The sequence below is a fragment of the Trichomycterus rosablanca genome, chromosome 13 (genome assembly GCF_030014385.1).
Source record: "Trichomycterus rosablanca isolate fTriRos1 chromosome 13, fTriRos1.hap1, whole genome shotgun sequence".
In the NCBI taxonomy this organism is placed as follows: Eukaryota; Metazoa; Chordata; class Actinopteri; order Siluriformes; family Trichomycteridae; genus Trichomycterus; species Trichomycterus rosablanca.
The window spans coordinates 27651218-27723306 of record NC_086000.1 but is presented as its reverse complement, the minus strand read 5'-3'; the positions used below and the strand labels follow the sequence as shown (position 1 = coordinate 27723306).

The window sequence follows — 72089 nt, the reverse complement described above, 5'->3', positions numbered from 1 at the left end:
TTTGAGACAAATGTGTGGATAAATAAATAGAAATAAAATAAATCTTCTTTTAACTTCAGACAAAACAGAAGTACTAACGTCACCCTGGAGCTTAATGATTGTTCTACGATACCAGAAGCTGTGGCTATGAACCTTTAAGTACCATCTTATTATCTGATTCCTCTTTAAGCAATTAGCATTTAAAAAATAAGCAAAAATGAAGACCTTTGTTATTGATAAATAATGATAACAACTAGAACATGCTTTTATAGCATATAGATTTATCTTAGGATTGTTGCACTGTTGCTATTTTTGGTCCTGCTGTTGACCTTTAAATCAACATTGGTTTAGCTCCAGCATATTTTACTGATCTCTTAATGCCATATAGCCCATATAGCCCATCCTAAGGACTTCTTTTAATGCCTAGAATAATTTGCAGCCTATCCAGTTAAAACTGTTTTATTAACATTGATTCTAAACTCTGGAATTGTGTTGATGGCACTGATCTAAAATCATTTAGAGTAACAGATATGCAGTTAACAAAATGAACGGTACATTTATATGTCTAATTTAGAGATACATCGAGTAGGCATAACATTATGACCACTGACAGGTGAAGTGAATAACACTGATTATCTCTTCATCACGGCACCTGTTAGTGGGTGGGAAATATTAGGCAGCAAGTGAACATTTTATCTTCAAAGTTGATGTGTTAGAAGCAGGAAAAATAGACAAGCGTAAGGATTTGAGCGAGTTTGACAAGAGCCAAATTGTGATGGCTAGACAACAGGGTCAGAGCATCTCCAAAACTGCAGCTCTTGTGGGTGTTTCCATTTGCAGTGGTCAGTATCTATCAAAAGTGGTCCAAGGAAGGAACAGTGGTAAACCGGCGAAAGGGTCATGGGTGGCCAAGGCTCATTGATGCACGTGGGGAGCGAAGGCTGGCCCGTGTGGTCCAAACCAACATGTGCCCTGCCACAAAGCAAAAATGGTTCAGGAATGGTTTGAAGTGCACAACGACGAGTTTGAGGTGTTGACTTGGCCTCCAAATTCCCCAGATCTCAATCTAATCAAGCATCTGTGGGATGTGCTGGACAAACAAGCCCGATCCATGAAGGCCCCACCTTGCAACTTACAGCAGTTAAAGGATCTGCTGCTAACATCTCATACCACAGCACACCTTCAGGGGTCTAGTGGAGTCCATGCCTCGATGGGTCGGGGCTGTTTTTGGCAGCAAAAGGGGGACCAACACAATATTAGGAAGGTGGTCATAATGTTATGCCTAATCGGTGTATTCAGATAATACTTATGCACTAAGCATTAGGATGCAGCATTTTATGCTTGACATTTTTTGCTATTTGTTACCATCTTTATTGGTGTCCATCTGTTTGAAAATCTTATCTGTCCTCTTCTCTGGAGTGGACTCATCCTCTGGCATCTTCATGACAGAAGAAACCATCTTATAGATTGCCTGTAAAAGAAATGTTTCAAAATACAGCATTAAAAACTATAATAAATATAATATTAATAATATTATGTTAAAATATTAGACACCTGCACACTTCTCAGAGGAAGAGGAGTCTTTATGAACACCAAGGTTTGGAAAAACAAGGCATGTGTTTGAAATACAGGTATGTTCCTGCATCCGATTTTACTACAAAGAAGAAAGTGAATTATAGATCACATGTACAATTAGGTATCCTGTTTGGACAGTCACCATTCATGGTGCATTGTGAGATTTTATAGGTGCACACAGGTAAACAATTTTCTCTATGATATAAGGTAAAATGTTAATATAGTGCTCTATATAGTAGATGGAATGCAGATTTGGCAATTAGCAGGTATAGATCATTATATAGAATAGATACTTCATCATGGAGTATTCAGTTGAGTTTGCAATAGGAATCCCTTTTCATTTCATTTATCCTTCTTCTCAAAGTCACATAGTATTTATGAGTCTTGAGAAATCCCAGGAGCATGTATGATTCATCTCAAGAACTGAATGAATACATAAATGAATCACTCAACCCTTAAACTATTGAATGCATCTATGTGAAATCATCTCTATAGTGTGAACAAAAAGATCTTGGCACAGTCAAGTCTGGCTGAAAATAAAAAGACATACAAGCACCCTGGTTTCCAGATGATAAAAACATAATGCATAAAAATCTGACATTTTGACTATCCATTAGCCAATGTCGTCTATTTACGGAAACTACACTGGAAGAGCAACTTAAACACCAAGCAAAGGATAAATTAAAAGCTTAAGTTATTGGTTATTGCCCATTTAGCCCAGAGAGGATCGTCCCACCCAGTCACATTTCCTCAGAATGAACTTTCCCAATTCAAATCTCCAGTCTCGATTCTGGTTTAACTGACTTTTGTTCTGATATGTTCACTCAGGTTTTTAAAATGCAAGGTTTAATTAACAGGCACTTTAATGAAAGCTTTTATTAATGTCATGCTTTGAATAATTGCCACTTGCACTAGATCACTAGATGAACAAACAGTAAACAACTGATCTAATAACTGATTTCAGTTTATTTAAATTTATTCATTGTTCATTTTAATTTCATGATTCATTACTATTTTATCATGATCATGATCGTGGTGGGTCAGGTTTTCACAGGATCACTGGGTGCAATGCAGCAACACACCCTGAACAGGACGGCCATCGTATACTGTTCACACTACACGACTTTCCAAGTCGTCAGGTCGCTGTACAGTTCACACTACACGACTGGATCTCTTGTAATCGGGAGTCTTTCAAGTCAGTGTGGCTTTCACACTACACGACTGATCGGCGATAGGGGGTTTCACACTACACCATCTATCACCAACTGGAATCGCAGGCGAGCTTCTCTGGTCTCCCAAACTACGTTTTGTCACAAAAACAAATGCGAGAAGTGACGAGGGGTAGCATTAAAGCAAAGAGGAAAAATAAATGAATCTGAGTGGATTTGGATTGTTCTATAGTGAGTTGGAGGTTAATAAATATTTTTTGCAATGCAGCGTGGGTATTATGTTTTGTAGAGAACAATAAGGTCAGAAATACTGTCAAACTTGTGTGTGTGCTGATGTATTCTGATACAGTATAAACTATATTGTGCCCCTGTCCCACCTTTTTACAACTCCTCCCCTGTGTTTCCCCTCACCCTGTATCTTGCATTGTCATTGGCTGTGCGACATAGCACTCATTGCCAGTCGGGCAACTCAGATCCAGATATTTGACAAGCTAGAAATCTCTCTTCGGTCGAGCCGCTTAGATCGAGTTGTTGAGAAGTTCACACATAACGACTGAGAGCCGAATTTTGATCGCAGAGCGAACGGCGAGTTGCTCCCGAGCCGGCAAATCTAGCGCTGACCAATCGCCGAGCGAAAATCAGGGCAAAAATCGTGTAGTGTGAACTAGGCATAAGTATCTGAAGACTAATGCATATACTGTATTAGTGAAGCTAGCCCATGGAACCTCTGGCATACTGGGGAGATCTACCTTTCCTAATGGGAGGCAAAAAAGGCAATAGATTTCGACTGTGAGTACAAATGCTTGAGTTGTATATTAACAGAATATGAAGTGATTCAGTTTATTTAGAGTCAGCCAATCAGAACTGACAAAATTAATTTATTAGTATATACATGTCAGTATATAAAATTTTTTTAGAAGGTTAACAATAGTTATTTTAAATAAAATGCATAATTATTCTTGCTATATAAAACAAGAAAATAGTGGAGACACATAAGAGAGAAAAATAAATAAAAAGACAGTTTACTTCAGAATAAAGACATGAAAGGTTATTTTCAGCAGATTTCTCCTCACCTGTACAATTTCCAGCATTTCAGATCGACTGATGTAGCCATTACCATCCAGGTCATACATACTAAATGCCCACTTCAGTTTCTGCTCCAGCTTCCCTCGTGACGTGACGCTCAATGCGATGATGAACTCCCGGAAGTCGATAGTCCCGTCGCTGTTGGTGTCGAATGTTCGAAATACATGCTCTGCGAACTTTGAGGCATCGCCGTAAGGGAAGAAGTTGGCATAGATTTTTTTGAACTCCTCCACAGTGAGGTGACCGGTGGGGCAGTCCTTTAGAAATCCTTTATACCACTCCTGCAGCTCATGCTCGCTGAACTCTGTATTCTCACGCAGATCGTTTAGCACCTCCGGCCTCAGCTTGCTGTTCTGTTTCCCCATTGTGACTGAATAAATGTCTCTTCGGCTTTCACTCTCCTTTTTGCTCCCTCTTTCCTCCCTTCAGTGCTCGAGTGTTTTTCTGTTTCTCTTCTCTCTGCTCGTCCTATTCTCACGCTGTGCACTCTGCCCAATGAACAATGACCTGAGAGTGAGAGAGAAAGTGTCAGCCAGAGAGGTTGTGGAATCATGTAGGAAAAAGCCCTTATTTACTACAGTAGCCGTTTCATTAAATGGACTAATACAGCCTTTCTCAACCTGGGGTGCTGTCGAAATATAATATGATGCTGTAAACATAATTAGCCACCTTTTATTTATTTTTATTTTATTAGGATTTTACGGTCATGTTTATTTTTTCTTTTATGCATTTTTTTCCCCTTTTAGCACGTCCAATTGCCCGATTGTATCACGCTTCCTCTCCACCAATGCCGACCTATGCTCTGATTGAGGAGAACGAAGCTAACCCACGCCCCCTCCGACACGTGGGCAGCATGCCGTATGCATCTTATCACCTACACTTTGACGAGTGCAGTGCAGCCTTAGCGTTGTGTATGGAGGGACACACCCTAAGTGCACTCTTTTCTCATCTCTGTGCAGGTGCCACCAATCAGCCAGCAGAGGTCGTAATTGCATCAGTCATGAGAGAGAGAGACCCCATCCGGCTTAGTCCCACCCACCTGAACAACAGGCCAATCGTTGTCCACGTGGCTGCTCAGCCGATAGGCAGAGCTGAGATTCGATACTATGTATTCGAGATCCAAGCTCTGGTTGCAGTGTGTGTTTTTACCGCTGCGCCACCTGAGCAGCCTACTGTCATGTTTTTACACAGTTTGGTTACATTCATGACTACTTACTCTTAACGATTTCACATTGTAACTACATCTTCTGTTGTTTTACCCCGAGGTGGTTCTGACCTGTTTATCCTCTCAAGGTTAAAGACTGCAAGTCGAGACTGCAGTGCCAACAATGCTGCTCCTACTAGATGGGATGGAAACCTGGCGTGTTTGCACCAAAAATTTCCAGAACAATAAAGAACTCCAATTATTTATTTATTTATTCATTTTTTGCTAGTTATAACTTTCAGTTTAATTTAATTTTGTGTTTGTATGATTTGTTTAAATCCTATTTATTTCAAGTATCCTCCAGATCACCCAAGAAGGATGGGTCCCTGCTAAGTCTGGTTCCTCTCAATGTTTCTTCCTGTAATTTTAATAGAGTTTTTCCTTACCACTGTCACCCTCGGTTTGCTCAATAAGGTCTGTTGGTCCTGGATTCTGTAAAGTTGCTTTTAGACAATGTTCACTGTAAAAAGCGCTATATACATAAATTTGACTTGACTTGACATGACAGATTGTGTATCAGATCGCGGATTTATGTTCCCTACACAGTACGCTAGATTGTATATCAGATAACGGATTTAAAACGTGATCAGGAATAAAGTCTGTGTCGCCTGCGTGCGCGTTTGTGTGCATGAAGCTTGTCGTTCCTGGCAACGCATCAGCGGAGTAATACAGTTGTGGTGTGAAAAGGCCGTGCTGTTATCACAAATATCAGCACGGTTAGAACGCTTCTCAACCAATCAGATTGTAAGGTCGGTGTTGTATAAAAGGTTATATCAAACACAGTCATGGACAATTTAGTATCTCCAATTCACCTCACTTGCATATCTTTGGACTGTGGGAGGAAACCAGAGAACCCGGAGTAAACCCACGCAGACACAGGGAGAACATGTAAACTCCACACAGAAACTACCTGGACCCCACCTGGGGATCAAACCCAGGACCTTCTTGCTGTGAGGCGACAGTGCTACCCACTTAGCCACCGTGCCGCCCACCAAACAGTTGAGATGATGCAACTTTTCAAGGATGATTTCTTAAAACCACAGAGTGACACGTCAACCAAGGAGTAGATACGGCCCAAACAAGATTATGTAAATACATAAGTAATACTAATATTTAAGTATTTAGACTTCAAGTAAGCTCAACAAAATGGTTAAGCAGACCCTGTGACCAAATGACAAATTATTCATCACTAGCCAGCAAGGGTGTCGAGTATTTATAAAAATAAAATAATAAAGAAATAAAAATAAAAAATAAAAAACACAACTGACAAGAGCAAGTGATAACTGATGATGCAATGTGCAATAAAGTCAGAGAAAGCACTGGAGACCAGCCACTTGAGTGAACTGAGCTTTTCTAGCCCAACTAAACGAGTACAGGGAGTCACTAAGGGCTTTGGACCAGAAGCTCTGTGTCTGCCTCTCACCCATCCCTGCCAGAATAGGGTGGTTGTGTGCATCGTCTCAGGCTCAGGTTTCCCCTTGATAGTAAGTCACATTTACCCCACTCACTTTTAATGACCACCTGTGTGTATACAGTGGTGTAATATAACAAAGTAATAATACATTTTGTTGGAATTAATTCAGTGCAAACTCTTGAAGACATGTCCATAATGTTCAAAAACTCACCTGCTGACAAATAGTTCTTCAGGTAACTTCTGTGTTACACTGGCAGAGGAAACTACCTCCTTGTTTCTACACTCACTGTCCATTTTTATCAGTTCCACTTACCATATAGAAGCACTTTGTAATTCTACAATTACTGACTGTAGTCCATCTGTTTCTCTACATACTGTTTTAGCCTGCTTTCGCCCTGTTCTTCAATGGTCAGGACCCCCCACAGGGCCACCACAGAGCAGGTATTATTTAGGTGGTGGATCATTCTCAGCACAGCAGTGACACTGACATGGTGGTGGTGTTAGTGTGTGTTGTGCTGGTATGAGTGGATCAGACACAGCAGCGCTGCTGAAGTTTTTAAATACCGTGTCCACTCACTGTCCACTTTATCAGACACTCCTACCTAGTTGGTCCATCTTGTAGATGTAAAGTCAGAGACGATCGCTCATCTATTGCTGCTGTTTGATTTGGTCATCTTCTAGACCTTCATCAGTGGTCACAGGACGCTGCTCACGGGGCGCTGTTGGCTGGATATATTTTTGATCTGTGGACTATTCTCAGTCCAGCAGTGACAGTGATGTGTTTAAAAACTCCAGCAGCGCTGCTGTGTCTGATCCACTCATACCAGCACAACACACACTAACACACCACCACCATGTCATCATCACTGCAGTGCTGAGAATGATCCACCACCTAAATAATACCTACTCTGTAGTGGTCCTGGGAGAGTCCTGATCATTGAAGAACAGCATGAAAGGGGGCTAACAAAGCATGCAGAAAATCAGATGGACTACAGTCAGTAATTGTAGAACTACAAAGTCCTTCTACAGACTACTTCTGCAGATATGAACCCACAACATGTTTTGTCTGGTCAACTTCATTTCATCTGTTGTGTAATATACATATATATGCATTTCAGGCCTACAAGTTGGGATGAAGCAATTTAGGGTTAGTAATGAGCTAAAAAAAATAAATAAATAAATAAATAATGACGTGATTTTAAACAGGTGATGTCAACAGGTGATTGTAATTATGATTTGGCACACATTATTAAATTTATTTTGTTCTATAAATTCTTATGTTGTGAAGACCTCGTTTTTCTGTACGTATGGGGTAGGCTTCATTGTTAAAGTGGACCGCTTGCATTTTTATTAACAGCATTTACCTCTACGATTTATACTTAAGTACATTAAACATCAGATATTTTAAGTACAGAATACTTAAGTAGTATTCTAGGAGGTGACTTTTACTTCTATCAAAATAAATTTCAGTAAGATATTTGTACTTTTTGTTTCTATTTAGTTGTGTATTTTGTCCCATTTTTCTCCCGATTTAACATAGTCAATTTGTCTTCTGCTGCTGGGGATTCCTGATTGCATTCGAAGAGGGTGTATTTTCTGCTCATGCCTCCTCCGACCCATGCGCATGATTGGTGGCCAATCAGTTTCTGCAGCAGGCACTGCCAGTTATGCCCACTAGATGGTGCCCAGCCGACCGGTGCCAATGCAGAGTTTCAAATGGAGGAGTTCAGAATCTCAGCGCTGGTATGCCAGTGGAATATCCCGCTGCGCCACCTGGGTTCCCCCTAGATATTTGTACTTCTACTCAAGTATAGATTTCAGGTACTTTATCCACCACCGTGTGTATATGTGTGTGTTGGTGGTCAGAGTAATGCAGTGTGTACTTTTTTAAATACATTTTAGACTAGAAGATTCAAGAGTTTGCAGGGTTCAGAAACACTGGTTAAACAGATTGTGATTAGTGGGCATGTTGCGTTAATTATTAGGAACGATTGCACAAATAACATATACAAATAAGTCAAGCGTTTTCATGCATGTCCTACTTGCTCTTAATAAACATACTAAATTCAGGGTAAGTAGAGCAGTGTGTGGAAACATGACTAAATAGTGTGCAAAAGCACCCACATAAAAAAGCCCAAATGTAAAAACGAATACGATATCTACCACTAATGTTTACTCTTGGGTCATCTCCCACACTGCTTTAGAAGTGGTTTGCTTTAATACAAACTTAACACTAGCAAGCATTCGTGGTGTAGGCAGACCTAAACTGGCAGGCACACTGTGCTTGTGTAATGGGTTTTAAACAAATGTTCGTGGACAATTTAGAAGAATTTCCTACTTTGGGTGTTTTAATAAATGACAGTCTGAGCATGAACTTTAAACGTTTATATTTCCTTCCATTAAGTGGTAAAAAGTCGTGCACTCATATAAAAACAAACCATTATCGCTACGTTGTGGAACTGGTTCAGTGGTGTGGTTTGCAAAGTTCACTGAAAAGAAAAAGCAAAACACAACCATCGTTTACATTCACAACTAATAATCCAAGTAAGTATTCAGACTGCATAAGCACTCATACTGGTCTGAGTAGTCTAGCGGTTTGAGACATGTTTGGTTGGTTAACTAGCTCATTATGTAAAACAGAAAAGCTGAAGAGTGACACTTGTAGCTAAAACATGAAACAGTAACAATAACAAGATTCTTTTCTGTTCGACTATGTATAATTTAAAGGTCCAGTGAGTAGAAGATTGGCTCTAGTGGTTACAAGCTGAACTACTGCAAGAGATCTTATTTTTTGTCACATACATACTTCCATTGTACTTGGTCTATAACATTTAAATGATCACTTATCAAGTATAAGTGCAGGTGTTTTAGTCACATCTGTTATATTATAAAATTAATGACATGCTTCAAGGTTTAGGGAAGTTTTTTGTTCCAGTATGACAGTTCCCCTGTGCACAAAGTGTCCTACATAATGCCATTGTTTACCAAGTTTGGTCAGGCCTGCATAGTGCCCTGACCTCAATGCGATCAAATTCCTTTGTGATGAACTAGAACACTGACTGTGACCCAGACCTTCTGGTCCCACATCCTTGCCTGATCTCAGTACAAATTCTTACACACCAAGGCCAACTCCACATTGATGAGCGTAGTTTTTTAACGTTTTTAACGTATCAGAGAGGGTTAAGGACCTCGCTCAAGGGCCCAACAGTGGCTGCATGGCAGAGCTGGGATTCAAACTCTCAACCTCTCAACGCCCAAATCCCTACCCTCTAGGCTACTAGGCTACCACTGTCCACTGGAATGAGTGGATCAGACACAGCAATGCTGCTGGAGTTTTTAAATACCATGTCCACTCACTGTTCACTCTATTAGACACTCCTACCTAGTTGGTCCACCTTGTAGATGTAAAGTCAGAGATGATCACTCATCTATTGCTAATGTTTGAGTTGGTCATCTTCTAGACCTTCATCAGTGGTCACAGGATGCTGCCCATGGGGCGCTGTTGGCTGAATATTTTTGGTTGGTGGAATATTCTCAGTCCAGCAGTGACTGAGCATTGCTGTGTCTTATCCACTCATACCAGCACAACACACACTAACACACCACCACCATGTCAGTGTCACTGCAGTGCTGAGAATCATCCAACACCCAAATAATACCTGCTCTGTGGTGGTCCTGGGAAAGTCCTGACCATTAAAGAACAGCATGAAAGGGGGCTAACAAAGCATGCAGAGAAGCAGATGGACTACAGTCAGTAATTGTAGAACTACAAAGTGCTCCTATTTGGTAAGTGAAGCTGATAAACTGGACAGTGAGTGTAGAAACAAGGAGGTGGTTTTAAAGTTATGGCTGATCGGTGTGTCTATATACGTATATACACACACTTGTGCTGAAGCACCAGCCACTGTTTCCATAATAATAGCATACTAATTAAATGCACACTAATTTAATTTTTAATTAGTGTTTTCAAACTCCAAAAACATTACCATATTTAAAACAAAAAGGTAAAGACATCAAGCACTAATGAGTCCATTAAGAAACTGAGCAACTGTTTCCAACTTGCTCATCATGTAATTAAGATGCTCTTAAGCCATTATCCAAACAAGCATAATGGAAATGTTTCAGGCTTGACTTCATTCTCTTCTTTCAAGAGTTCTCTGAAGTATTTAAAGACAAAATACAATATTCCAATCCCAACAGGACTAGTTTAAATACATTTACGGGACATTAAATGCTTCAAAAGAGATTTATGAACAAAGAAATGAAGTTGGGGAAATGTACACTAGGCTTATGATACAAGCCATGGAAACTCTTTTTAACAGCCACGCCTAACAAATACAACCAAGCATCTAATAATGCAATCTCTATAGACAACACAGGTCACAGAAGGGGTCAATAAATTTAATATGGCACTGTTAGAGGATGTTGTTCCAAGATATTTCCACTTCACTTAAACAACTATGCAACCTTGACCATCATAGTCTGGAATTGCTGAGTTTAACAACCTGGTGTCCTTAGTTGAAGCACTCGCTAGCTCTAAAGTATCTCTGGCAGTATTGTCAGTGCAGCAACTGTGTATCCGTAGCTTGGGTTACCATGGCCAGTAAGCCACATGCAAGCCAAAAATTCCCGAGCGTAATGCCAAACATCTGGAGAAGATTGGATTGAAAGCAAACTGCCATTAGACTTTGGAGCAGTTGAAATACATTTTCTGGAGTGATGAATCATACAGCTGTCTGACAGACAAATTTGGGTTCGACAGATACCAGCAAAACCCTAGAGTCTTCTACAACGTGCCACCTGAAAGTTTGGTAACCTGGATGATTGGTTAGTCATTTTTCAAGTCCTAATTGCACTTGCGGAGTGAGGAGTTACATTTGCCACTTGTTTCTTGTCAGGTTAATCTGTAACCCTACGTTCAGACCGGCAGCAATGAGACGCGACAAAGCGACCGGCTGTCATTCATCTTCAATTACAGCTGGCGATTTATGGTGACAGGAGGAAACAAGAACGTTAAACCGTAGTGGTACACGTATATCTCTGCCACTGTGCAAATAGCAACAGCTAACACAAAGCACAAACAGTTTTCTTGTCATGTTTACTGCACAAACAGTAATGGACTATGCATGGATGTCATTCATACACAAGTGATTTTCCTCCAGGATTTTTTTGAGTCGGAACCCATCTGTATTGTGGTAAAAACGGGTCTTGGGCGGGTGCCCAGGTGGCGCAGCGGGATATTCCGCTGGCACACCAGCACCGAGTTTCTGAACTCCACGGTTCAGAACCGGTTCGAAACTCGGTGTAGCCACCGGTCGGCTGGGCGCCATCTAGCGGACATAATTGCCAGTGCCTGCAGCAGATACTAATTGGCCACCGTATCTGCAGGGTGGGGGCCGAACTATGTGTGGGAGGGGGGGTCTTCATACGCTGATTGGCGAAAGAGACATGCAGGGGCGAGAAGAGGAGGGCTGTGTACGTGTCGGAAGAGGCGTGTACAGAAACGTGCTCTCCTCAGATGCAATCTGGTATCTCTCAGCAGTGGAAGACAAAATTGAGTGCACTAAATCGGGAGGAAAATGGGGAAAAAGTCACTGCCAGTCTAAACGTAGGGTAAAGCAGGAGAGGTGTGGGACAAAAAGAAGTTACAAAATGAAAACTGCTGCTACTAACCACTATCACATACCCATCAAAACATACATTTCCTGCTTTATGTAACAACATAGACTGCTGGCTCCATCTATAAAAAGTTACTGGATAGTTTCTGGGTAACAAAACAATAGCCAAAACAATCAAAAAAGACACAGCAGGGCGGACTAACAGGTCACAGGGGTAAAACAAAGGCAATGTCAGTTCCTAGTTCAGGGTCACAACACACATAAAACAAGGCTGATGAAGATATTACCAAATATGTGCAGACAACACTATGGCAACAGGATCAAAAGATTAATATTAGAGCTGGTATTACAGATCTCAGATGCACTGAAATGTACTTTAAAGTCAGTTAACACCTAAGCATGATTGTGCTAGCCCTACCACAGGTAGGTTAGGTCAGTTTTTAATACACTTCTGTAAGTCGCTCTGGATAAGAGTGTCTACTAAATCCCAAAAATGTAAATGTGATAAGGATTTACATATTTTAATGAGCATCTAGGAAAGACCTAGGCTTTCTCAGCAGGGATGCATTAAAATGTGCCACTTTTATGCAAAAGATCCAACACAACATTTTACAATGAGCAATAACAAGGTTTTTATGTATTGGGCACCCAATGATGCATAATATCATTGTGAGATTGAAGGAAATCCAGATAAATTTCCGTTAGTAAACAGTAAGGACGAAATACGACTGCATGCCGGTAACCCTGGATTCATCAGAGAGCACTGCATTTAAAACCGACATGCTTTAGAATTGGATTTTACCACATGGGCTCGGAAATACTTTGACAAACTGTTGCATCCACAAATACAAAAGACTGTACTATGCCCAGTGGAAAGAATGTCAACAATGTTGACTTTTCTGGGCTCAAGCTCATGGACTAACACACAGAGAACATGCACACTGTGGTCCTAAGAGTCGACCTTTTTGATATTTAAACAATACGTATTTATTTAATCAATAGACATAACATTCTGAGTACCGGTCCCAGGCCAGGATAAATACAGGCAAGTTTCATTAGGAAGGGCATTCGGCATTTTTACTTGATGCAGTCATTATTTGAAACATGAGTCTATTATTTACTGCTTTCTATTTTTAAAACTTTATCTAGAAACTGAACCAGCCAACACAATGATTCACTTGTGAGTTGTCAGCAACCTATTGAGCCACAACAAAGAAGTTGCTTTTATAAGACAATCGAATAATAATAATAATAATAATAATAATACATATATACAAATACAATAGTGGACAAAAGTATGTTTTCATACTGCATTTTTTAAAATGTATTTTCTCCCCATTTTCCTCCCGATTCAGTGCACTCAATTTGTCTTCCGCTGCTGAGGGATACCTGATTGCATCCGAGGAGAGCACGTCGCTGCACACGCCTCTTCCTACACGTGCACTGCCCTCCTGTTCTCGCCCCTGCATTCTGCACAGGCGTCTCTTCCGCCAATCAGGGACCTTACACAGCGTATGAAGATCCTACCCACACAGAATCTGGTCCCCACCCTGCAGATATGGTGGCCAATTAGTATCTGCTGCAGGCACTGCCAATTATGCCTGCCAGATGGCACCCAGCCGACCGGTGCCAACGCCGAGTTTCGAACCGAGGAGTTCAGAATCTCGGCGCTGGTATGCTAGTGGAATATCCCGCTGTGCCACCTGGTCGCCCTCATACTGCATTTTTTAATGTATTATAATGTTTCTCATTACAAATCTCAAACCTTAAAACCTTGCAACAACTACTAAAAGATCAAAGATGATGTTCGGCAAAGTCACCTTGCCTGAACCCCATCCAGCATTCATCAGGACACTTGAAGACAGAGAAAGCCGAGTATTCTATAACGTCACAAGATGTTCTTTGGATTATTGTAAAATCATGCTGGGATAACATGGATCATCAAACTTGTGGATTTGATCCCAGCTGAAGCGTCTGGTGTCTTACAAAATGCTAAGTAACAGTAAATTTCTGTAAATTTGTAAATTTAACTTTTCATTTCAGTTGTTATGTTGCTATGATGTGTAATGACACATTCTATTACATTCAAGAATGCACTATCACAAGTATTTTGACTAATGTGTCATTAAACTAAACAAAGACCATGTTTCAGGAAGTTCCCTCTAACAAATCCCAGAAGGCAGTGTGTTTAGTTTAAGTGTCAGGATCATTGCATCAGAATGAGGATGAGCAGTGGCTCTGCCCAGTCACAGGAAATCCATTACCGATATATTAAAACCAAAGTTACATCAATATATCGCCCACAACCCTGAAATACTAAATGACCACATGCATTATCATGCTATTAAATGATCATTCATGCTTATAAGTTGCATAAGTGCTCGTAATCAATAGTGAAATCTGCTCTAATATATAATTCATTCATTGGTTCATTTTCTCTAATTGCTTGTGGTGTGTCCGGTACCACCCAACACAGGGCACCACAAACCCACACACACACTTAAGGTCAATTAAGAGTCATCACTTTACCTTCTAAATGCATTTGGGAGACTTTTAGAAGGAAACCAACACAAAGCCAGGCCCCTGACTCCCACTCTACCAATTGAGGCAATCAAGTCACTCTTTTCTTAATTTTTCTACAATCCCAAATCAGAAAAAGTTGGGACAGTATGGAAAATGCAAATAAAATAAAAATGCCGTGTTCCTTACATTTACTTTGACTTTTATTTGATTGCAGACAGGATGAACCTGATATTTCATGTTTTATCTGCTCAACTTCATTACATTTATTAATAAACACCCATTCCTGCATTTCAGGCCTGCAACACATTCCAAAAAAAGTTGGGACAGGGGCAATTTAGGGCTAGTAATGAGGTGAAAAAACTAAATAATGATGCGATTTTAAACAGGTGATTGTAATCATGGTTTGATACAAAAGCAGCATCCAGGAAAGGCTGAGTCTTTGATGAGCATGATCAGAGGATCTCCAGCTTGTCATCAAATGTGTGAGAAAATTATTGAAATGTTTACAAACAATGAACCTTAAAGAAAGATTGGAGGGGATTTGCATATTTCTCCCTCTACAGTGCATAATATCATTATACCAATTAAGGAATCGGGAGGAATTTCAGTGCGTAAAGGCCAAAGGCGCAAGCATAATCTGAACGCCTGTCATCTACGATCCCTCAGACGGCACTGCATCAGGGATTACTTTGGCAAACCTTTGTCAAGCACTACAATACAGAGTTACATGCACAAATGCCACCTAAAACTTTAATGTGCAAAAAAGAAGCCTTATGTCCAGAAGCGGCGTCGACTTCTCGGGGCTCAGAGGCATCTAGGATGGACCATCACACAGTGGAAACGTATTGTGGTCAGATAAATCAGCATTCCAGGTCTTTTTTTGGAAAAAATGGACGCCGTGTGCTCCAGACCAAAGACGAAAAGGACCATGGTCCAAAAAGCCAGGGTCTGTCATGGTATGGGGATGTGTCAGTGCCCTTGGCAAAGGTAATTTACACTTCTGTGATGGCAGCATTAATGCAGAAAAGTACAATGAGATCTTAGAGCAACATATGCTGCCTTCAAGACGTCATCTTTTCCAGGGACGTCCATGCATTTTAACAAGACAATGCAAAACCACATGCAGCACACGTTACAAAGGCATGGCTGTGGAAGAAGAGGGTACGGATACTGGACTGGCCTGCTTGCAGTCCTGATCTGTCCCCAATAGAGAATTTTGGAAGGAAAAATGCGACAACGACGACCCCGTACTGTTGCAGATCTTAAGACGTGTTTGCAGGAAGAATGAGACAAAATAAAAGCTTAAACATTAAATCACAAAACGTCTTTTAAGTGTGGTGAAAAGGAATGGTAACATTACAAAGTGGTAAATGCTTTACTGTCCCAACTTTTTTTAATGAAGGTTTATTAATAAATGAAATGTCTGTAATGAAATAAAAGTAATGTAAGAAACTCTGTTTTTTTAATTATTTTATTATTTTCCATGCCGTCCCAACTTTTTCTGATTTGGGGTTGTAAGAAATTGTACCATCTTCATATTAATAACTATGGTATTGTAACAAGATATTCAACAAGTTTATGTTTAGGTGTCCACATACTTTTGTCCTAATGAGTATTTATTATGGCATTAGTATTTTATTTGTTCGTGACTGGAAGCGCACATGCACCACAGGAACAGTTACCAAACTAATGACTACAAAGTGTTCCCTGTTATCCAACAAGTAATCATGAGATTTCAGAGAGGTTGCTGTTAATTCCTCAAACTAACGCCAGTTAGCAACTTACGTCATTATTACTTAAAAGCTGACAAGTTGGCATGATAGCTGAAAGGGCAAGCATATTACAGACCTGGAGACTATTGGGGCACCCCAGGGTTGGTTAACAAGCGCATTAATGATCCTAATTTTAACAGTAAATATATGTTAGTATGCAGCTGTGATTCTGTTCTCTCCTTTTATTAAAAGTTGGGAGTAAACCGCTGGGTAATATTTGCCAGTTTGGGTTCTTAGCCTCAGTTATACACTGATCAGCCATAACATTAAAACCACCTCCTTGTTTGTACACACATTGTCAATTTTTTCGGCTTCACTTACCATATAGAAGCACTTTGTAGTTCTACAATTACTGACTGTAGTCTATCTATTTCTCTGCATGCTTTTTTAGCCTCCTTTCATGCTGTTCTTCAATAGTCAGGACCACTACAGAGCAGGTATTATTTGGGTGGTGGATCATTCTCAGCACTGCAGTGACAATGACATGGTGGTGGTGGTGTTAGTGTGTGTTGTGCTGGTATGAGTGGATAAGACACAGCAGTGCTGATGAAGTTTTTATACACCTTACTGTCACTGCTGAACTGAAAATAGTCCACCAACCAAAAATATATCCAGCCAACAGCGCTCCGTAGGCAGCGTCCTGTGACCACTGATGAAGGTCTAGAAGATGACCAACTCAAACAGCAGCAATAGATGAGCGATCGTCTCTGACTTTACATCTATAAGGTGGACCAACTAGGTAGGAGTGTCTAATAGAGTGGACAGTGAGTGGACACGGTATGTAAAAACTCCAGCAGCGCTGCTGTGTCTGATCCACTCACACCAGCACAACACACACTAACACACCACCACCATGTCAGTGTCACTGCAGTGCTGAGAATGATCCACCACCTAAATAATACCTGCTTGTGGTGGTCCTGTGGGGGTCCTGACCATTGAAGAACAAGGTGAAAGCAGGTTAAAAAGTATGCAGAGAAATATATGGACTACAGTCAGTAATTGTAGAACTACAAAGTGCTTCTATATGGTAAGTGGAGCTGATAAAATGGACAGTGAGTATAGAATTGGAACAATGTATATTGAAAAGCAGAGTTTGCTTTTTACCTAGTGAGACTTCATTCACATGCACATTGGGTTTAACCTCCTCCTGTTCATTTCTGTATAAAATCTGCCTCTGGCTACTCTGGTTTCTGCACACCTCTTAAAAACATGGAGCAAAGTAAACTGGCTGCTCTAAATTGCCCCTAGGTGTGAGTAAATGTGTGAATGTGTGATGCCCTGCTATGAACTGACCCCTTGTCCAGGGTGTATTCCTGCCCTGTGTACCGTACTTCAGACTGGCTTCGGACACACATTTACCCAAATCAGGATTTTGGAGATGAATGAATTTTAATGGTACAAATGATAAAATGTACAAGAACACAAGAAATGCTAATTTGTCAGTAGGTTTCTAACAGCCAGGGCCACACATGCGAAAACACCACACAAACAAAGTCATCCCATCGGGTCCAAAAGCAGATGCTGTATCCTTCTGGATCATAATGTGCCAAAATCTGACATGCAATAAAGCCTCATGGTGAGAGAATACCCACTGGCTACCATACACAGACCAAACTCTGCAGATAATTTCATGTGCACGCAAAGCTTAAATTAGTGACATTAATCCCTCCTTTGTAAACAAGACTGATAAATTTCCATCCTAACCTTGCGTCACTATCATATTCCACCAGATTGACTTGCCATAATCATGCCTTACTATTTTTTAACCAGGTTTTCATGTCATTAGAAAATATTCACAATGAATTTAAATAATTAAGTACAGTGAATCTGATATTGTCAAAAAAGAACAGACAGTGCTAAAACCTGTCAGAGATTAAACCAAATTCCCTCTGGAGCCCACTGATCCCCAGCCTGGCATAATCAAGAGAAAGAAAAAAAATATCGATCAGAGGAAGCTCTGAGTCCAGAGGGATGGAGCTAATTGCACCGAGCTCAGCTCCTCCCTGTCAAAAGCTCTTAAGGCTGATGACGGTAATAGCTCTGTGGGGTAACACGAGAGATAGTGGCCAAATCACGACTCGCACAGATCGCTGTGCATAAAATGATGCCCGCAGATACATAGAAGCTGCCCTCCTGCATGGTTCTACTGAAAAACATTAAGTTCTAATAAGGGTTGGATGATTATCGGTAAATGATCTTTCCTCCTAAAATGCCCACACCCATTGCTAACGGATGTATGAAATCAATTATATGCTTCCGACTTTGGGAGAGGCCCCAAGCAAGGTCCATTGAGACATGGAGTAATGATTTTGGTATGGAGAATCTCCTGTCACCTGCTCACTGACCACACCTTTGGGAGAACACCTTTGGGATAAATTGGAATGTCAATTGCAAGCCAGGTCTGTTCGTCCAACATTCAGGCCTGACATTACAAGTTCAAAATCCTGTTAAAAGATTTCCCAGAAGAGCGGAAGCTGTTAAAGTCACAAGGGAAAGATTACTTTATATTAATGACATGGTTTTAAAATAGGATGTCCAACTATCTCATAGGGTGACATGGTGGCTCAGTGGGTAGCACAGTCGCCTCACAGCAGGAAGGTCCTGGGTTCGATTCTCAGATGGAGCGGTCCGGGTCCTTTTTGTGTGGAGTTTGGTTGTTCTCCCCAGGAGCTCTGGTTTCCTCCCACAGTCCAAAGACATGCAAGTAAGGTGAACTGGTGATACAAAATTTACCATGAATGTGTTTGACATTTAACTTGAACTGATGAATCTTGTGTAACCAAAGTGTGTAAAACATGACGTTACAATCCTAATAAAATAGATATATAAAAACCATCTCCTGGTCAGGTGTCCACATACTTTAGGTCAAATGGTCTATCTGCTTGTGGAACATCTTATGCAACATTGGTGCCCTGTACCTGCTAGAACAAATCTTACTCTCCTGGGAAGGATTTTCTCCTGGGACTGCAAAATATCATTAGTGAGGTGATGTTGGGTGATTAGGCCTGGATACAAGTCACTATTCATATTCATGTCAAGGGTAGTGGTTGTGGCTGAGGTCATTTCTGTTGCAGGCCAGTTAGTTTCTTGACATCACAATGATTTTAGCAAACTATTTTTGGACCATGCCTTGTGTATGGGGGTCCTTGCGATAATGCAACAGGAATAGGACTTTTACATTGCTGCCACAGGTTGGAAGAACACATTGAGGTCTTGCTCTGTAAACGTGTGTGGCTTCAGGACTGAGCTATTGTTGCTTTTAGACATTTAGGGAGAGAGTTCCATAGGGAGGGAGCAGCTATAGAAAAGGCCCCGTCACCCCAGGTCTAGGACTAAGCACCGGACCTGGGGTGACAGGGCCGTTTCTATAGCTGCTCCCTCCCTATGGAACTCTCTCCCTAAACACGTACAAGACTGTCCTGATCTGTCCACTTTTAAGTCACTTCTCAAAACCCACCTGTTTAGAGCTGCATTTAACTTGTAACAATGTAATTGTTTTTATTTATACATTTTCTATTCTTTTTTATACGTTTTAGTGTATGTTTTACTGCTGTTTGTTTTTCTTTTCTCCCCCACTCCTATCTATACCGCTCATATTCTTGCTTATATGTTTTAATAAAATGTCTTAATGCTGTTTTTTCTGCTTCCTCCTAGTATGTTTTAATTATTATCTTGATGCTGATTAATGTGGTGTGTGAATTTTGTACTATGATTTGTATGGTTTGTGTTGTTTTATGATTATTTGCTTTTAATGTAAAATGTAAAGCGTCTTTGAGTATCTTGGAAAGCGCTATATAAATAAAATGTATTATTATTATTATTTTCACTTTATAAAAACAGCACTACAGTTCACAGGTAGCAGGGCAGTTAAGTAAAGACCCAAGAGAATCAACAAGTCACAGATCGCTGTGTCCCAACTGTCCTGGATATGGGGTTTGTTGGACAAAAAAAACAACAGGACGTGGAAAAGAAATTCTTTTCTCAAATATCCTGTGAGCCCATGTGTAACAATAGACAGTTCCTTTTCCTGCTGTTGACTTGGCTCGAGTTTCTGATTATTCCAAAGGAAGCGTTATTAAGGAAAGATCACAATACCTCCAAATGAATATCCACCCACCACACACACGGGACTGGGAGATATGAAGATGTATACCATCTGACAATAAAAATACACTGTATGGCCAAAAGTACTTGGACACCTGACCATGAGCTTGTTGGACACCCCATTTAAAAAACAAATGGTGTTAAAATAAAGTGACCTCTGTGTGATCTTTTCAGCTATAACAATATCCACTCTTCTAAGAAGACTTCTCACAATGATGTTGATTGATAAAGTGCAGACCATAGGAGTTTTTTTTAAACCAAGCTTTTCTTCATGTCTTTAAAGACCTTGGTTGTGAGTGCAGTCTTGCTGAAACAGGTAGGGGCCTTCCTAAACAGTTGCTGCAAAGTTAGAAGCATATTTTCTTTATATAATTGATTTAATAAACCTCTTAATTGTTGTGGCTAAAATTGTTGGGGCAAGCCGTCGCGTAGTGGTTAGGGTACTGGACTAGTAATCAGAAGGTCGCTGGTCCAAGCCCCACCACAGCCAGGTTGCTGTTGTTGGGCCCTTGAGCAAGGCCCTTAACCCTCAATTGCTCAGACTGTATACTGTAACTGTACTGTAAGTCGCTTTGGATAAAAGCATCTGCTAAATGCTGAAAATGAAATGGGGGGTGTTTAATATTTTTATGCACGAGCTGCTGTTGCTGGTGATTCCCCCATCCGACCTTTTTTTTTCTCAGACACAGCCAAATATATAAAGGACAAGTTCTCCTGATCAAGGTAAAATTTAGAAAAGCTGAGACAAAATTTGTTCAGTCTGAAAAGAATTGCAAGGCCATTTCTAAAGATTCAGGACTACACCGAACCACACAGAGCAATCATCATCAAAGAGAGGAAAACTGGAAATCTACAGAGCCACAGATGTCTCTAGCCTCAGTTAAGGTTCATGACTTTACAATACAATACAGTAGACCCTTGAGTTACGAACTGTTTACCATATGAACATTTTTAGTTACGAACAATCTTTTTGAATTTCAGTTTCTGGTAGATACATTTTATTAAAAAAAAGAAGGAAATTTATTATAGTGTATGATACAGCACACGTACTGCACTGAAATGTGATGTGTGTTTTATGTACAGTACTACTGTGTCTTGTTGTTTATTACAGTAATGTCTATTCTTTAATTTAAGATTTAAGAAAAAAAATAGTTTTATTTATAACAAAAAAGAGCATTTAAGACATTAGAAAGGTTATGTAAGGGGGGTTTGGCACAGATGAATTCTATTTACATTATTTCTTATGGGAAAAATAGATTTAACTAACAAACATTTTCACTTAAGAGCAGCCCTTTGGGGAAGCAATTAAATTCGTAAGTCAAGGGTCTACTGTACTTAAAAGAACAGGGAAGTCAAGGGTCTACTGTACTTAAAAGAACAGGGAAATATCAGTCTATTGAAAGATACTGATCCCAAAAACACACTGGAGAAGGTGAAATGCAAGAACGCCATTGACTAACACAACCGTACTCAGCGTGTTTCTGTATCATGGGGCCTGCTCTTTAAAAAGGCCATCAAGCCACCTCTGCAACAGCTTGCTTATCCAGGGCGGTTTTGTTATGACACCCAAAAAATTATGCAACGCTGACGAACTCTTGAAAATGGTAAAAGTATGCTGGCATCTCATACCAGCAGAAAACTGTACCAGACTGAGCCCAAGATCATGGTTCCAGAGAAAGCAGGTGCCAAAAGGATGATCAGTCTGTGATGGAGAAACCGTGATAAATAGAAACACTCCCACTAGGAGCTAAATATTGCTCAACAAGGCACAGATAATAGTTAAACGGAACCGACGCGTCAATCATCTGCGCCTCCATGCCCACTCTGCCAGCCAAATTTGAGAGAGCAGAAGGACATGATTCTGTAATTGATTCTATTCGTTACAATCCAAATTACATGCATATCAGCAATTATTGCTAAAATCCATTTGGATGAAATGTAGGCTTTAGTTTTTTTTGTGCCATTGTGCTGCTACATAACTGAATCAGCTTGAGATAACTCTACATTGTCCTAAAAAAAAATTTGAATGAAGTAGAACTCTTTGTTCTCTCAATAAAAGCAAGCTACCTAGAGTCTGACACATGAAAGTGCCCCAGTCAGACACCACTGCCTCATTAACTGTTAGTTAATGCTGTATTTTGACATAATAAGACCCAGTTCATCCAAAAAGTTAATCACATCATCATATAATCAAAAGTAAGAAGCAGGAAAAAGAAATATTTGAGCATATGATTGATAGAGGACCTGAACAATGCACCTGAACGTATGCTTGTGTTCTTGTGCTATCCCTCCTGTCATTTGTATTCACCATGTGGTGCAGTTCTGATGCAGGTCAGGTTACTTTCATTTCATTGTTGGTTGACCTGGTTGAGTGAATACCTAAAGACATTCATTAATGATGAGAGTCGGGGCTTTATTCTTTAGCTCTTTCTTTTTCAAAGCAGGTGATCATATGGTTGGCAGCATCCGATTCATCTGCCAGTGTCGAGAGACACTTGTTACTCATATGCAACCCTGTCAGGTAAAATTCATTGCATAACAATTTAAGCTGTAATAGTAAATTTTAAATCAAGTCAAGTCAGGTCATATTAGGGTCATTCCTTCAATTCGGTGCTATTTGTGTCCCCAGTGCTGATCACTGTATTTATTAAGCACATTTTAAACAATACAATTTCTAAACATCTTACTGAAATAATTAACACTTTCAAATACTAAACACAATGTAAAATAAAATGACTGTATACATACTGTTTTTATCTCTTAGATAGCAGAGGTTTTTCCATGTCCCCAGTGCTGTACATTCTTTCAATACTGTTTAAAAGGTTATGCTTAAGTCCCTCTAAACCTTGAATTCTTTTTCTTTATGAGTTTTATTTTATTGCTGATTATAAGGGTTTTTCACACGTCCCTCAAGTTGCTGTCCACCCTGTTATTTCTTACTACTGTCTCTTAAAATGAAGAGCTGTTTTACATACTGACATCATTTCCTGGAGTTCACATGATCAAAACAACTGTGGACAATGAGTAGCTAACTCCTCATTTTAATGTTGTTTTTTTCACATTTTATCCTAAAAGTCTTACATGGTCAACCATGACATGTCCACCCTGATATATGAGAAAAAGCAATACAATTAATAAATATCACACTAAAAAGCATAAAATTATTTGTCTGAATTCACTTTTATGTTAGCATGGTTTTGCTCACTCGCTAGCTAATGGCTAATTTTAGGTCAGAATGTCCACCGGACAAAGAACCGGATGTGGGTCTCTCTCTGTCAGAATGTGATTACGACCTCTGCCGGCTGATTAGAGGCACCTGCACAGAGATGAGGAAAGAGTGCTCTTAGGGTGTGTCTCTCCGCATGCAACGCTAGGTGGCACAATACTCATCAATATCTGGGTGGCAAAAATGCATCCGGCTTGCTGCTCATATGTCGGAGGGGATGTGGGACCAACAGACCAAAAACCCTGGTTGAGCAAGCCGAGGGCAGTAAATCAGATCAGTTAGTATGTGTATATCTGATATCCCACAAAGCAGCTTTGTGCCACAGCTCAGTTCTTGCCAACGATTCTTTCTTCCTAGAAATGAAGTGTTTGTGCATATGTGGGTTCCTTCATGGATTGTGTGATTCTGTAAGATGTTTAATTCAGCACAGAAATGAAAGTCAAGGTGACAGCATTATAAAAAGAGAACGTTTAATCAATGCAAAGCAGTGCAGTTAGCGTCTCTCCGACGAAGGTCACACGTGGTGAGTTAAAAGTGAGAGGCTGAGCGGGAAAAGAATTCGAGCTGACAGCTTGGTCTCCTCTTGCCTGGTGTAACAGCCTGTGTGTGGGAAGGAGTTCACTGCCACAATAAAAGATGGTAGCAGGCTTTGGAAAATGGTTACTGAAGACCAATCCAGACATGTAAAAAAAAGACAGTGAACGTTAGCTATTTTTTATAATTAGTGATTTAATTTCACATAATGATTCTGCAAATTGCTGCTAATCTGTTACCTTGATGGCAGGGAAAATGGGCTTAGAAGGTGCAGTGCAAAAACAAGCAGCGCCTGCTCTTGCTTTTTCCATGTCCATGTGAACAGCAAGACACTTCGGCCAAGCTTTAAAGATGCTTATTCATGAAGCAGAGACGTCTGTTTTGCACGACAATTTCCATTCCCATTTCATTTATCACGGTCTGGTTCCACTGGGAAACACTGAGTAGGAATACCCTGGATTGTGCACCAATCGATCCCAGGGCTTCTGCCATTCCCCTCATCAGACATAGCCAATCATGACACCCAGCAGGCCGATAGCACTGCTGAGATTTGAACCCAGGTCTCAGCTGTAGTGGACTAGCGTAATAGACTGCTGAGCCACCCACGCACCCACAGAACACCTTTTCTTACCTAAATTAGAATGTAAATTGTGAGCTAGATTTTCTTGTCCAACTTTACTGTGTCTGACCTCACGAATACTACAGACCTACAGACCAAATTGGCCCACATTTTCAGACACACTTCAAAATCTTGTGAAAAGCCCTTCTAGAAAGGTGGCAGCTGTTACATGTGCAAAAAACAGGCTCTAAACTCTAGAACTCTGTTATTTCAGTGGGTTGTAAAATCTAGTGTAGTGTTTCGTACCTTGTATATTTGTGTTTTACACTGGAAAGTAGGGTGTCATGTTTCTCATTTGTTCCAAGCAGTGATTTCTAAGTTGGCAAACTCGGTCCACACCCCCACTAAAACAAAGTCATAGTTTTCTCACATTGTGAATCTTGTGATAGTTTATCTGCAATCTCCTGTGCCCAGTGTTATATGCCATACTAGTATTATACAATATATTTAGAGATTTATTTATATTTATATTTTCTCTTTTAAACTATATATTTAGGGATTTATTTATATTTATATTTTCTCCATATATTTATAATTTCTCTATTAAACTATACATTGAGATTTACTTATATTTTCTCCATTAAACTATGTATTTACAAATGTATTTACATTTACATATTTTCTCTATTAAAGTATATATTTAGAGATGTATTTATATTTTCTCCATTAAACTATATATTTAGGGATTTATTTAGTTATATTTTCTCCATAAATTTATATTTTCTCCATTGTATTTATATTTTCTTTATTAAACTATATATTTAGGGATTTATTTATATTAATATTTTCTCCATATATCTATATTTTCTCCATTATATTTATGATTTTTCTATTAAACTATACATTTAGAGATTTACTTATATTTATATTTTCTCCATTATATTTTCTCCATTAAACTATGTATTTACTAATTTATTTACATTTATATTTTTTCCATTATATTTATATTTTCTCTATTAAACTATACATTTAGAAAATTTACTTATATTTAGATTTTTTTTTAGACATTACATTTATATATTTTTCCATTATATTTTCTGCATTAAACTATGTATTTACAAATTTATTTACATTTATATTTTCTCCATTAAACAGTATATTTAGAGATGGAGAAAAAAAACTCTTTACACTATGTCGTTTTAAAATTAAAAGTAGCTGGAGAAACATTTGTAAAAATATCATACACAGTAATGTTCTTGGGTGGCGCAGCAGTCTATTATGAAAGCTATCAGTTGGCCAGCGACTAGACAGACATGACTGAAGCTTGGCACCCACTGTTTCTCTACACATAGAACAAACACACAATATCGTATACGATCAATTAATAAGCAGGTTTACAATGCAGTAATAGGCGCTCTGTTAGTGCAGTGGCAAATCCAGGGTTCGAATCTCCAGTGGTGCTATAAGTCGGATTGGCGACTACATGCAGACATAATCGGCTATGTTTGGGGGTGGGGGTAATGGCTGAGACCCAACAATGGATTGTTGATTGGTGTGTAACTGCATTGAGCCCAGTGATTCCGAGGACATGACCCTGATCAGGAAAAAGCAGTGGTTAAAAATAAATGTGATAATGAGAACAATATCACAAATTCAAATAATACAAGTAGATTTTTTGGGGGTTTGGGGGAAGCTTATTAATAAAGTTTAAATTTAACACTGTGATGCTTAATGTTACTTAAAAAAGGCCTAATCAGATTCACTAATTTAGTAATTCATTTAAAACATTTCAACAACCTCAGCAAGACATACAATAAGCTTATAATACACTGATCAGCCATAACATTCAAACCACCTTCTTGTTTCAAGATTGACTGTCCATTTGATCAGCTCCACTTACCATATAAAAGCACTTTGTAGTTCTACAATTACTGACTGTAGTCCACCTATTTCTCTACATACTTTTTAGCCTGCTTTCACCCGGTTCTTCAATGGCCCCCACAGGACCACCAAAGAGCAGGTATTATTAAGGTGGTGGATCATTCTCAGCACTGCAGTGACAATGACATGGTGGTGGTGTGTTAGTGTGTGTTGTGCTGGTATGAGTGGATCAGACACAGCAGCGCTGCTGGAGTTTTTAAATACCGTGTCCAGTCACTGTCCACTCTATTAGACACTCCTACCTAGTTGGTCCACCTTGTAGACGTAAAGTCAGAGACGATCACTCGTCTATTGCTGCTGTTTGAGTTGGTCATCTTCTAGACCTTCATCTGTGGTCACAGGACGCTGCCCACGGGGCGCTGTTAGCTGTATGTTTTTGGTTGATGGATTATTCTCAATCCAGCAGTGACAGTGAGGTGTTTAAAAACTCCATCAGCATTGCTGTGTCTTATCCACTCATACCAGCACAACACACACTAACACACCACCACCATGTCAGAGTCACTGCAGTGCTGAGAATGATCCACCACCCAAATAATACCTACTCTGCATTGGTCCTGGGAGAGTCCTGACCATTAAAGAACAGTGTGAAAGGAGGCTAACAAAGCATGCAGAGAAACAGATGGACTACAGTCAGTAATTGTAGAACTACAAAGTGCTTATATATGATAAAATGGACAGTGAGTGTAGAAACAAGGAGGTGGTTTTAATGTTATGGCTGATTGGTGTATATTAGCTACAGTATAGCAAGCAGTATGCCATTTCTTCCATATTGACCAGGGCAAAGATTAAAGTGTATATTTTGTTTGTGTAAAACTCAATGATATTAGATTATGAATTCCTCAATATAAAAACACAAACGCAACAGATGTCAATTATTGGCAGCCACAAGCGGTATTTTGCACCCACGTTCTCTGCCAAGCTAACAACATAACTCTTAATATCTAATGAAGTGAGAAAACACGTACCAGTGCGTGATAATTCTCTATGCGGCTTATATTTAAATCTTTATAACTCGCTTTTCTACAGCTAACTGATGTTCGAATTGAGCTTAATTTTCATTGGCTGGTGGAGAGAGCTGGTATTGGCAGAGAACCTGCATAAAACATGGTTTTATGAAGCACTAGAGTGTTTTATTTAGATAAATATAATATGCTTTTATTAGAAAATTCCTTCAAGTCAGTGTATAGGTATGTTTTTTTTTCTCTTTTTCTCCGACAAACCTTCACCTCTACTGATACAACCCTCCACTGCTGACTGAGGAGCTTCGCAACTGACATATGTGGATCAGCTTTGTGCACGAAGAGCCACACCCTGATCAGCATTATTCCTTTATTCTGTGCAGGCGCCATCAATCAGCCAGCAGAGGTCGTAATTGCACTAGTTATGAGGAACCCGGTCCGGCTTTTTCCACCCTAGGAACAACAGCCAATCATTGTTCATGTAGCCGCCCAGCCCAGCTGAGATTCAATGTGATATATTCGAAATCCCAGCTCTGGTGTGCTAGCGTATTCTACCGCTGTGCCACCTGAGCGGCAGTGTATAGGTATGTTATTGTTAGGGAATGTTTTGTGCCTAACATTCCTAAAAGACTAACAATTTATCATCACTCTCAACTTCTGCATGTTTAAAAGCCAGCAAATCAGCAGACCTCTACAGATTTATAAAAACAAATACTGAAATGTTAGGACACTAAGCTTTTACCCTTCACAATGGTTTTTATTGGCTCTCTGCGGACCAAGCAGTCTATCATGCTAGCCCAGCACCTAAGATCCAAGTTTGAATCTCAGCTGTGTTATTGGCCATCTGGGCGTCTACACAGACATGAATGACTGGTTTTTTTCATGGAACCAGGCCCGCCAGAACCCTAAACTTGGTTGATGAAAATTAATAAATAAAATTATTAGTATTTATATTCTTAATGCTTTGGGCTTTTCATGAAGACTTCAGCCATCCTGCCAGACATAGCCAATCACGTCTGTGTAAACGTCTGGCTGACTGATAGCATTGATGCGATTCAAACCCAGATCTCAGTGGTGGTGATCGCACCGTCACCTGAGCACCTCTGCAAAATAGTGATCTGTGCATTCCTAATATTAAAATTACTACTTATATCATTTCTTATACTACTTATACATTCTCAGCACTGCAGTGACACTGACATGGTGGTGGTGTGTTAGTGTGTGTTGTGCTGGTATGAGTAAATAAGACAGCAGCGCTGATGGAGTTTTTAAACACCTCACTGTCACTGCTGGACTGAGAATAGTCCACCAAGCAAAAATATATCCAGCCAACAGTGCCCCATGGGCAGCCTCCCGTGACCACTGATGAAGTTGACCAACTCAAACAGCAGCAATAGATAAGTGATCGTCTCTGACTTTACATCTACAAGGTGAACCAACTAGGTAGGTGTTCCTAATAGAGTGGACAGTGGTGGTCCTGTGGGGGTCCTGACCATTGAAGAACAGGGTGAAAGCAGGCTAAAAAAGCACGCAGAGAAACAGATGGACTACAGTCAGTAACTGCAGAATTACAAAGTGCTTCTATATGGTAAGTGGAGCTGATAAAATGGACAGTGAGTGTAGAAACAAGGAGGTGGTTTTAATGTTCTGGCTGATCAGTGTATATAGGCAAACACCAGGAGTATAATCATATCACGTGCCATTGTATCTTAATATGTATTTATATTTATAGCCTATGTTATAAAAAAAAAAAATCTTTAATAAGAGTCAATCAAAGCTCTGACAGCAACATAAATTGGCTAACTGACTAAATTTGTGTAAGCACAAAAAAAGAAGCAAATGAGGTTCAGATTCAAAATACACACGCTTTGTCTTTTCATTTCATTTTTTATCACCTGCTTTATCCTGGTCAGGGTCGTGGTTTGTATGTGGGTTGAATACCCTGGACAGGGCACCAATTCATCACAGTGCTTCGGCCATCCTTATCCCTCAGACATAGCCAATCATGTCTTTGTAGATGCCCACCCGGCTGATAGAACTGCTGATATTTGACCCCGGCTCTCAGCTATGATGGGCTAGCACCACCAGAGTGCCTCTGATTTGCAATTTACATATTAAAACCTCTTTTGAGTATTTCAGGTTGAGGTTCAGGAGTCTAAATGCAGCTGTTTACTAATCTTGACCTAAATATTTAATTAGAGCACTGCTCAACTTGTGTAATTATCAGCAACAAGTCCTAGTCAGAAAAAAGTTACATTTATACAGGCATGGTACACCAACCAGACATAACATTATGACCACTGACAGGTGAAGTGAATAACACTGATTATCTCTTCATGACGGCACCTGTTAGTGGGTGGGATATATTAGGCAGCAAGTGAAAATTTTATCCTCAAAGTTAATGTGTTAAAAGCAGGGAAAATGTGCAAGCGTAAAGATATTGACGAGTGCGAGTTTGACGAGGGCCAAATTGTGATGGCTAGACGACTGGATCAGAGCATCTCCGAAACTGCAGCTCTTGTGGGTTTCCAGTCTGCAGTGGTCAGTATCTATCAAAAGTGTTCCAAGGAAGGAACAGTGGTAAACCAGCGACAGGGTCATGGGCAGCCAAGGCTCATTGATGCACGTTGGGAGCTGTAGCTCAAATCACAGTTGCAGGGCTGTATTGGCAGCAAAAGGGGAGCCAACACAATATTAGGAAAATGGTCATAATGTTATGCCTGATCGGTGTAATTCTGAGTATGGATACAATCTTTACAATGCTGAGTACATGAAGCAGACAGTGTTAGTCTCTCCATGTCTAGATTTTATTTCTCTTTATAAAACTGTAAATTAAATGAAACCCAAAACAAAAGGACACCAACAGATTTGATGATAGCCTTAATTCATAAACCATGAATCACTATGATGGTGTAGACTAGTTGTTGTTTTACTCATCTGCAGATCTTCACTGTCCTGAAACAAATGTAACACCTTCACACCCTCCTTAATGCTGCATCTTAAGAACAATATCCAAGTCAACAATTCCAACACATAAGGTGTTATATGGGACACAGCTTTTGTAAGCATGTTTACTAATTCATATTTACTGAACATGCCATGCCTGTTAAAATTTCTGTTAGTTAACAAGCTGCATGTCAAAGCGATTAGCACCAGGTACCTTTATTTCATCCCAATTTCACTTCATTATTAGAATTATTGACAGTGCTAATTTATCAAAAATGTTGTTTATATACACTGATCAGCCATAACATTAAAACCACTTCCTTGTTTCTGCACTCACTGTCCATTTTATCAGCTCCACTTACCATAAAAAAACACTTTGTAGTTCTACAACTACTGACTGTAATCCATCTGTTTCTCTGCATGCTTTGTTAGCCCCCTTTCATGCTGTTCGTCAATGGTCAGGACCCCCACAGGACCACTACAGAGCAGGTATTATTTAGGTGGTGGATTATTCTCAGCACTGCAGTGACACTGACATGGTGGTGGTGTGTTTGTGTGTGTTGTGCTGGTATGAGTGGATAAGACACAGCAGCGCTGATGGAGTTTTTAAACACCTCAGTGTCACTGCTGGATCGAGAATAGTCCAGCAACCAAAAATATCCAGCCAACAGCAGCCCATGGGCAGTGTCCTGTGACCACTGATGAAGGTCTAGAAGATGACCAACTCAAACAGCAGCAATAGATGGGTGATCGTCTCTGGCTTTACATCTACAAGATGGACCAACTAGGTAGGAGTGTCTAATAGAGTGGACAGTGAGTGGACACGGTATTTACAAACTCCAGCAGCGCTGCGGTGTCTGATCCACTCATACCAGCACAACACACACTAACACACCACCACCATGTCAGTGTCAATGCAGTGCTGAGAATCATCAACCACCTAAATAATACCTGCTCTGTAGTGGTCCTGTCCATTGAAGAACAGGGTGAAAGCAGGTTAAAAAAGTATGTAGAGAAACAGATGGACTACAGTCAGTAATTGTAGAACTACAAAGTGCTTCTATATGGTAAGTGGAGTTGTTAAAATAGACAGTGAGTGTAGAAACAAGGAGGTAGTTTTAATGTTATGGCTGATCAGTGTACACACACACATTATGTGTATAAAAAGCCTACAATATGTAAAAGCATTAAACTTCAAAACAATTTCAACTGAGAAATGCGTGTTTAAAGTAAAAAGAACTAAAACGACATCCATTATTAGATTTATGGGCTGGTTACATAGACTGCAACCGCTGATGTTCTAAATAAATATATACTATACATATTTACAAAAACATATACCAAAAATACATTCTAATTGGCTGTTTTGCATTCCTTCAATCATTCCCTCATTCAGTTCATCAGGACACCTTTAAGTAAAATTAAAAATTAATTTCAGTGTTAAACAGAGGTGTCACACCATGCGAGTTTAGAAATTTGGGGTTTTAAAATTGTTTATTGTTACAATAAAGGCTGATTCTAATTCTAGAATTATTACTTGAATATTAACTCCCACGGCCGATGATGCACACAGGGGAAACAACCCCCTGCCTACTATAACTGCGAACTGACCGGTCGCCACAGTATTATAATACAGGGTGAGTCAAAATTATGTTAACACTTGAATGGCGGAAACCATTTATTCACAAAACATACTTCATATGTGTAAGATGATTTACAGGACAGTCTCGACCTGTTCGCCATTATGTTCAACACAAAAACCAGCAAGCAACAGTACCATTTAAAGCCCAGACACACATTTTGCAGGGAATAGATCCATTAGTGTTACCATAATTTTGACTCACCCGGTATATTTGGGGGAAAGGGGGGATTGGTAATAAATGTATGTGTACTGTAATAGGCTGAATAACTGCGCTAAATGAGCAAAATGACTATAATCATCATCCCAGCTATTATAGAGCAGTCCTGCATTCATCCAATAGCTCATTCACACAGCAACAGTCTGCAAACAGGCGTTCACACACAGCAACTTGTTAACTCATCAACACCTCAGAAAATCCAAAACCGAAAAAAGAAACAGCCATGTCTGATCCCTGTTTCCTGCCAGAGTGACAGAGAAGCTCCCTTTCTATAAAAGTCTTCACGGAAACCCTGACGGAAAGACTTCCTCTGATGTGTCGAACAGTTGGTGTATGTGTGTGTATTGGAGTGTATTAGTGTGTGTAGGATTATGTTTTAGTGTCCTCCAGTTATCTACTGACCATTTTCTTTATTTGAGTCTTATTGCAGTCTCTATTAAGCTCCAGTCTAATCTCTTATACTCCATATACAGTGCCAGTAGTTTTTCAAAAGCTATGAAAAAGTGGTGGGTGATATGGTCAGAGTACATTTTGGCAACTTTGGTATCATACATCTGAATTTACACGTGTGCAAAATGCTGCCAATTCAACTCTGGACAACACGAACTCACCCAGGGGAATTTTTTTTATTATTATTTTATTATGCATCCCCCTCCCTTTTTATTGCGTCCAACTGCCCGATTCCTGCTCGGATTGAGGAGAACGAAGCTAACCCACGCCCCCTCCGACATGTGGGCAGCATGCCGTATGCATCTTATCACCTACACTTTGACGAGTGCAGTGCAGCTCACACACCCCGAGAGCACTCTTTTCTCATCTCTGTGCAGGTGCCATCAATCAGCCAGCAGAGGTCGTAATTGCACCAGTCATGAGAGAGAGACCCCATCCGGCTTAGTCCCGCCCATCTGAACAACAGGCCGATCGTTGTTCATGTGGCCGCTCAGCCTTAGCCGGCAGGCAGAGATGAGATTCGATACGACGTATTCGAGATCCAGCTCTGGTTCCAGCGTGTGTTTTTACCGCTGCGCCACCTGAGCGGCCCACCCAGTTTTTGGAAAGTGGTAATTAAAGAGCCTGAAGGACACCCACACAGAGCAGACACGTGCGCAGATAGACCCAAGTCTTTTTAAGTTCATATTTTAATTTTAAAATTTAAATCTGTTTAGTTTAAACATCTGCGTAAATAAATATTTCATTAAGTAATCAGCTAGTGTATGTAATTATTTAATAAATAATTATAAGGTGTGCCTTTTTCACTCAAACATCTGCTCCCCAAAATACCCGTGATTATCCCCGACACAGAGAGAAGTAAAACTTCACACAGACAATGACTAGAAGTGAGGTTCAAACCTAGATCCCCAGAATCCAGTTTGCCCATCAACATCATTACTAGTTGTAAAAAGGGGTGGGGTAGGTTGGGCCAAGTGTTGGTTCCCAGTGCTATTGTTTTATTTGCACACACAAGAAATATTTACAAATGCGTTGGCGGATAAAAACCAAAGCTGGTTGACATAAGTAACCCCATTGACCTCAGTCAACTAAAAGGCAGTTACCAGTGAGATAAGCTTTAGACCACAGCGGTCTCACTATAAGGCTGTAGTTCCAAAGCTACATAAGACTTTCCGCCATCTTTTCCCCCTTTCCCTCCTCACTTCCTCCCACTTGAACAAAAAGGCCCCTCCCCTCTAGGACCTGGTGACCAATCCTGAAGCAGGAGAAATTAGAGGGAGCATTTAAACACAGACAACATATCACCTTCATATGGCCATTAGTGGTGTGCGATACTGCAAAATTTGGTATCGATCCGATACCAAGTAAATACAGGGTCAGTATCGCCGATACCGATACTTTTTAATAATTAAGGTAGATGCATCATCAAATTGCTAAATATGAATGAATTTTCATGACATTTAAGTGTATTATTGTAATACATACTGTACATTTTTGTATAGTAGCTGCTCTCAGTAGGGTTGTAAATAAATTTAGTTGTTTAAAGCGGTCTGATTTCTTGTTTCTGGTGCTTTACTTTCTCACAACATTACCATCATGGCGTATCACCACCAAGCGGCTAATGCATAGTTGTGTTTGCTGGGTAAATACATTTGTACATTTTTAATAGTGCCCGAATATATGTGTCCTTGTTCATTTAAAACAAAAAATCTATGCTATTCTGTTTACATTTATAAGCACAAAGTCAAAAGAAAAGAGCTCTCATTCACCAAAACACAGAATAAGAGCCTCACTATATGCTCCGATTCATGTGCGTAGGGTGCGCAAAGTGCGTAAGGTGCGTCCGTACTTTACGTACATATAGTTTACACTATTATTTCCATAAAATCGCCCCAATTTCTGTATCTGCAAAGCAAAGTATTCAAAAACTTACAATCTTCCAATGCCTACCAACGTACTGATGTCTGTTAGGATTTTAACAACAGAACATGACGGTACCACAACTGTAGTGTCTGTACACACTTGGTCTTTACTTTCTGATGAAACGGGAGAAACGTACTGAATGTACCAGAGAAAAAGTGAAACTAAAGTATCGATTCCATCACACTAGTATCGATCCAATACCAATACTAACGTTGGTATCGATAATATCGATATTTGGATCGATCCACCCACCACTAATGGCCATATCATTCAGTGCACACATTCATTCACAGTACATAATGCAGATGCAGAAGTTAATAATTCAGCTAGCTTTATTCACTATTCTGTTCTTTTCTCTCTTCAGGTACCTTCTACACATCAAAGTCCTGGACCAGCACCGATCCCGCCGACACCCGGATCATCTCCCAAGAACAGGTAAGTACCTGTTTATTTATTTACACAATTTACATTGGATAAACTAGTCTAGTCTCCAGGGAATCCATACAGACAGCCTTGGTGATGTGTAAGGTGTACTTACATCATCACACTAGTATAATACAAGGGTTCTTCAAAAAGTTTCCGCACTTTTTAAAACTATTTATTAAGAATTTCAAAAACAAATGACATCACTTTTCTAAATAGTCACCTTCTGTTGCATTTTTCCCAGCGTCGTACCAACATTTTAATGCCATCAGCAAAAAATGTTTTTGGTTGAGCGTATAGCCACTGATGCACCGCTGCTTTCACATCATCACATGAAATTCTCTTCCCATTAAAGCTTCTCTGAGCGTCCAAAAAGGTGGGCATCAGATGGCACTAAATCCGGACTATAAGCTCTCTCTCAGTCTTTTAGACAAAACCAATTATTACTCCTCCCCCTCTCACCGTTCCCAACTAAAATATAACAGTGTGGAAACTTTTTGAAGATCCCTCATATATAAAAAGTAGCAATGCATGAATGAAGAGGTATCATGGTGTGGAGAGCCTTTTTCATCTGCTGGTACTGATGACCTACCTCACTGTCGAAAATAAATTCAACTGAAAGGGAAAAAACGCTATTTTAAATCTATGACTATTTTATTCATTTCATTCCTGCCAATTAACCAACTAATGATTTCGTCTAGACCATAGAAGCTTAATCTTTCACCATTTCTTTTGCACATGGGTTGAAGACACAGACCCTATTCAGTACAATGTACCAATATACACACAAATAAATGAAAATAATTGCACTGACCTGTCAGTTGGACAGTCAACATAATGTTTGAGCCTGATACTGTCTCTGCTTGTCCAGTTCACTATACTGCTCCAACATACAAACTGCCTAATCATTAACAACACACACATAACCACAGTGTTTCCTGCAGGCACCATTACTCCAGGCATGATGTGGGCATTTTTTGACATGTCTGCTGAAGGACAGGACATGAATGCTTATTGGTGGTTGGGGTTAATACTTTCTTCTTATGTCTTAATTAGCATGAAATAATAACGACTTGAATAAACAACCCATAGGAACAGCTTTTTTTTTTTTTTATAGAGAAGACCAATTAGACAATTATGCAGCGGTAGCTCAGCAGTTAAGGTACTGGGCTAGTAATCAGCCTGTTCAATCCCCACCACAGCCAGGTTGTCACTGTTGGGCCCCAGAGCAAGGTCCTTAACCCTCTATAGCTCAAATTGTATGTAGATATAATTAGGGCCCTATAAAATACGCTAGCACACCAGAGCTGGGTTTCGCATACATTGTATCGAATCTCAGCTCTACCATCCGGCTGGGCGGGGCGGCTGCATGAACAACGATTGGCTATTGTTCATAAGGTTAGGGGCAAGTCGAATAATGCTGATCAGGGTGTGGCTCTCCGTGCACAATGCTGATCGGTATATATGAACTCGACTCGTGCAGGTGAAAAATGCAGTCTGTACTGAGCACGTGTCAGAGGGGGCGTGTGTCAGTTGAGAAGCATCCTCAGTCAGCAGTGAAGGGTTGAATCAGTGGATGATGTAATCAGGGTAATTGGACACGACTAGATTAGGGGAGAAAATGGGGGGAAAAAGGTTGGAAAAAAAAAAAATGATTTGACACACCCCACTCTGCATCCACAGAATTTGTTGAGAGTTTTCCAAACTCAGTTACCCGAATGGCTGCTTTAGACTTCATCTTGGACATTTTGTCTAACCGATTGCAAGTGTAACCGAGCATCTTTAGAGTTTGCTGTGTTTATAAAGTAAGAAATTAACTGTACATAGACAAACTATCAGGACCATAATAATTTACTGGCTTGTTCTTTTGAGGCGCAGCAGAGAGATGATCGCATGTGTAGATAAGCACTCTTTTCCATTGACTACAGAATCCCCAAAGGGACAAAATGCACTCAAACACATACATCAAACATTGTCAGCACACTACACCACAAAAAAGTCTGTTGCACTAAGTTAATTAACGTATGATTGATAGGACCACCTCATATTGCGGCTTATATTTCATACAGTACGCAAATTTAAAATGTGAAATCGCTAAGCACAGACCTTAAATTTTGAATTTTACAGCAAATTGCATATTACACGAGAACCGGCTTATTTCATGGTCTGTGACGTGACTTTCAAGGCCGTGAATTAGGTAGGGCCTTAGTCATAATTAAAAGTGTCTGCTAAATGTCGCAAATGTAATGTAAATGTGCCAGTTAGAGAATATAATTGTTTTGATTTCTTTATGTCCTTCTACATGTGGCAGTTATAAGCATCACATTTTAATTAAAAGGCAGGATTAAATTGTGCCAAAATAGAAGAGAGTGAGTTTCACTGTGCGTCTGTCACTACAGTGAAACATTCTTCACTGTCTGAGGGGATGAACACCGTTTTTACTGCTTCCCAACGATTATTTATTCAAGATTTGATTTGTGCACATATTCTCATCTTTCTCGCTTCTTTAAATATAATAAAAAGACACTGAATAGAAGGAAGCAGATGTTTGCTGTAAAATGCAAAGTTACTTAAGCTATTGGCATTTACATACCCCATACCATGACAGATGTTGTTTGTTACACTTTGCAGAGGTACCAATGGGGATCGTCCAACGTCCAAATGTCCATTTTTAAAACAAGGACAGTAATAAGCATTATCTTTCATATTTCAGCTTCTTTGAAAGTTGGGATAGCCATTGCATGGCACCCCGTGGGCAGCGTCCTGTGACCACTGATGAAGGTCTAGAAGATGACCAACTCAAACAGCCACAATAGATGAGTGATCGTCTCTGACTTTACATCTACAAGGTGGACCAACTAGGTAGGAGTGTCTTATAGAGTGGACAGTGAGTGGACACGGTATTTAAAAACTCCAGCAGCTGCTGTGTCTGATCCACTCATACCAGCACAACACACACTAACATACCACCACCATGTCAGTGTCACTGCAGTGCTGAGAATGATCCACCACCTAAATAATACCTGCTCTGTGGTGGTCCTGTGGGGGGTCCTGACCATTGAAGAACAGGGTAAAAGCAGGCTAAAAAGGTATGTAGAGGAACAGCTGGACTACAGTCAGTAATTGTAGAACTACAAAGTGCTTCTATATGGTAAGTGGAGCTGATAAAATGAACAGTAAGTGTAGAAACATGGAGGTGGTTTTAATGTTACATATAGCATGTTCAATTACCAGCCTAGATGATCTACAGTAACACGTTCTTACAACATGAAGTGTTACATGTAGCTGTTTTTTTTCTTCCCCATTTACAATCAATTATGAAAGCAAAATTGCACCAGTGATGTGTGCTGGAATTATGTGTTTTGCCATGGCTAAACTTTATGCTAATTATAATTAATCACACGTCGCATTTAGCAGTAACTTTATCAGCTGTGCAGGTTTAATGAAGGACGAAAGCAGGTGGAAAGTGACTGGAAGGAAAAATAAGCCCATTGTTTAGGGATTTTACTCTTTAGAAATTCAACCCTATACAGAAGGTACGACTGTGTGCTCATCAGTGCCTCACGAGAGCCCTTCGAGCTTAAAAGGCTTTCGCACATCTGTTCATTTACAGAGCTGTCTCTTTTATTCTCTCGGTCTTCCTCTCTCTCAAGAACTGACCATCCTTTCTACCCCTCCCCCATCCCAATTCCCTCACATATTTTAGATGGATCCCAATTAGCATTCAGTTTTTCATTTTGAGAAAATGTAGGAAAGTAGAAGTAAGAGTGCTTTGGAAGACATACTTGGTCATTATTGTATTCAAATCAGGAAAGCTAAAGTATTTCAGTAATTTCCTTTTCAACCCTGTCTTTTAGACCCCCATTATCTTTTTTGCGGCGCTCTTCCTCATCCTGCTTCTTTAGAGCTACTCTCTACAGACTGACAGACTCTACACTTCGACATTTATTTTTACCTGTTTAAACCAGTTACAGACACATTTAGAACATAGTTCACACTAACACAGATGTGGTTAAATACCTTAATTTTCTGTATCTGAAATGCATCATTTCAGAATCTGCTTTTTAATCTTGAGATTTAGAGAATAAATCTAAAAATGCTGTTTATTATGTTGGTAGAAATGTAGAAATGCCACTTCCTTTTAGCTGCCCCTGTTAGAATTCGCCACAGGAGATCTTTCATCCACACCGTTTTAACACTGGATGTCGTACCTGAAGCAACCCTCCTATTTATCCAGACGTGGAACCTGGTACTAAGGGTGCAATGATGTTTACCCTCACCCTTAATTTACTAGATTTACGTACTGCCATGCACCGCCTAGGATTTGACACTAGTGTTAACAGCATTACCGCTCTTGCCATTATGCCAGAGGAGCTTAAAATGTCACTTAATATAAAACCATTACATACAATTATGATTCTAAAAAACACACTGGGATAGTAGGTAAAGTGTAATTAAAATAATAATAAAAAAAACAATAATCTGAATACTGGCTGCTAGAGGTACTTAAATGAAAACTAGGGCTGGCTCGATACCACTTTTTTATGTCCGATACCGATACTGCATATTGAGTATCTGCCGATCCGATACCGTCATTTCTCCTCTCAAACAACTAAGCAGTAATAATACATTTCAATGCACCATGGTTAAACAAATATGTGAAACAAATATTCTAAAGGAATAAATACAGAACCTACATCACACTTATGCAAAACTGCTGTTTTTATTTTAACTTTTACACACAGAACATTTAGCAGTATTTTTGGCTTGTTTAACAGCACCATACAAACATTTAAAAATTTAATTTTAAAGTGCAACTTTATCTGTATTTAACAAATAAATTATAATTTCAATATAAAATTCTAGATCTGTCAACTCTCAAGTCTACACCTTGAAGAGACAGCAAAAAAATTATAAAATAAATAATAAAAAATATAATTTATAAACAATAAAAATGAAACAATTAAATAATAAAAAATAAACAAATGTATCTATCTTGTCCCAGCTTGGAGATCTCTCACATCTTCAAGGAAATTTAATCCATTGATGTTATAAAATAAAATAAACTACACTGTTTCCCGTTTAGCCACAGGCGTCCTCTTTAAAATCCAGCAGGGTTTTTCAATAAGCGCGCTTTGGTTTTTAATAATCTAAAACGTGACAGAACTTTAACGGAAAATCTCAACCAAGCACTGCATCAATTCTAATTGGTCCATCGCGTTTGATTGACATCCACATCTTCCAATTGTAGACACTTTTTACGACATGCTGTAAAACAGTGTTTTTAGTTGTGGCAGTAGTAGATTACTTTTTTAAAAATGCTGAAAGTTTAAGTAGATCAGTGTTTTTTTTATTTCTGAATGGCCTTATTTAGATTAAGTGTTATTTATATTAAGCAACAGCATCGGATCGGATTACACGTTTTTTTTCTTCTGATATCCGATCCAGTGATTTGGGCCAAAATCGGGCCGATACCGAGTATCGGATCGGTGCCAGCCCTACTGAAAACAAAAGGTATATTTAATGGTTCACCATATTAACTTTTTTCTCACCTTATTACCTTTATAGATTTTTAAATATATTGACACATCAAAAAATATCCCAAAAAAGTGTGTACAGGGGTATTCTAACTCTATTTCCACAGCTAAACAGGTAGCGGGTTACAATAACATGGTCTTCTACAAAAGACCCCTTAAAAAAGGCCCAAGACAAATGTCAAACACCATCATGGGCAATTTAGTATCTCTGGTTCACATCTTTGGACTGTGGGAGGAAACCGGATCTCCTGGAGGAAACCCACGCAAAAACAGAGAGAACATGCAAACACAGAAAGGACCTGGACCATTCTACCTGACAATCAAACCCAGGACCTTCTCGCTAGGAGACGACAGTGCTACCCACAGAGTTACTGTGCTACCCTCCAAAAACCCATAATAAACTATCAAAATTTTTGTTAATTTTGTGAGGGGGGGTTACAAAAAAAAACATGCTTTAAACATTTGGTCAAAGAATTAGATCATTGCAAAAATGATTATTAAAAACCCAAGACTGTCTGTGCCTTACAAGTGTACGTAAACCATGACTTCAGCTGTATGTTCCGAGTCCTCATCTGTGTCCCGTCTATTGGTCTGACAGTATGTAATTAGTCCTTCATTATTGTCATGCTAAATATCTTAGGTAACATTTCATTCCATCTTCATGTTTTACCACTGCTTCCACTTCCATCAGAATCACTGTGCGCACACCCTGGACAGGGTGCCAATTTAACAAGAAGCCTCACCCACACCCCCTCAGACCTTGCCAATAATGTCTGTATGTAAATGTCAGTGTCCCTGGACTAGAGTAATTCATTGCTGTGCCACCTGAGACTGCATTTTGGAATTGCTTTTTGAAGGATATGGTCAGTCTTATTGTGTTGTCAGTATTCAGAATGATGGTTAACCTGGATCCACACCACACAGAATGAAGAAAAACCACACAGCTTAAAAAGGTGCAAATATAGTCTATTATTGCACACTTTTAATGCTGGACTATGCACTTTTAGTACATTAGCTTCTGTTTTGTTTGATATCAAAATTAATGTGTTTGTTTCCTGGAAGGTCATAATTATTAATCTTATTGATTTCCTCTGTGGGAAAGATGCCATTTACACATTGCTAATGCATGCAGAGTTTCAGTGGTTTCTAGTTTCAGTTTGTGTATAAGGAAACACATCCAAGACCACAACCTGGTGGCTTTCTTTTACACACTCGAACGAGGAAGAACAAAATACCAAAGCAACAATAGCAAACTAATGTTCTCTATACTCATTTTGTGATGTGTTGCAGCATAATCTTAAAGAGTGTGAAAATAAAAGGCTGCACCTCAGTAACTATACCCAGGTTTTGGTATTTTGGGTCCAATGCCTGCCAAAAAAAAATCCCACATCATTGCCCCACCAGCAGCAGCCTGAACTGTTGAAACAAAGAGGGTCGAGTGCATGAATGTATGCTGTTTATGCCAAATTATGCCCTGGCATGTTTTAGCAAACCATGTATTATTATTTTCTATTTTATTTATGCATTTTCTCCCTTTTTCCTTCCGATTTAGTGTAGTCAATTTGTCTTCTGCTGCTGGGGAAGGTATATTGCTGCTCACGCCTCCTCCAACGCGTGTTTTTTTCACCCATGGATTCTGCACAGGTGCCTCTATCTGCTAACCAGAGTCCTTACACAGTCATCCCCTCCTAGCCAGGGTTAATTTCGTTGACGAATGATTTTCGTCATAGTTTTCGTCAACGAACCTTTTTTTCATGACGAAAACGAGACGATAACTAAATAAAAACTACATAAAAGGATAAAAACTATGACGAAATGAATCGACACTTTCGTCAACGAATAAAAACGAGACGAAAATGTTTGGCAGGGACGACATCCAATCAGAACTGATTTAGTTTTGTGGAAGGTAGGGACAAGTTAGAAAGAGATCCAATCATAACTACTTTAGCGTATGTGGAGGGGCGGGACAAGCCGGGTAGCCATCCAATCAGTACTAATCTTTTGCAGTACCGCGGTAAGAGCACACTCGCACAAATTTGATCTAAACCCGGGAAGACCAGACTAGCCTGTGAACTGTCTTTACTCATGGAACTAGGTTAACTCCACAATGTCAACAGGGAGAAAGAGGAGAGCCGATATCTGGACACATTTCTCATTGACGACGTGAAAAACAAGACCATGTGGGGCGACGATCTCGGGTAAAAACACAACAAATCTGAAACGACATCTGGCACTGCTGGCAGTATAATGGCAACATAATGTCACAGCTGCTTTTATGGTACCCAGCTTTATAAAGAATGTAATATGCAATTTGTTATGAACAATGCATATACTTTTCAGGCAGAGCAGGCCTACTGGTCATTAATATTTTGTTATTGTTATGCTCAATAAGCAAGGTCAGGTAAATAAAGATGTTTGAAATAAGTTAAATCTGGTTTTGTGTGTATTGCACATTCAAACATTAATAATATTCCATAACTGGTTTAAAATGTTTCATTTTGTGTAAGTGTATATAAGGACTTAAATAATTTAAGGGAACTGATGAAAAAGCATTTACATTTTACACCCTTTATATGTATTTTAGGGCGGCACGGTGGCTATGTGGGTAGCACTGTCGCCTCACAGCAAGAAGGTCCTGGGTTCGAACCCCAGGTGGGGCGGTCCGGGTCCTTTCTGTGTGGAGTTTGCATGTTCTCCTCGTGTCTGCGTGAGTTTCCTCCGGGAGCTCTGGTTTTCTCCCACAGTCCAAAGACGTGCAAGTGAGGTGAATTGAAGATACTAAATTTGTCCATGACTGTGTTCAATATAACCTTGAGAATCGAATAAACTTGTGTAATGAGTAACTACCGTTCCTGTCATGAATGTAACCAATGTGTAAAAACATGACGTTAAAATCCTAATAAACAAACAACCAAACATGTATTTTAGTCAACTGAATTGACTGTAGATTCAGTCGACTTTATTCCTATGATAGTCGACTAAAACTAGACTAAAACTAAAACAATTCAGATGACTAAATAACTAAAACTAAATTACATTTTAGTCAAAAGACTATGACTAAAACTAAATCAAAATTTGCTGTCAAAATTAACACTGCTCCTAGCAGACACGATGGCCAATTAGTGTCTGCTGCAGGCACTGCCAATTAGAGTTCAGAATCTCGGCGCTGGTGTGCTAGCGGAATATCCCGCTGCGCCACCTGGGCGCCGCAAACCATGTATTATTGATTTATTTATTTTCATTTATACCTGTCCAGTTTCAGCAAGCCTGGGTCCACTGTATCCTCCCCTTCTTGACTGACAGGATTGAAATCAGGTGTGGTCTAAAACTGTTGGAGCCAATTTACCTCAGAATGTTATGTGTCATGTGCTTTAAGATGCTTTTTTACTTATGATGGTTGTAAATGGTTATATAAGTTTGGTTAGCCTTTTTATTCTCCTCTGATCTTTGGATGAATAAATATGAGTGGATAGATTAAATCAACATGCCAATTATCTTTTGGGTCTTAATCAGTGTAACCATGGATGCAACATTCTAAAACAGACAATATTTGTTCAGTCTAGAAAGTAATCAACCTCAAAAGTTTAGAAAGGTAATAAACTGGTTTAATGTATTTAAAATTCAAAAATTAAATAACACCACTTCTTTGAGAGATATTTTATATTATGTAAACTTACTGAACATAACATGCTCCACACTGTGATGGCACAACATCTTACTACATGGTTGGTCTGCTTGGTGATCTGTCTTTGCATACTTCTTATAGAAAATGTTAGTGTGTACATATACACTGATCAGCCATAACATTAAAACCACCTCCTTGTTTCTACACTCACTGTCCATTTTATCAGCTCCACTTACCATATAGAAGCACTTTATAGTTCTACAGTTACTGACTGTAGTCCATCTGTTTCTCTACATACCTTTTTAACCTGCTTTTACCCTGTTCTTCAATGGTCAGGACCCCCACAGGACCACTAAAGAGTAGGTATTATTTAAGTGGTGGATCATTCTCAGCACTGCAGTGACACTGACATGGTGGTGGTGTGTTAGTGTGTGTTGTGCTTGTATGAGTGGATCAGACACAGCAGCGCTGCTGGAGTTTTTAAACACCTCACTGTCACTTCTGGACTGAGAATAGTCCACCAAACAAAAATATCCAGCCAACAGCGCCCCGTGGGCAGCGTCCTGTGACCACTGATGAAGGTCTAGAAGATGACCAACTCAAACAGCAGCAATAGATGAGCGATCGTCCCTGACTTCACATCTACAAGGTGGACCAACTAGGTAGGAGTGTCTAATAGAGTGGACAGTGAGTGGACACGGTATTTAAAAACTCCAGCAGCGCTGCTGTGTCTTATCCACTCATACCGGCACAACACACACTAACACACCACCACCATGTCAGTGTCACTGCAGTGCTGAGAATGATCCTCCACCTAAATAATACCTCTGTGGTGGTCCTGGGAGAGTCCTGACCATTGAAGAACAGCACGAAAGGGGGCTAACAAAGGCTTTGTTAACAGAGAAACTGATGGACTACAGTTAGTAACTGTAGAACTACAAAGTGCTTCTATATATGGTAAGTGGAGCTGATAAAATGAACAATCTGTGTAGAAACAAGGAGGTGGTTTTAATGTTATGGCTGATGGGTGTATATTTACCTTGGTTTTGCTGCTAGACAAATACAAACCTAAATACAATCATGTTTGTCTCGTGGGTCGGCAGAAATTACATGTGTTTGGACCCTTTGGCTATCCACAACTCATCAGTAACCAAACAACAGTTTGCTTATGTACTGTATTATTTACACCGAAGTCAAACGTCAAAAGTCAAACTTACCAAGTCCAGTTTTGTTGGTTCTCTTTTCCCTTTGTTCGAGCTAAAGTTCACCTCCAAACTCCCACAAACTGTCTTTCTTCTTTTTATCGTGAGCAGGGTACAGGTGCAGGTCCAACAAGTACCTTCCACTGCTGCTGCTTAAAAACTATAACGGAAATACCGAGACAGTCGCAACTTCACCACAATAAACAGTTATAAACCGACTTAAAATAAGAAAAAGAAAAACACTAACGCTGAGTATTAAGCAGTAATTTCAGCATTTGAGGAGAAGACGGTTTCAGTACTGAATCCTGGGAGACTCAGGAGGTTTAAAAGGACGCCACATGAGAAGGGGCGGAGCCTCAGTCATGCATTCACCATTATGTTAATAAGCTGATTCTTCTCTTCCAGCCACGATGCTAATGCTAACAGGTGCATACAGTAATCTTTCAGCCATGTAACCTAATTAGACCAGGGTTCGACGACCCAAAGTTTAATAAGTGCCAAATTTTCCTATTTCAACCAAAATAAAACCACTTTGGGAGCCACAAAATTTAATGTCCATTTAAGTGGTGTAACGTTGTAACATCTTGGCTGGAATTATGTCCCTGTACATGCTAATGGTCTTTTGTAGACAAAAAATTAGAATATTTAATTATGAATTATAACATCTTGCAGTTCCTAAAGTTACAGGAAAAAAGGCTCCACAGCTCAAATATATTTTTATTTATTTGTTTATTAGGATTTTACCATCATGTTTTACACTTTTTGTTACATTCATGACAGGAACAGTAGTTACTCATTACACAAGATTCATCAGTTCACAAGGTTACATCAAACACAGTCATGGATAATTTAGTGTCTCCAGTTTACTTCACTTGCATGTCTTTGGACTGTGGGAGGAAACCGAAGCACCTGGGGGAAACCCACGCGGACAGAACATGCAAACTCCACACAGAAAGGACCCGGACCGCCCCACCTGGGGATCGAACCCAGGACCTTCTTGCTGTGAGGCGACAGCGCTACCCACTTAGCCACCGTGCCGCCCACTTATGCCTAGTAAATTAAGAATAAAGGTGTTCTAGACTGTGATGAAAGAAACAAATCTTATTTAGAAAATTGCTATTTTTAACAGAATCTAAAAAATCCTTTCTTTTTTCTTTTTACAACCTGAATAAATGCAATGAAAAAATATGAAAACAATTACAAATTTTTATGTAAAATTTCTCTTTGACTGCTTTTAGTAGTATTAAAAAATTATTTATTAGTTACTGCAGTTTTTTCATCAAGTTTCTCTAGCAAAATAGAGAGAATTGCAAACAAAAGCTGCTGCCAGTTAAAAGAAGTATGTTAATGTAAGCATTTTATCTAAGTTTATTTACTGAAATTGACATTTATAATAATACATTAATAAAATACATTTTTTTCTATTTATTTATGCATTTTCTCCCTTTTTCTTCTGATTTTAGCATAGTCGATTTGCCTTCCGCTGCTGGGGTTTGCGTTCAAGGAGAGTATATTGCTGCTCAAACCCCCTCCGACGCGTACGCAGTCCTTGCAGATCCCTTCTTTTACGCTCGTGCTTCGGTGGATTCGCACAGGTGCCTCAGTCTGCTAAATAGGGTCCTTGCACAGCGTTCGAAGACCCCACACACTTAGTCCGGTCATTTTCCCACCCAGCAGAATCAGTGGCCAATTTTTGTCTGCTGCAGGCACTGCCAATTGTGCCCGCTAGATGGCGCTAAATAACTTATTAATTGAACTTTGTATGAGTTCATTTTTAATTGCAGATCACTGTTAAGACATCCTAATTTCAACAAAATCCCATGAAACAATGTTTGCCTTATTTCTTGTCTGATTAGTAAGCCTTGCAAATAAACCAAGCAAATTTAGGAAGATAACTATGTGCATTTTGATAAGGTTATTTAATAAGCATAAAGGGTTAAGTGTGATTTAGTGGCTCACTTTTAAAAACCTGTTTCAACTTACATGTAAAATGATTCTCCACTTTAAATTCTGAACCAGAAAAGCAAGAAAATTTCTGACTTGCAAATGAGATTTCATTATCAAAACACAAACTATTATGAATAGCTCAGGCAAACTTTGGATGAATAAATATACGGGTGGGTAGACCAAATCAACATGCTAATTATCTTTTGGGTCTTAATCAGTGTAACCATGAATGCAACATTTTAAAACAGACAATATTTGTTCAGTCAAGTAATTAACCTCAAATGTGTAGAAAAAGGACAAGGTAATGAACTGGTTTAGTGTATTTAAAATCTAAAAATTAAATGACACCACATCTTCGAGAGATATTTTATATTACGTAAACTTACTGAACATAACATGCTCCACACTGTGATGGCACAACATCCTACTTGTGTGTTTAGAAGCCTTGATGTTTTTCTCTGCCTAAAATCTGAAAGCCTTTATCTCCACAGGGACTATTAAAGTCAGATATTCTTAGAAGAAATAGAAGAAGTAGAATAAAACATGTTATTCAATGTATCCCAAGAGAGAGAGAGAGAGATTGTCATTGGTAAAATTACTTCTGTAAAGACTGTCACAAAACCAACCATGCCACACTGTTCTCTCGGTATTCACTGGAGAATTCAGGAGAGAAATTTCTGCTTTATTTTAGATGAGCTCATTTGTATGGGAGAACAAAAAGCCCTCAAGTTGAAATAAAGTATCTGCAAAATGTTTACTAATATGCAACAAAATTGCTTCATAAATTTCATGTTTTAAGTAAACGGACAGTGACATTTTTTCAGTAAAGTACAAGATAGAATACTTTTATTATATGTATTTTTTATTTATGCATTTTCTCCCCTTTAACGCGTCCAGTTGCCCGATTGGGTCATGCTTCCTCTCCACCAATGCCGATCCCTGCTTTGATTGAGGAGAACGACGTGGGCAGCATGCTGTATCCTATCACCTACACTTTGACGAGTGCAGTGCAGCTCAGCACTGTGTATGGAGAGACACACCCTGAGAGCACTCTTTTGTCATCTCTGTGCAGGCGCCATCAATCAGCCAGCAGAGGTCTTAATTGCATTAGTTATGAGAGAGAGACCCTATCCGGCTTAATCCCACCCATATCTGAACAACAGGCCAATCATTGTCCATGTGGCCTCTCAGCCTAGACGGCAGGCAGAGATCCCAGCTCTGGTTCCAGCGTGTGTTTTTACCGCTGCACCACCTGAGCGGCCTCGAATACTTTTATTAAATGTCATGCTAAATTACATACCTTAAAACAAATATGGATTTTTTTCTATAGTTTTAGGGGTAGTGAATTAATTAAATGGTTTGATTAGCTTGGTCTGAAAGAAAGCTAATGGCCTTCTCAAAGCCCATTATACACCTTTGAGTTTGTAATGCAATAATTCTGGTCCAACATAAGAACATGAACTCCAAAATGCTCTTTCCGCTGAATAAGCACAGATTCCTCAGACATTCCATGAAAATCCTTTGAAAACACTTCCCTGAGGACTAGAGGGAAGTAGCTGCAAGGAGGGAGGGAAGCCAGGTGTTCACAAACTTTTGGCAATAAATGTAATAAAAGGAACCTGAGTAAAAATAAAAAATTTCATAATTTTACTATCTAAGGAACAAATGTATGCAGTACTAATTTAACTAATTAAACACAGCTAGTGTTGATTTCACCCAGCATTAATTTTACTCATCCTAAATATTACCAAAGTCAAGCAGTGCCACAAAAAACTAGGCCACAGTCTATGACATTTTTAAACAAACTGAAAATAAACTCACTTTATTAAATACTTCAATCAGTCTGGAAGGACTTATAAAACCATTGCTATGGCTGTAGGACCAATCCACAGCAAGACCTACTATTAAATGAAGGAAACTGGAACAGTAAATCTACCCAGGAGTGGCTGGCACATCTAAAAAATGCACATACACTGACCAGGCATAACATTATGACCACTGACAGGTGAAGTGAATAACACTGATTACTCTTCATCACGGCACCTGTTAGTGGGTGGGATATATTAGACAGCAAGTGAACATTTTATCCTCAAAATTGATGTGTTAGAAGCAGGAAAATTGACAAGCGTAAAGATTTGAGTGAGTTTGACAAGGGCCAAATTGTGATGGCTAGATGACTGGGTCAGAGCATCTCCAAAACTGCAGCTCTTGTGGGGTGTTCCCGGTCTGCAGTGGTCAGTATCTATGAAAAGTGGTCCAAGGAGGGAACAGTTGTAAACTGGCGACAGGGTCATGGGCAGCCAAGGCTCATTGATGCACGTGGGTAGCGAAGACTTGTCTGTGTGGTCCGATTCAACAGACGAGCTCCTGTAGCTCAGACTGCTGAAGAAGTTAATGCTGGTTCTGATAGAAAGGTGTCAGAATACACAATGCATCACAGTTTGTTGAGTATGGGGCAGCAAAAGGGGGACCAACACAATTTTAGGAAGGTGGTCATGTTATGCCTGATCGGTGTATCTCTACACTTAGCTAGGATAATTAATTATTGACCTAACAAGAAAAAGACAAGCCAAATTTGGATTAATGGAAGTGGAGCAAGGAGGAAATTATTACTCCTTCTTGAAACTTCTCCACTGAAAAACAGTGCACATCTGACCTTGAGCACCTGAATAAACCATTTGGGATAAAGTTATACAAACAGACAATTAACATTAAACTTTTGGGCATTATGCTGCTTATTATGTTTGGTAAAAGGCAAATACAGTGATTCAGAGTAAGTATACTGTATGACTCTAACAGTAAAAAATATTCATGTAGGTGTGAGGGTGCTTTGTTGTTGGGCCTTAGTGACTTAGTGATAGTGTTATTTTTGAATTCCATGTGATGTCATCTGTCTGAAAAATGAATTAAAGTTTTTGAATTACCTAATCAAAGCCCTGATTTAGCCCTTAATTAATAGACACAGTGTATGATTTAAAAATGTAGTAAGAGGGCAGTGATAGCTCAGTGGTTAAGGTACTGGACTAGTAATCAGAAGGTTGCCGGTTCAAGCTCCGCCACTGTTGGGCCCCTGAGCAAGACCCTTAACCCTCAACTGCTCAAATTCATGTTCATGTCATAATTGTAAGTCGTTTTGGATAAAAGCGTCTGCTAAATGCCGAAAATGCAAATGTAAGAGTGTTTAGTACCTTTATTCCTGATGAATGTGGTTTAATGAAATTATAATTTAAAGCTGTTGTGTGTTTTTACTCCCACTCCAGTATTATACTTCAGCAAATTAACAAAAATGCACTAACTAAATGGTATATGCAATAAGTGGTATTTAAAAAGCAAGTGCTTTTTACTTAAGGTGAATAGTTAGGTTAATGTTTTAAACCTTAAAGTCTTGCATATAATTTAGGACGCACATATATAATATACTTCATCCTTCTACAACCACAGTTAGCTGGAAGAGGACCTGTATATCAAAGTAATTAGTTTAAAAAGCCAAATCATTTTGCCTCGTACTTGTTTAGAAGTCAAAACCTAAATATCCACCGCAAAGCCACCAGATGGCAATAGAGCATTGTATGGATTCTTGTATTTACTATCTTAAATCGGAAGGTTTTAACATTGGTGTTAGGAGCCCAGTTGTGTAATGCAGTTGCACAAATTTATATAACAGCACAGTAACATGTCAAAAAATAAATAAGCATTATTACTATGTCGAGTTTGGTATTTCTGCTCTATGTGATTCGTTGCCCTGCACATGCATGAATGACATGTACATACAATAGTAATTGTTTGAACAATATGTTTACAGTTTAACAATGTTTACTGTAGTAGTTTGTTATATATTGTAAGGTTGTGCAATATGTGTACAGTTAAAATTTTATCTATCTATCTAATTGTTCCTTAATTTCCTTCGGGATTAATAAAGTAACTATCTACCTACCTACCTACCTACCTACCTACCTACCTACCTACCTACCTACCTACCTACCTATCTACCTACCTACCAGTGGCGGCTGCTGGTCTTTCAAAGAGGGGAAGCTCATTGTCAGCTTAAATCATAAAATTTGTCAATTTATTTATACATAAATTCTGCCCTCCTTTCCTTTTCAAGAAAATGGCCTGTGATCCTATCGAAGAAATGAGTTGCAGTTTGTCTTTCGACTTTACTCGCAAAATCCGCGATGGGACTGAAGCTCCCAGTGATTAAGTGACGGTGCAGATCTCAAAATAGCTGTCAATCAAAACGGGATTCAGCCTTTCGACTGGTCCTCCAATCATCTTGCAGAAGCTAAGCGTCCAGACCCGCCCACAGCTCCATTCACCCCCAGAGACGCTCAGCGTCCGGGGGCGGGACAAAATCGTGCCATTTATCCAATGACCGGGGAGTTTCGAAGCAATGAAAAAAACCGTTCCATGCAGTCCCGTTGAAGTGAATAGACGCTCAGCTTCTACGGGCAAATGCACTGACGCTAAGGGAATGTATGAGAAGTTAACAAAATTCAGTCAGTCGATTTGTGATAAGTAGCTGATTCTGAACGAACTCGTCTTCGAGATGAACATGTTCTAACGCATTTGTAGTCAATGAAATGTTAACACAACTGTACATACTTGACCATTTAATTTTTGACATTTTAGGGGAAGCTGAGCTTCCCTTGCAGTCTTAGAGAAATCACCACTGCTACCTATCTATCTATCTATCTATCTATCTATCTATCTATCTATCTATCTATCTATCTATCTATCTATCTATCTATCTATCTTATCTGTCTGTCTGTCTGTCTGTCTATCTGTCTATCTATCTAAACTTATCAAAGTTGCTAACAGCAGATATATAAAAAAAACTATAATAAAATCAAATGTGTGAAGGATTTTGTGGCAGAATAGCTTGTTCTGTTTATTCAGGCACAGACAAAATAGTTGCAGAAATAATTGCAATACCAAGGATACAAATGTGCATCTCTGCATCTCTACTATACTTGCATCTCTGAAGGATAGACAGTTTAAATTTGCGGATGTGAGTGTAACACACTTTCATTTTCATGATCCTCCAAGAATATGTTGTTTACTTACTAAGTCCAAGCTGAATGTGGGATGAAGATCTGTAGGCTTCCGCTCTTTTCATTGGCCGGAGACATGAAAGCTCCTTTGAGAACTGGCAGAAGCGCAGATACCCGGGACTATGTGGATAAGTCAGCCATTGATGAAGTATAGGAAAGCGATCCTATCTACAAAGCATCTGTTCATGCTCCTTTCCCACACTTCACTGGGGCAAAAGGGTAAGATATCAGATTGCTTTGATGGGTAGCAAGAAAAAGGAATATTAGGGTTGTCATGATGGCAATTTTATAGTCAATCAATGCAGAATAATAAACAGTGTACATGTCATTTAATCAATCCTATTATAATTTCCAATCAATTGCATTTGACTATACTCAACAAAATACCATCAAACACCAGCACAAAGACAAAGAGAAACCTGTTTTTGAACTAGATCCTGATTATATTAACCTTGTGTGTGATAAACTACACGGTCAAAAGTATTTGGACACCCAAGCTGCCGAAGTTGAATTAGACAAACTAAAAGCCAGAATGCTACCTTAAAAAAGTCAGCAGGCTTATACAACACATCTAAAGATCAACATAAACAATGCCAACAATCAACAATCAGTACATGGAGTACATGACACTCACTGTCTATTTTATCAGCTCCACTTACCATATAGAAGCACTTTGTAGTTCTACAATTACTGACTGTAGTCCATCTGTTTCTCTGCATGCTTTGTTAGCCCCCTTTCATGCTTTTGGTCAGGACCCTCCCAGGACCACTACAGAGCAGGTATTATTTGGGTAGTGGATCATTCCACTGTAGTGACACTGACATGGTGGTGGTGTGTTAGTGTGTATTGTGCTGGTATGAGTGGATAAGACACAGCAGTGCTGATGGAGTTTTTAAACACCTCACTGTCACTGCTTGACTGAGAATAGTCCACCAACCAAAAATATCCAGCCAACAGCGCCCCATGGGCAGCATCCTGTGACCACTGATGAAGGTCTAGAAGATGACCAACTCAAACAGCAGCAATAGATGAGCGATTAGCTCTGACTTTACATCTACAAAGTGGACCAACTAGGTCGGAGTGTCTAACAGAGTCGACAGTGAGTGGACACAATATTTAAAAACTTCAGCAGCGCTGCTGTGTCTGATCCACTCATACCAGCACAACACACACTAACACACCACCACCAACACACCACCACCATGTCAGTGTCACTGCAGTGCTGAGAACGATCCACCACCTAAATAATACCTGCTCTGTGGTGGTCCTGTCCATTGAAGAACAGAGTAAAAGCAGGCTAAAAAATTTATGTAGAGAAACAGATGGACTACAGTCAGTAATTGTAGAACTACAAAGTGCTCCTATATGGTAAGTGGAGCTGATAAAATAGACAGTGAGTGTAGAAACATGGAGGTGGTTTTAATGTTATGGCTGATCAGTGTATTTGAGAATAATTGGAACGTATTATCAGGCCTGGGGCATAAGCGCCAATCCCTACTAATGTTTTAGTTTTTGCTAAATGAAAGCAAATCCCTGCAGCAGTCTTCTAAAATCTAGCTGAACATCTTTTCATGGCAATGCTGTTATGGCAACTAAATGAAACCTGGGTCTGGAATAATATGTTCACTGAACACACATGAATATGTTTGAGATATCACATACTCATGTGGTGTATGTGGTGTACTTGTGGAATAGCTGCAGTGAGGTGTGTGTGTGAGCCAGTAAAAACACTCAAGACATCTCAAGAACATCTAATCATGCCATCAGCACATCAATGTAACGATAAAAGATCAGGACAACAAACCCATCCCGACCTAGCGTCCTCCACTTTCACGGTGTTTGTTTAATATCTCAGTCTCTTTGCTGGTTTCACGATTACCACCTCAGCCAGGCCCCATAAACCTGTGAAATTCAACAGGAAACAGTCAGATCTGGATGTCCTGCACTCAGCCACCCACCCTTAGTTTTTCACCACTCATAAATTTTACGTTCTGACACATGAGATTACCATGGTAAATTCATGTTGTCCAGTGCTTGAGAGGAAATGGTTGTTATGCTAAAGTGATCTTATGGTACCTTACCCTGATTTAAAAGCATTCCATTGTTTAGGATTCTAGGAACGTCAAAATATTTTCACATCCCTCCTGACTGTTGATGTCATCTATTTCAGCCACACTCAGTGCTAACAGGTGTGTAAAATAAAGCATAAAGTCATTCAATCTACAGTACAGTACATTTCCATGTCAAACATTAGCAGTGAAGTGGATGGTGGATGGTAATGACAAGCTTAGTGGCTTGCAATGTGCCAACGTCATATCATGCCAGCTTTCCACACAGTCAGTTTGTCAAATGTCATCATCGTAAGAGCTGCCCCTGCCCCAGTGCTGTTAGTGTGAAGTGGAATTGCTTCAAAGAGACAACCACTTACAGCATGAGCATGTAAAAATAACTGCTTCTACCACTAACTACAAAGCTTAAGCCTTTTTAGAGCTTAATGGAGATTTTATAGCCGTGCTGTGACACACAAGCCTAAGATCAGCATAACTAGACTCTGGGTTGATTAATCATCTTATTTTGGCAAATGCCAGGAGAATGCTTCCTTCCCTAAGATACAGTGGTACCTTGAAACTCGACGTCAATTGGTTCTGGGACTGGTATTGAGTTTTAAAGGTGTTGAGTTTCAAGGTTTTTTTTCTTGTAAGGATGAGTTAATGTGCTCCATGGTCCTGCGGAACTGCATATATTATAGGCTAATGTGGTTGTTTTTTGACACTTAAACACTGACAATAACCTAAATATAATATAAAAAACACTGAAATACAATTAGGGTGGCACGATGGCTTGGTGGGTAGCACTGTCGCCTCACGGCAACAAGGTCCTGGGTTCGATCCCCAGGCGGGGTGGAGTCAAGTTAATTGGAGACACTGAATTGCCCTATAGGTGAATGTGTGTGTGTGTGTGTGTGTGTCTGCCCTGCGATGTATGGGCGTCCCGTCCAGGGTGTTACTGTATGCCTTGTGCCCATTGAAAAGCTAGGGTAGACTCCAGCATCCAACCCGTGACCCTAATTGGATAAGCGGTTAAGAGAGTGATTGAGTGAGTAAAATACAATTAAAAACAGTAAATTCATATCAAATACAATAAAACCTGCACTTTACCTTGAAATACCGTATTCTGTTCGGTAAACGCACATTCACATGAGAAGCGGCAAAATAGCTTTTCTGAGTGTGGCGGTGACTTATTGTACTAAAACAACGAACGAGGAATTTAATTAGTGGAGAGAACTTATAAGCAGTAATAATTAAGAGAGGTTTAGTGTTTCTATGTCATTCTTTTAATACATTAAGTCACATCAAGCTTTTTTAACAATAAGCGTTTTAGACTCGGAGAAGCTGATTCTCACAATTTCTCAAAACCCGGAGCTATAACACAAGTTTAAAAGTGAAATAGGAGGAAAATCTAGCTAAACAAAGATACATGTGGATGCTTTCAGAGTGGATTTAATGGATATTCCACACAAATGCACATTCGTCTCATATGCGGCTATTCATTGTTAATTTGAAATAAATAAATAAATAAAATGCTAAACACTTCAAGTTTAAGGGTACAAATTGCGAGTTTAGGGGATGTCGAGTTACAACGTACCACTGTTCGTGGTATAGTGCCATTAGTAAAGTTTGGTAGAGATAGATTATTTTATTCACAAACTTTTAGCTGAAGTAAAGGACAAATCTCAATAATGTAGCATAGAATGATGACACATTTGGAATGCAAACTGTGAGCCAGGCTTTATTATCCAACATCAGTACCAGGACGTTATGCTCTTTAGTCATATTACAAAATCTGGTTAAAAGCTTCCCGAAAGAGGGGAGGCAGTTACAACAGTAAAGAGAAAACAACTCTATTACAGTGCCTTGCAAAAGTATTCAGCCCCCTTGAACTTTTCAACCTTTTGCCACATTTCAGGCTTCAAACATAACGATATGAAATTGTAATTTTTTGTGAAGAATCAACAACAAGTGGGACACAATCGTGAAGTGGAACGAAATTTATTGGATATTTTAAACTTTTTTTAGAAATAAAAAACTGAAAAGTGGGGCGTGCAATATTATTCAGCCCCCTTGCGTTAATACTTTGTAGCGCCACCTTTTGCTGCGATTACAGCTGCAAGTCGCTTGGGGTATGTCTCTATCAGTTTTGCACATCGAGAGACAGAAATTTTTGCCCATTCTTCCTTGCAAAACAGCTCGAGCTCAGTGAGGTTGGATGGAGAGCGTTTGTGAACAGCAGTTTTCAGCTCTTTCCACAGATTCTCGATGGGATTCAGGTCTGGACTTTGACTTGGCCATTCTAACACCTGGATACGTTTATTTGTGAACCATTCCATTGTAGATTTTGCTTTATGTTTTGGATCATTGTCTTGTTGGAAGATAAATCTCCGTCCCAGTCTCAGGTCTTTTGCAGACTGCAACAGGTTTTCTTCCAGAATGGTCCTGTATTTGGCTCCATCCATCTTCCCATCAATTTTAACCATCTTCCCTGTCCCTGCTGAAGAAAAGCAGGCCCAAACCATGATGCTGCCACCACCATGTTTGACAGTGGGGATGGTGTGTTCAGGGTGATGAGCTGTGTTGCTTTTACGCCAAACATAACGTTTTGCATTGTGGCCAAAAAGTTCGATTTTGGTTTCATCTGACCAGAGCACCTTCTTCCACATGCTTGGTGTGTCTCCCAGGTGACTTTTTATAGATATCTTTGAGAAATGGCTTTCTTCTTGCCACTCTTCCATAAAGGCCAGATTTGTGCAGTGTACGACTGATTGTGTCCTATGGACAGAGTCTCCCACCTCAGCTGTAGATCTCTGCAGTTCATTCAGAGTGATCATGGGCCTCTTGGCTGCATCTCTGATCAGTCTTCTCCTTGTTTGAGCTGAAAGTTTAGAGGGACGGCCGGGTCTTGGTAAATTTGCAGTGGTCTGATACTCCTTCTATTTCAATATGATCGCTTGCACAGTGCTCCTTGAGATGTTTAAAGCTTGGGAAATCTTTTTGTATCCAAATCCGGCTTTAAACTTCTCCACAACAGTATCTCGGACCTGCCTGGTGTGTTCCTTGGTCTTCATGATGCTCTCTGCGCTTTAAGCAGAACTCTGAGACTGTCACAGAGCAGGTGCATTTATACAGAGACTTGATTACACACAGGTGGATTCTATTTATCACCATCAGTCATTTAGGTCAACATTGGATCATTCAGAGATCCTCACTGAACTTCTGGAGTTTGCTGCACTGAAAGTAAAGGGGCTGAATAATATTGCACGCCCCACTTTTTAGTTTTTTATTTCTAAAAAAAGTTTAAAATATCCAATAAATTTCGTTCTACTTCATGATTGTGTCCCACTTGTTGTTGATTCTTCACAAAAAATTACAATTTCATATCGTTATGTTTGAAGCCTGAAATGTGGCAAAAGGTTGAAAAGTTCAAGGGGGCTGAATACTTTTGCAAGGCACTGTAACAGCAATGATCTTGGATGTAATGTGTATATGGAATAAAGCCTCAATCTTCTAACTATGGTTACCAATCTTCTCTGTTATCGACAACATTTTTCATGTTTTGGTATTCATTTTATGATGTTACATATAATCACTCAGCTGATTTTTCCTCTTTCAGCTGCTCCTGTACTGATCATTCTGCTCTGCATACAGTTTTTATGCCACATGCCCTTCCTGAGACAACCTTCCTTATTTTGATCCTGGCTTGGGACCAGAAAATGGCTAAGCTGTTCAGCCACCCCCCTCAGACATAGCCAGTCTGCCTGTCTGTGGTACATACCTGACCAGTGGTAAGCACTGCTGAGATTTTATCTGAATCTCAGTGGTAGTGTGCTAGCGTGATTTAACACTGTGTCACCTGAGCACCCAATAACTCATTTAGAAACCCAGTTGATTAAACCAATACAATTGAGCTATCATTGTTATTGCATTTGGCGCACAGAAAGAAGGTTCTGGGTTCGAATCCCAGGAGGAGCGGTCTGGGTCCTTTCTGTGTGGAGTTTTTGCATGTTCTCCACATGTCTCTGGGGGTTTCCTCCGGACGCTCCGATTTCCTCCCATAGTCCAAAGACTTATGCGTGTTTGCTCAGGTGGCAGTGGGGTTGCAGCAACCTTCCGATTAATAGTCCGTTATTTTAACTGGCACTGAGACTGGCCTGTTTATGAGAGGTAAAAGGAAATCAAGGAACACAGAGAAAATCCATCCTGAGACAGAGACTATGTGAACTCAGGAGCTCAGGATTGAAGCTAGGACCATGGAACTGTAACACAGGTAAAAGAATATTTGCTGCTCCACAGTTCCTGTCTAAAACATTTTTGTATTTGTATCCAATTTGTTTTATTTATCATCTTCAAGACTCCTTTTATGAAGATTAGCTTCATCATAAATCCAAAAACTCTGAAAGGATATCAGTCCTATCAGTTTTATTGGTCCATTAGACATTTCATGTCACTCACTCACTGTCTTAACCGCTTATCCAGTTAGGGTCACGGGGGAGTGCTGGAGCCTATCCCAGCTTTTTACTGGGCGTAATGCACACAGTAGCACCCTGGACGGGGCGCCAGTCCATCGCAGGGCAGACACACACACACACCCATTCACCTATAGGGCAATTCAGTGTGTCCAATTAACTTGACTGCATGTTTTTGGACTGGGAAGATGGGAGGAAACTAGAGCTCCCGGAGGAAACCCACACAGACACGGGGAGAACATGCAAACTCCACACAAAAAGGACCTGGACCACCCTGCCTGGGGATTGAACCCAGGGCCTTCTTGCTGTGAGGCAACAGTGCTACCCACTGAGCCACCGTGTCGCCCACATTTCATGTCATTTTATTTATTTTATTTGGTTTAATCTGACTATTTTAGACAAGCTACATTAATACATTTCATAATATTCTTTCTTTTTTAACTTGTTTATAACTTGTTTGCGTTTGGCAATAGACTGGCAGCATCTTAAAGCTCGGGACCCACTGCAACCCTAATTAGTATAAACCTGTTTTTGAAAATAAATAATAATAACCAAATCCAGACAGAATTTCAGTTGCAAAGTTAAAGTAAAGCTAAATCAATGCATAGTGCATTTCCGTCTAACAAAGTGTCAATTCGAACCCAACTAATTTCTTTATTCTAGAAAAAAAGTGTCTTTGTGTGTATAATATGCTAGGAAAATTTTATTCTGAGCTCCCACATTCCAGTTTCATCTCTTCTCTAGTGCTGGCAGTGCATGAAAGCTGGTGAAAAGGGATACAGCACCACACACACCTACACACCAACACACACACACACACGCACACACACACACACATTCCAGTCATTCTGACATTGAAAGAGGCTTCTCAAACTCCCTTCTGACCTGGAACTCATAAAGCATTATCAAATACGGCTGGTGCTACCATCGTGGCTGTTTTTGTTCACATTTTTTATTATTATGACATACATAGATTCTAATTTCTGGTAAACATATAGATAGATCCCATCTTCTGTAGAGGTTTTCAGACCTGCAATAAAATATCACATCAATTTATCATGATAATATTTACTCTCAAGAACAATTCCTATATCTACAGGCGAGGTGTATGTTGGGACCGTCTTGTGATTTTGATGTTTTCTGCAACTGTTCTGTTGACTCAGTGATTGAAACTTATACTTGAGACCCGTCAGTTAAAAACAAGATAAAAAAAAAATCTAATCTTGGGGTTTGTCCAGATTTTAAAAAAGTAACTTTTTTCCACATATTTATTGTGTATTATTGATTAGCTCCAACAAGCTTCTGGCACAACTATGGTTGGATCTTTGAAACATCTACTTGGCAAATGTAACCGAATTGGTTGGCTTTCCTGCACAGATTTGACTTTTCAGTACATTACACATATTTTCTTTAGGTCATTCCAAAAGCTCAGTTTTAGCCTGACTTATCCATTCCAAAATCAGTTTTTACATATAATCTTGGTCATTGTCTTCTTGAAACAAATAACTGCATCTAAGATTCAACCTCCTGGATGATGGTTTGAGGTTGTACTAAGAAATTGTAAGATAGTCTTGGTTCTTTATTATTCCATCCACCTTCTGCAACACATAATTGCATCTAAGATTCAACCTCCTGAATGATGATTTAAGGTTGTACTAAGAAATTGTAAGATAGTCTTTGTTCTGTATTATTCCATCCACCTTCTGCAATTCAACACTTTAACTGGCTGCAAATCAGTGTCCCCCTGCTGTTGGGACACCGCTGTTAGTCTTTAATGCCTTAACTTTTACTCTCCAAACATACTTTTGGTCATTATGGTCCTATAACTAATCATTGTTACCTCTAACTACAATACCCTCATTTTTCCCATGTAATCAGTAACCAACTTCAGTCAAGATTTAAGGCGCTAATCTTAAAATAACCCAAATATCTACAGTACATGAGGTTACTAAAAGACCCCACAAATAAGCGAGTAAAACAATAATAACACGCATTATGTTTAACCTATGCAAAAAGCAATTACACCTCCCTGTAAGTCCCACCCAGCCCATCCAGTGCTGTGTCTGCCCTTTTTCCACTGCATGAAGTTTCCTGCAGGAATTTTAATGGATTAGTGGAGCAAACAGGATGCTCCTCAGCGTCTGTGCAGCCACCGTCTGGTAAACCCTCTATTAAATCCCACTGCTTACTTTAGCATGCTTAACCACCCCTTTACATCAGCACATTACAATCTCATGCGGTGTGCCTTATTTTCACTAAGATTTTACAACATGAAACAAATTGAGAGTGGAATTTGCCAAAGTGCTCCTAATCTAATAGAACATTTCATTTCAGTAAAGCAGCCTGTGAGAAAATCGCTTTATATTCAACAGACTAGTCCATTTTAGTTGGTACAAAAACAAATGCATCCCATTTAAATTCTTTTGAATTATTTGTGCTAAATATATTGCCTGATATTTGGCTCAACTGTGTTACATGTGAAAAAGATTTAAACTACAACAGTCTACCTAGCAGCTAGCAGTTATAGTATGTCAGTATAAATTTGCATTATTATTTTCTCTCTGATGTATTTAACAGTAGCCAGTATTTCAAAATATTACAACCAGAGTTTTCTTATTTTTTATAAATCAGTCGTGATTGGTTTGGTACCTGGAAACAGTTAGAAGCTAGCTAAAATAGTACATGTTGACAAGAACAAAATACCATTGATTAAAATATAATTTTTTTTTTTACAGATTTGGTTACTGTGTAAGTAACAGATAATAAAATATTTCTTATGTCTAGTTTATAAGCAATTAACTAGCCAGCTAGCTAGGATTCTATTAGTGCTAAACAAATATACACCGATCAGGCATAACATTATGACCACCTTCCTAATATTGTGTTGGTCCCCCTTGCTGCCAAAACAGCCCTGCAACTGTGATGCACTGTGTATTCTGACACCTTTCTATCAGAACCAGCATTAACTTCTTCAGCAATTTGAGCTACAGTAGCTTGTCTGTTGGATCGGACCACATGGACCAGCCTTCGCTCCCCACGTGCATCAATGAGCCTTGGCCATGAGCCATGACCCTGTCGCCAGTTTACCACTGTTCCTTCCTTGGACCACTTTTGATAGATACTGACCACTGCAGACCGGGAACACCCGCAAGAGCTGCAGATACTCAAATACTTCCGCTTGCCCTTTTTCTGCTTTTAACACATCAACTTTGACGATGAATTGTTCACTTGTTGCCTAATATAGCCCACCCACTAACAGGTGCCGTGATGACGAGATAGTCAGTGTTATTCACTTCACCTGTCAGTGGTCATATTGTTATGCCTAATTGGTGTACATTTGTATAGTATAGTATAGTATAGTATATTGGGTATACAGAGTATTATATGGCTAATTTGTAGCTTTATGTGCCTTTTACAGTGCATGGTACCCTACAGTACAATACGGTATGCATCCAAATCCATTTCTAGTGGCACAAGGGTACTGGTCACAAAAATAGAAGTTTGCTTAAGGTGAGGCTGTGGCAGTAATCTCTATATTGTACACAATATTAGATGCAACTTCATGGGCACTAAACAAAAAGAGTAAAAAAATAGCATGGGCAGTTAGGTACAGTACGAGTCACTTGGCAAGGGAAACAGCTACTAAATATGGGATCACATATTTAAAAACATACTGTACTATAGGGTTCTAAGCTATGGAAAAAGGGACATGACAGGCAAGGTGCTGTGCTATTAACACACTCTCACTGTAGCTAAGTTAAAGATGGAAGGCCATTGACCAAATGGGGTTCAACATTCAGTTGAGCTTACGAAAAGGCATATGACGCATCCTATTTCTTTAGTGTAGTCCCCTTGTTTCCCATCCTTGACGCCTATCTCCTCCCTTTATGAACACAAGGAAAGGAAGGAAAGACATGGCCATCTTAAATCGACTGCTTTATCACAGGATTAAGGATTGAAGAGCTAGGAATCAAGGAGGCATTAGGTACTTTTTTGGATGCACCATGAGTCTGCCTTCTTTAAAGGTTTTAGGCTTATTTGTATTGTATAGTATTATATTGTAAGTAGGGTGTTGCTCAATACCACTAGACAGATGATTGATTATTAACAAGTAAGATTTTTTTATTACATTAAGGCCTTATTTAACTCGCTGCTGGTCTGTAATTTTTAAAATAGTTGCTTTAACAGCAATTATTAAAAGCAATAATGTACACAAAAAAAATCCTAAAAACAGATGCGGTTTAAGTGCATTCACTTACAGTACATTACTCTCTACATAGCAGTCAGTTGATGAATAGCCCGACTCTGAGTCTGTAACTCTCCAGTCTCATGTTAGCTCCCACATGGGACTGTTATGTGATGAATAAGCAGTAACACAGACTACTCCAGGCCTTCCTGGTAAGACGTTCAGTTAGAGCGCAGCAGATTACTGATATACATGCCATATGTGTATTTAAATATGATACCTTACAGAGGTCTCTGTTTAGTGCTAGGGGCTGCTGTTATAGCATTACATCAGCGGCTGAGCCATTTCTCTGCAATACCTCGGAGACATCGGTCCCGTCTTTACGTTGACTCACAGTGCTTTGTCAAGTCTGTAACTTCTTATATGGTTTTTGGCTCAGCTGTTGCTTGCAGCCATGTCTTGTTTGACTTTTTTAGCCCTATAGCTGTACTGACTGCTGACTCTTAACCAGATGTCTTTTGCCTATTAAAATTCAAGGTAAGGCTGGCTTGTAACAGACAGGTTCCTGTGTGGGGAAAATGGAAATGGACTATTCCTTTGATACTGTTTTACCATTTTAACACCACCATAGCCACCTGAGAACATAAGTTATTTAGGTTAATAAAACAACATGCCTGTCTTCTATGTTGATTAAAGTAAAAGTAGCCGCCACCACGAATTAGACTTGATCAGGTTTGAGTCTTGCAGTGCAACCAGCCTGGTTGGGCACATAGACAATTATTTCTGAGAAAAGACTGTATAGGGAGTCACCTACTGTCTGGTCGATTCTCTAATGCAAGCATCATAGGAATAAACTGTAGATAGCAAAGCGTGTTCCTCTGTACCTGTTAAACTGACACTAGCCAAAACACCAGTAAGCAAAAATATTAGAACCACCTCACTAATATGCTGTCTAAACAGCTCTGACCTGTGGACATGGACTCCACAAGACATCTGAAAGGATCCTGTGGTATCTGGTGCCAGGATTTTACCAGCAGCTGGTATTTTATCAACTTCTGTACATTATGAGGTGGATCATCCTACTGTGCCTCCTGATGCCATCTCTTCTCAGTGTAAACCTGATATCAGAGAAAACCTGATTTGTCAAACCAGTCAACTTTCCTCCACTGCTCCCATTTCAGCTCCAATGCTTGCATGCCTTTTGTATACTTTTGATGGTAGACAGGAGTTTACTTTGACTGGTCTGCAAATATGCAACCAATTACACTGGAGGGTCTGATAAATGTGTTGTGAATTCACCATATCGGTATTAAAATGATCTGCAATTTGAGCTACAGTGCTGCCGCCATTCTGCTGGTCAAAGACAGACATCATAGCCTTTATGTTCTCTGGCATCTATAAATCTAGGCCTCCCAGTAACCTGACAGGAGGCCATGGCTCGTCCATCTTCAGACAACTGTTGGTTGGTATTCACCACGAATATACATAAGCACCCCTTGCCATTTTGGAGATTTTTCAACCACATCGTCTGACCTTAACGATTTGCCCCTCATTAATGTCAGTCAGGTTTTTATGCCTGGTTATATCAGCTGCATTCATCAGGTGTACTTTGAGTAACTACTATCAGCTAAAAATTTAACATGTGACCATGACATGGACCAATGTTACAAAATAGGCGTTACCATGTATGTCTTTGGGAGTTGGTTTTGGCTCATCAGTGTAACCATGTCTGTTAGCTAGTTTATAGAAAAAATGCACTGATGGCCCCCTACAGTCACTCTAATGATATAAAATACTGTCGGATCTGACCCAACCAAGTTTGCAAGTATGTGAACAATGTTTTGTGCACATGAAAACATACAGTAGTTACATGTCAAGTCTAATATGGCTGACAAGTGAGTAATTATTAGTAATAGTGCTTGTCATAAATGATTATCCCTGTCTAATATGCACATAGAGACTCATAAGCCATAATTGCTTACCCACTAAACCCTTGCACACACTTACAAAACAAGCTGAGTCTTGCTGTAATACGGCTTTTAGCAGTGCACTGTACAGGTCTACAAGATAACATACACAATCATTTTTATTCAACATGATCTTGCGTAGACCATTTCTGACAGATTCAGTCCATAAATATATTTAAGAACTGGAAAAGTAGTCATTATTAGTAGCCCTTGATAATTCAACAGGTTTGCTCACTGTCACATTGCTACCTAGGGAATACAAGACCTGTGAGTATTCTGTGCATTATTATTCTAAGTAACACATGTTGGGGGGCGCTCAGGTGGCACAGCGGTAAAATATGCTAGCACACCAGAGCTGGGAATTTGAATACATCAGATCGAATTTCAGCTCTGCCATCTGGCTGGGCTGGGCGGCTATATGAACAACGTTTGGCTGTTGTTCATCCAGGTAAGGGAGCCGTATAGGGACCTCATAACTCGCCATTTGGCGCCATAATGGACTTGTTTGGTCAGCAGTGCTTTCCAGGTAAAGTAGGGTATGCGGACCAGATCCACCGCGGTGGAAGAAGAAGAAGAGATGCATTGCTGATGATTACATCTTGCCCTAAACCCATAAAATGGTGCAGTTTGTAAAGTCAGCAGTTCTCTTAAGTCCGTGTTTATGCACAGATCTAATAAGAATAAACTTTCTTCATTTGGCTTCTGACAAACAAAAACACTAGCCCAGATCTGCCCCATGAAACACTGGGACTTTGATTAAACACAAAGCTTGTGTTGCATTTGAGGTTTACTTGAGAAACTGGATCATTGTTGTACTAAGAAGGTTTACGACCAATCAACAGAGCAGCAGCAAATCCCCAACATTTAGATTAAACCATACAAGCGGTATCTTAACTGCGTTTTGGTATATACATACCGAAAGGCTTAGGTTTTATGTTAGGTATTTTAGCCTTCAATGTAAAGCTAGCCTTCCAGCTATGGCATTATTTATTCCCAGAAGTCATAGCTTATTGTAAAGCACAGCTTTAGAGAAAGCTAGGGTGCTGACGCGAAACAGATGGAAACAGCCCAGCCTTGGTGGAAAGAATGCAGAGTAGAGGTCAAAGTTACCAATAAGCTGATTTTCAGTCCACACCAGAAACACACCAGTGATTTATATGATTGCAGAAATGTGTGTGTGTTGGATGAGATGCATTATGCATGACAAGGTTTTGTTTATGCCTTAAGAACAAAGGCTGTGTGTTTGGGATGGATGCTTTTATCTGCTCTCCCTGAAAGTATGATAGCTGACAGGCGTGGTATTCCTGAAAGGCATGTTGGTTTGGAAATAGCACTGCAGCTCCAGATGCTTATGAAAAGTGAAAAGCTTTAATTAGACTCGACTTTGCTACTATTTTTTTGGAAAAGAAACCGCAATTACCTTATTTCTTAGTGGTCATGATTTACCATTCTCAATTCCACCAGCCTTTAACTTACTCTTAACACATTTTAATTTATACACACTACAAAAACTATGTGAACATCCTTACTAATTATTGGAATTAACCATATCAGCCAAACAGTTGCATTAAATTAAGCATACAGAAATGCAATATTCACAGACTTACAATGGTGGCAGCAGGAGTCAAGTGCTGAGGTATACCGGCTTCAATTATTCGTACGGTATGGATTTTTTACATACCGCCATACCGTGGCATAGTTTATACAGTTGCTGTTGTTCTGACCTTTTGTATTTGTATATTTGACGTGCATATATTTCATCTATCTGCAAATAAAAATTAAACAATATGGGGAAGGGATTCGCGTACTGGACACTGTACACCACCGTGGTCATGTTAGTTTTATACTGGATGTTCACCTGAAGACCGAAGTTCTTTTGTCTCGTTTTCAGCCAATAAACATCCAAAAATCAATAGAATTGCACAAACTGATTCTGCAGTAAGCCATGAACAAACAACAATCGAATAGTTTTTAAAGGGATCTTTGTTCATTTTTAGGTAATGCCATTTCTTCAATGCGAGGTTCATCTGCATGGACAAACAAAGGAAGCATAAAGAAGAAAACTTTAAAATGCAGTAAAGGTTGTAATAGTTACACAGTGACATGCATAATGCACTCTACCTGTATTACAGAATAAATGGCCTACACAGTAAAAAAAAAAATAATAATTATATATACAGTGGTCTCTTTCTCACCAAGCTTCTTGCTGATGGTCTTGTAGCCCATTCCAGCCTTGTGCAGGTCTACAATCTTGTCCCTGATGTCCTTTGATAGCTCTTTGGTCTTGCCCATGGTGGTCAAGAGATTTGAACGGAAGAAACTGATTCTGTGACAGGAGTCTTTTATACAGGAACAGGACTAATTTGTGTGCCTCATGGGCACATAACCGGTCTGTGGGGGTCAGAATTCTTGCTGGTTGGTAGGGGATCAAATACTTATTTCCCTTAATTAAATACAAATTAATTTATAACTTTTATTTAATGTTTTTTTTCTGGATTTTTTGTTGATATTCTGTTTCTCTCTGTTAAAATAAACCTTTCATAAAAATTATAGACTGTTCAAGTCTTTATAAGGGGGTAAACTTACAAAATCAGCAGGGATCAAATACTTATTTCCCCCACTGTATATATATGTAAATATATTGTAAAGTTTTAGTATAATAAACGTATAGGTACCTAGTGACAGAAAAGGGCCTTACAGTAGGGGTACAGTAATAAATCATACAATGTAAAAAAAAAAAATCCAAAAATTGTGAAATGTAAATTTTAAAAGGTTGTAGATTAATATAGTACGTCACTATCACGACATTATGAATGCACTAACAATCCACTTATACAAGGGCATGATTTTGCTATAGACAGTCGAGAAAAAAAGTTAAAAATGCACATTTTATTGAATCAGAAAAAAATTGTTTTGTCAATGTTATACCAACAACACCGAAGCAATGTTGTATGTTGTACAACAAAGAAATACTTCAGTATAATGATTACACTGTGAGAATTAAGGGAATTGTATAATACTTACATAATGTTATGGTTTTTGGCATTAACAATCTGTTTTTACTATTTTTCAGTTTACATTCTGCAACTGTAGCATACATATTCATACCTTCATATATTGTGTCATTTTGTGGGGCCAAGCAAAACTTTTAGTTCTAAAAACGTCCATTATATAAACATGATGAAATGAAAATGCTTTATATTCTATGTACTCTTGAAAAAAGAATAAGCCAAAGACCTATATAAAATCCCAGTCATAAAAAAAAAAAAAAAAACATACCGTCACATACCGTGAAACCGTCAGAATTCTAAAAAATACCATGATACAAATTTTTGGCCATACCGCCCAGCCCTAAGTCAAACCGATGAGCCTAGTAAGTGTCAAAGGAAACCACAAGCTCACATAACACAGATCACAAAATAGCTAAAGTGCACATCAGCTAAAGGTTACCTTGTTTTTGGCTGTAACATGTTACAAGCTGCCTCTGAAAATTCCATCAGCATAAGAACTGGTGTTGTGGGAGTGTTGTGTTGGAAACCTAAGATCACTCTGGGCAATGTCAAGTATTGACTGGTGTTGTGTAAAGCACACTGCTATTGAACTCTAGAAGATTAAAAATGCATGATCTGGAGTGAGGAAACACGCTTCACACGCCTTCACTTTGACACAAGAATTTGTTTGGTGGGTACAAGGAGAACACATCTGGAGTGCCAACCAAAACTTTAGTAGAGGGGTAATTATACAGGTAGGTTAGTTTAACTAAAGAAAAACTTACATCTAGCACACAGGTTAGATTTTGATATCAGTTAAATAACCATATGTTGTTAATAATCTTTTTAACCCATACTTAACAAAGACATTAATAATGGTTGTGCTGACAAATCAATCAATAGGGCGGCCCAGTGGCTAAGTGGGTAGCACTGTCGCCTCACAGCAAGAAGGTCCTGGGTTCGATCCCCAGGTGGGCCAGTCCGGGTCCTTTCTGTGTGGAATTTGCATGTTCACCTTGTGTCTGCGTGGGTTTCCCCCGGGTGCTCCGGTTTCCTCCCACAGTCCAAAGACATGCAAGTGAGGTGAGTTGGAGATACAAAATTGTCCACTACTGTGTTCGATATAACCTTGTGAAGTGATGAACCTTGTGTAATAAGTGACTACCGTTCCTGTCATGAATGTAACCAAAGTGTAAAACATGACGTTAAAATTCTAATAAACAAACAAACAATAAATCAATAAATCAACCCCAAAAAAACACCTTCAAGATAAATTGGAATGTTTATTGTGAGACAGGCCGTCTTGTCAAACTAGCCTTTTTTTTACTTAAGCACAAATTCCAACAGACACATGGTATAATCTTGTGGAAAGTCTAAAAGAATAGAGGCTGCTAAAGCCCTCAAAGTAGCCAACTTCATATTAGGGCAGTTGTAGCCTAGTGGTTAAGGTACTGGTCCAGTAATCAGAAGGTTGCAGGTTCAAGCCTCACCACTGCCAGGTTGCCACTGTTGGGCCCTTGAGCAAGGCCATTAACCCTCAATCACTTAGAGTGTATACTGTCACAACTGTAAGTCGCTTTGGATAAAAAGCGTCTGCTAAATGCCGTAAATGTAAATATTAACATCAATAATTTTGTATATAATATAATACATGTCAGGCAGTTCTGGTAGTCCTAGGTGAGACAGTGGGTACAGACCAGCATGTGGAGACCTGGCCAGTTCCAGTAAAACGGCAGTGAAAGCAATTGCACACAGAAAGCAGTATAAGATCGCAGCCTACACAATAAATTGCAGCTTCAAGCCTTTGATATTTTTCCTTTCTGGCCCTTCATCCAGCCATCTGGTGCCCAGAACAACCTTCTTCAAAGCCTTGTTGCCATGTCCATTAAAATAATGCGCAGCAGCTTTAATGTAGGTAGTTTATTGAAATAAAAAGGTGTTAATTATTCATACACTATAAGAAAAGGTATTTTTACAGAGGGCATGGGTAGTTGGAGGAAGAGGATAGTGTAGAAAATAGAACACATCCTAATAACAACTCTTACACAGAAATATCAATCACAGGTGCAAGTTAGAAGAGCCAATTCATATCTGCATGTTTTTAGAATGTGCGTAACCCGAGTACAGTAAGGAACCCCACGTGGACGTTGAGAGAACCAAGCAAAGAATGTCTCCGGGACCTGTGTTGCTGTGCGACACCTACTATACTATTGCCCCCAGTATTTAGATTTATTTTATTATTTATTTTTTACATTTTTCTACATAATATGATTTAGCTTGGAATAAATGGTTTGATAAAAAGTAGTTACATCAGTGGTTGATTCCCCAAAAATAATAAAAAATAAATAAATTAAAAAAATTATAATAAATGACTAGAAGATGACCAACTCAATCAGCAGCAATAGATAAGTGATCGTCTCTGACTTTACATCTACAAGGTGGACCAACTAGGTAGGCGTGTCTAATAGAGTGGACAGTGAGTGGACACGGTATTTCAAAACTCCAGCAGCGCTGATGTGTCTGATCCACTCATACCAGCACAACACACACTAACACACCACCACCATGTCATTGTCACTGCAGTGCTGAGAATAATCCACCACCTAAATAATACCTGCTCTGTAGTGGTTCTGTGGGGGTCCTGACCATTGAAGAACAGCATGAAAGGGGGCTAACAAAGCATGCAGAGAAATAGATGGACTACAGTCAGTAATTGTAGAACTACAAAGTGCTCCTATATGGTAAGTGGAGCTGATAAAATGGACAGTGGGTGTAGAAACAAGGAGGTGGTTTTAATGTTATGGCTGATCGGTGTATATCTCTCCGGAAAGCTTTTTCAGGTAATCTGATTTTCTTTACCTGTTCATGTCCTAAAACATTGCAGAAGATGGATTGGCTGCTCTAAATTGCCCCCAATTGTCAGTGAGTCTGTAACGGTCTGATTCCCAGTGTGAAGTCTGTTTTCCCTTTGGGCCCAGTGTTTATGGGTGGGATTTTGGATCCTTTACAGCCTGATTAGTCCTAAATTCAAATATTAAATTATTAATGTATATTCAATGTCCATAAAATTCTGCAAAATAGTGATGTAAAACATTTAAGTCAATTTTATAAAACACTATATAAGTAAAAAGCTATCAATATCCACTACTCTTGACCTTAATGTCACCGTTCTGGGAATCTCAGAAACAGAGACGCAGTAAGATATAAGATCCGTCTGCCCTGAAAAAGCCAAAAGTGATTATTGCTTCACAAGCCTTTTTTGCAACATGATAGCTGTTAAAAGGTCTGCGCTATAACTCAGGGCATTTTCCTCATGTTCCTGAAGGGCCTGCAGATGCAACGGCAGCCCAACCTTTTCCTATAAAGTGACCAATAAATCCAGCGGCCGTTTCCAGGGCTCGTTAATGAAGACCAGCGGAGGAGTGGCGATCCCTTTTCTTTTGATCGAACCAGGCTGGCGCATGTGCATTTTCATCATAAAAGCAACTGCGGAGGAGGAGGGTCCGCGGGGCGACACGGTCCAGTGATGACATGTGAACAGCGCTCGTAGATGAAAGCAGGCTCTGAATGAAACTCCAAATGTGCAGGAAAATCTGATCAATAAGGGCCATGTTCTAACTTTGCAGAACATGTGCAGTAAACAGCTGGTGGCTTTAAAGTCTGTGGACACAAAGTATGATTTAAAGTTTAAAGTATGATTGAATTCAGGTGTTTCATTCTCACCCATTGCTACCTTTTGCATAAAGTAATTGATAAAGGATATAAAGAGAATAAATGGCTTCAGCTTCGTGGCAACA

The 72089-nt window shown here is 39.5% G+C and overlaps 1 protein-coding gene and 1 long non-coding RNA gene across 3 annotated transcripts in view; both read right to left on the bottom strand.

Annotated features, from left to right (window-relative positions):
• The window catches only part of LOC134324840 (hippocalcin-like protein 1), a 4967-nt gene extending 768 nt beyond the window's left edge, over positions 1–4199 (bottom strand). Inside the window, exons 1-2 of the mRNA XM_063006716.1 lie at positions 3797–4199; positions 1345–1450 (exon numbers count right to left, since the gene is read on the bottom strand). Coding sequence (XP_062862786.1) covers positions 1345–1450; positions 3797–4174 — 484 coding nt within the window. The 5' untranslated portion in view covers positions 4175–4199. The remainder of the gene's footprint in view (positions 1–1344; positions 1451–3796) is intronic.
• A 19924-nt stretch (positions 4200–24123) lies between these two features.
• LOC134325761 (uncharacterized) lies at positions 24124–45927 on the bottom strand. Of its 2 annotated transcripts, XR_010014343.1 has the most exons (3): positions 45879–45927; positions 45647–45791; positions 24124–24333 (listed from the first exon to the last, which is right to left on the bottom strand). It is a non-coding gene; the product is annotated as an uncharacterized LOC134325761 (long non-coding RNA). The 2 variants fall into 2 exon arrangements; XR_010014342.1 differs by having other exon boundaries at positions 45647–45911.
• Positions 45928–72089: the final 26162 nt, after the last annotated feature.